At 43.5% G+C, this 72,089-nt stretch overlaps 1 protein-coding gene across 3 annotated transcripts; it reads right to left on the minus strand.

Moving 5' to 3' along the window:
- Nucleotides 1-731: 731 nt before the first annotated feature.
- On the minus strand, nt 732-54,096 carry chmp1a (charged multivesicular body protein 1A). Of its 3 annotated transcripts, XM_077595436.1 has the most exons (7): nt 53,959-54,096; nt 47,374-47,393; nt 47,222-47,299; nt 32,433-32,579; nt 20,134-20,262; nt 19,797-19,990; nt 732-1,012 (listed from the first exon to the last, which is right to left on the minus strand). In XM_077595436.1, the coding sequence occupies exons 1-7, from the start codon at nt 53,963-53,965 to the stop codon at nt 991-993; spliced, it is 597 nt and encodes a 198-aa protein (XP_077451562.1). In that variant the 5' UTR covers nt 53,966-54,096; the 3' UTR covers nt 732-990. The 3 variants fall into 3 exon arrangements, 2 of the variants coding, with proteins under 2 accessions (XP_077451562.1, XP_077451564.1); XM_077595438.1 differs by lacking the exon at nt 732-1,012 and having other exon boundaries at nt 19,793-19,990; XR_013299495.1 differs by lacking the exons at nt 19,797-19,990; nt 20,134-20,262; nt 32,433-32,579; ... (1 more) ...; nt 47,374-47,393; nt 53,959-54,096 and adding an exon at nt 4,992-18,680.
- Between the last annotated feature and the right edge of the window lie 17,993 nt (nt 54,097-72,089).

Below are 72,089 nucleotides of genomic sequence, written 5' to 3' on the forward strand. Positions count from 1 at the left end.
CGTAATCCAAGTTCATTGAAATGTATTTGTTATGTTACGAGCGCGTTGCCATGCAAAAAGTCTCTCTCTCTCCCCTCTACGAAATCCGTCTAATTTTAGTACTATTAAACATCATAACCACTAGTTATTTATTACTCTGTTAATAGATTGCTAGTTAGAACAAATAAAAAAAATCCATTCCAATATCATGTTTTTTTTGTGTTTTTTTCAGAGGGTTAGAACGAATTAATTTGTTTTTAGTTCATTTCATTGGCAAACGTTGATTTGAGATACGAGTAAATCGACATACGAGCTCAGTCCCAGAACGCATTAAGCTCGTATCTCAAGGTAACACTGTATTGTTAATATTGCAATAGTTTTTAAATTTATTTTAAGCAAGATTTGCAATTGTACATTGATAAATTGTGTATATTCAGGTTAAGATTGTACTTGTAATAATTTGCACCCCAAAGATAGGGAAACTATTATTTTAACTGGTCTTACCCATTTGTCTCAAATTGCTGTGAATGTGGCTGATATACCAAAATGAGTTTGACACCCCCTTGTGTAGATTATGGGATGCGTGTATTGACAACAAATAAAAATAAAACACTCCCAGTGTAATGATTGTGCACTGGTACATTCAATGTTGTACCTGGGACTTGATGAATGTGACGAGGACACTTCTGACTCCTTGTCGTAGAAAGTTAACGTCAAGTGGATAACCAAGTGCAAAAAAAACAGGGTGCACATTCTTTTAATCACTTTAATTGTTTGTAATCACTTCAGTTTTTGTGAATCAAATATTTACATGTCCATTATTGTTGTTATCCTAAAGATAAGACCAGATTAATATTGTACAAAGCATACATAGGGAAGGGACCAACAGTCGTTTGGCAAAAACAAGAAAAAGGTGATACTCCCTCATTGCAGGAACAATTCAGCAGAAATATAGACCCAATACCACCCTCTTGTATTTTTACCCCCAGCAAACGTAAGAGAAGTCACTGCTCAGTTCCGCAAAGCTGCCAACCTGCAACATGAAAAATATGATTAAGTCCTAATTGCATCGGCTTGTATTAGACAATTAAGAGAAAACATTTGATGGCCTCACTCAGCATTAAACAATCAGAATCATCTTCATTTTTGTGGATTTTTTTCTGATCTGTAGAGTGGTTCCAGTATAACATTTATAATCAAGCTAGGTTTTTTTTGTTTGCCAAGCGTGTTTTACTGAAGAATGGAATGGTACAGAATATGATAAGATATTACAATTTAAATGAGAAAAACAGATCATTGCAAAAAAAAAGGAAAAAGAAAAACAAAATAAATTAAAGTACAGTCGCTCCCCTACTTACGAACATTCGAGTTACGAACAACGGTACATACGAACATGTCTGCGCGTAAGCGATTTTGTATTGCGCACCTTTTTCCGAATAGTGCTTCTTTCCGCCACTAATACCGAGGCTTGGCGCTGTGAGAGCTCACCCAAAATCCACCTTCATCTGCCCAGTTTGTTGCAGTGCGTAAGTGCGTGAACGTATCTCCAGTGCGCAAAGAACTACAGTCGTACCTCGTCATACGACCGCTCGTCATACAAAATGCTCGTCTTACGGGGGAAATTTTGATCGAATAATTCGCCCGTTATGCGATCAAAATTTCGTGATGCGACCAAGCCAGGTGGCCATGGCACAGTCTTTTTTGCATATCTTTCGTGTATAACAATATTTACGAGCACGGAACTAATTAATTCAGACGAGTTTCTCATACAACCAGGAAACGCACAACGCGCATGCAAAAAGAGGGCTTTCTGGGTAATGAAGTATACTCCTGCACACATTACCCATAGGCAATGGCAACCTTTCTCAGAATAAAACTTTCATTACCCACAATCACTACGTGGGAAGCTCAGCTATGTCATTTCCCGTTATTCTTTCTTAGGAAAGGTCCCGCGATTGTTCCTTAAAGACTTTCTCGTTGGCAAGTGGTCGTGCGTTATCCTATTGTGAGGACATTTGTGTGCATCATTTTGGGAATATTTTGAAGGCAATACAACAGCAAACAGTCCATCGATAGCGAACGTGAGGGCGGAGGCGTGGCAAACCGCCAACCCGAAAAACGAAGGTCACAAAAGATTACAACAAAATTAGAATTCAGTTTTGTGTAAAGTTACATTAAACGTATGTTTGAGTGTCTGTATATATTAATCCAAGTTAATTTAAATTTGTTTGTTCCGTTTACGAGTCCGTTGTCGTGGAAAAAAAAGGAACCCCCCGCCCACGCCCCCAAACGTCTCTGTCTCCCGTCGGCGAAATCTGCCCAATTTTAGTTAGATTAAACACATTTTATTACTATTAAACCACTAGTTATGTGTTACTTTGTTAATAGATGGCAAATTAGAAGAAATTTAAAAAAAAATCCAATCCAATATCCTGTTTTTGGTGTTTTTTAGAGGGCTGGAACGAATTAATTTGTTTTCCATTCATTTCAATGGAAAACGTCCGCTCGAGTTACGAGAATCTCGTCATACGAGCTCAGTTCCGGAACGGATTAAGCTCGTATCTCGAGGTACCACTGTATTTTCATTTTTATCATTAATTATCTCGTGCATCCATTATTCAATATGGTTGGTGAAAACTCATTGAAGTTACGGAGGAGGAAGTAACTTTTGAAGCCCATTCCACCGACGACGAAGACCCTCTCATGATATAAAATCCTGCTCCTCCTCCTCCTCCCCTTAAGCATCGAGTACATCTTCCAAAAGTAAGTTAAACTTCATTTTATTTATCTTATTACGTTCTCTCTCTCTCTCTCTCTCTCCTCTCTCTCTCTCTCTCTCTCGCTCTCTCCATCTCTCTCTCTCTCCATCTCTCTCTCTCTCTCCATCTCTCTCTCTTGTTCTCTCCATCTCTCTCTCTCTCTCTCTCTCTCTCATACGTAGTACAGTACTGTACGCATTCTCTCCATTTTATTAAATGTTTTTTTCAGTACAGACCAATACAGGTTACTTATACAAGCCTTAAACATACTTATATAAACCTTCAAAATACTATAGGCCTTAAACATTAATTATAATACAAAATATAGCACTGAAGCAGTGCATAGCTGTGACAAGTCGTTTATGTTAAGTGTGGTGCTGACAGCCTAGCCAAGATCAGGGGTGTTCACAGTTTTTTACTTCAAGATCTACTTTTCAAGTAGCCAACCTCCTGCGATCTACCTTGTTCAAGCCGCCAACCTCCCCGGGTCTATCGGCACAGAGGATGGAGGGAGGGCAGTTCAGATGCGTCTGATTATCAACAAAGGGCACCGAAGTAAAGCTGTTCAACATCAAAGGAAAGCGTTTGCAAGCAGCTATGAAAGGTTGTATATATGAGGCGAGGCTGTCACCACCACACTTGGATCCTGATGAGACCTTAACAATAATTCACTCCTATTATTACTACCATACTACATGTTTTCGCGTCTATAGGAAAAACAGTACAACACAAGTACAATTATCCAGAAGTGTATTTGTTAAAAATTACGGTTTTAAGAATATGACAAGACTGTAATGCAGTGGTCTCCAAACTATTCCACAAAGGGCCGCAGTGGGTGCGGGTTTTTCATTCCAACCCAGAAAGAGGACACCTTTTCACCAATTTGGTGTCCTACAAGTGCAATCAGTGGATTGCAGTCAGGTGTGTCTTGTTTTCTGCAGAAATCTCATTGGTCAAAGTGTCTGTGGTGGATCGGTTGGAACAACAACCTGCACCCACAGCGACCCTTGAGGACCGGTTTGCCCACCCCTGAACTAAACCCTTTAAAATTGGTCAACATGTCCCAATTTTGTAAGAAAGATGTGAGAAACACAAAAATGAGAGAAAATGATCATAAAATTATATATTAATGTCATAAAATGAATACCAAGTATATAAAGTAATACCTTCACATACGAGTGCCCCGATGTACCGGCAATTTGAGATAAGAGTAAAATTTGGAGCAAATATTTACCTTGAGATACGAGACAAATTTTGATATACGAGCATACAGCCTACGTGACAGGCTGCTTATGAGAACATCTCGCGGCAACTCCCTCGTGTAAATGTCTCTAAAAGCACTGGGCGGAGCGTTGCATTTTTTCAGTGGTTTTTCCCCGTTAGTCAGTGTAGAATGGTGTACGCGTGGCATAGTTTGCTCGCCAATACGAGAGGAGTATACCACTTCCCGTTTTGGTGCACATTGACCAACTAACTCATAAACGTTCTTATTACTGACCACACGGCCCATCGCCTGCCCCCGCGATAAAATTTCGTCCACCGAACGCTGCGGTTCAGGTCGAGGCACTCGGCCACAGCTTCCTCAAGCATAAATAAGCTTAAGCAGACAGTGGGTTAAAGAAAATGGACGGTTGTTGTGAGACAGCCAATGAGAGCCTAGTATATGGTGGAGTGAGCTTATAAAGCGAGAATCAATGCATCCGCGACAATATTTTCAAAATAAAATAATGGATAAGGAATGCATGTACTTTTTGGGGTTTTTCGTAACTTGGATATTTTTCTTATCTCGAGGCACTCATTTGCATATAAAAAGCTTTCGTAACCTGAACATTTCGCACATAGAGGTATGACTATGTATAGTTTATATATAAAAAATCTAGATACTTTAAATACTGTACTTACAGTGAAAATAGTTCCTCTCCGCTTTATATAAATCCAAAGAAACACGTTTATGAGAGTTTTAGTCCAAGTCTTTGAAGGGGAGCCCCCTTTAGGCGAGGTACAGCTTCGCGTTCGGGATGAAACAGTTTGTGAAGGCTTTCGTAATCCAGGCCATGTCTGGTCTACATTATCCGTGATATTCGAGGGATTTCTGTACTCGCCTGACTAAGCGTTGGATCGAAACGTGAGGTAACAAAACGATCTAAAAAACACCATCGTCTGTTATAAACGAACCAGTCAAAACATAGCATATTTGTTTTTGTTTTGCAAAGCATGAGGACGGACAAACTTGTTGATTAAGGCTGGCTATACCATGAAGCCAGCCATCAGTATTCCCGCACATGATGATGATCGCTGGCCGAATATCCTTCCTTCTTCTGCGGTGAAATTCTTCTTCTTCTGCAGTGAAATTCTTCTATGCCGCTGAGGGACACCCAATTCAGCGCTGAAGAAGAAGCAGGGCCCTGAATTCAGCCATTTTTCATCTCCTCTCTTTCAGTTGCGATTTCAGTGTGAATTTGAACATTTATATGAACTTGTTTTTATACTTAATATAAAATCCGCGATGGACAGGCCTTACTATCAGGCAATCTACCAGTAGTGCTTTGGAGATCGACGTAATGAGCACCTTTGGCCTAGATTGTTAAAAGAGTCTGATTCAGATTGTTAGATTTATCATTATTATAGATGTGTATCAATATTATATGTACTTGCAACGAAGAGATATTGACATCAATACAAAGGGCATTTTAATGCATCTCTTGCAAAAGTAAGGACTGTGGTTCGCATCAAGAGGACTGAGAATGGCTTGGGCATGAAGAGGGTTCACAACAAGCGTTCTTGGGAACTGTGGAACTGTTTCGGCGTCGGAAGATGGTTTCACAACAAGCGCTCTTGGGAAGATTCGACAGACCTACAATTGTTTTGATGACTGTGATAAATTGTTATGAGACTGTAAAGTTGTTTAGACTTCTGTGGGGCATGGCGTTAAAATCTTATGAATAAATTAGCGAGAGAGACCTCGAGTTGTTAGAATTATCCTGACCGGAGTCGCGGATGGATGTATTCTCTTCTTGCAAGAATTAACCAAAGATGTGACTTCAGATGCCTCTTTTATTGTGAATTTGGAAATACCTAAGGATAACCTTAACATTTTGGTTCTTCGAGCCTGTGGTCAAGATACCAAAGCAGAATCCAGGACGCTTCCGTTCGATATCTGGAAAGACCGTGGCCACGGCAGCTAAATCCCCTTTACGGGCTAGATTACTCGAAGGAGCGCCTCTGGATTCTCGACGGTTGACGACTAATCCTACTGAAAGAGACATCTGAGGACATCTCTGGTAAGTCCACATGAATGTCTGCATTTGTTGACGGTTGCCAAATGCGCGAAGGGGCATTGCATGTGTAGGTCCATTTTGAGAAATGAGACAATAAAACCCTGGGCATACTAGTCTCTACCAGGTAAAGAGACAGAGCATGAGTCTATAAAACTTAGGGCAGTTCGGGGTGTCCTGTACTGTGGTCCGGAAAAGTACAAATATAACTCTGATGGTATATCAGGCTAGGGTATACATTTGTGTTACGTGTGTTAGGGCAGTTCGGGGTGTCCTGTACTGTGAAAAGTACAAATATAACTCCGACGGTATATCAGGCTAGGGTATACATTTGTGTTACGTGTGTAGTTCCGATAATTAAAGGCGGAAAAGAAAGTTAACTAACTGATAACTGAGTGCACGCGAACTCACTTCAAAATGGGCAGCTCGAATAACAAAGCGGCTAGGGATGACGATCCGAAACAGCGTCTGCCGTGTAAAGATTGGAAGTTTGTTGAAAATCAAAGCGCTACAAGGGTTAAACACCTAAATTTATGGACAAACAGATATGGGTTTGCTGGCCAGCTTAAATATGCATGAAATATTAAAACCTGCAGGATAAAATATGCACTAAGCATAGAGATAATCTATATCTATATATAATATGTCAATGGAGATACAAGTGAGACGGCTTGTCCCACAGAAACAAGAGTGATAAAACGGGTCCGTTGTCTGTTGGGTTGCCAACTCAAAATCTGATTGGTTAAAAGCAACAGTCTAGTTTAATGCAGCAGAGCCCGCAGAACTGATTGTGAAGGCTTTGAGGCAGATCCGATCTGGCAACAAATAATGGCTGAAATGTGATTGGTTAAATGCTTAAAGATGAAAACACACATCTGGAAGCAGTGCAACCAGGGGGAAAAGCAATGAAAGGAAGCTAACAGACCATTTGGAATAATAAGTATTGATGGACAAAATATAATATGATTCAGATATTTCTAAGGCCAGCAGCCTTTCATGGTATGGAACGAGTGATGAAATAATGTCTATGTTCAAAAATAGCATCTCCAAATGATAAAGTATCAACCTTGAGTAATGCTTTAAGTAGATGGGTTGTCTAGGAATAAAATGAAATGGGCAAAATTCGAACGGAATGCGAGATACATTGACAACTACTAAAACAAACCTTAGAGGTGAAACTATTGCCGCCTCAATTCTGCGTACAAACAGCTAAACTGATAGCATTGACAGAGGGTATAACTTAATGCGAAATATGGAGGTACATTTTTACAAACAGTTAATATACTTGGGTGGGTGTGTGTGTGTGTTTCAATGTGTCACAACTATTCCATTATTGCATTATTGGCAAACAAAGAGTTAATCAGAGCCACTCCAGTAGCTCATCCTGGCTGACTAGGGCGACGAACGGCGGCAATTGAACTTCCAAAACAAATTTCTATTTGTAGATGTGTGACACGCAAATCTAGTACATTAATTACCTAGCTCCTTCTGGAATGATTATTGCTGACGGGGCAGGAAAAAATGGGTGAACTACCAACAAGCCCCACTGGGGATGGTGGTTTACACCTGAGATGAAAATTTACGGGCCACTGAGGTATGGGTAAACGACCCAAGTTGAAAGACTAATAATTAACGCATCAACCTTGCGGTTCGAGGATCTACTAATGGAAGCGGGGTGGATCCAGACCTTCCAGAGTGTGGAGTATTCCTGGTGTCCTCGAGAATTCGTGGGTTTTCTCCAGGTACTCCAGTTTACTCCAACAAACCAAAATTATGGATGCTAGACTGGTTGAACACTAAATTCCCCTGATTATGAGTGTGAGTGAGGATGATGGTCTGTCTTTTTGTGTTTTTGATTGGCTAGCCACCAAAATATAATCTACAATCAATTATCAAGGTGGAATAGGATTTGGAAATTTTATATTGATTTCTGAAATCGCCAATAAGCCTTTCGAGGATGGCGGCGGCAGTTTAGTACAAAAAAAAAAGAAAGAAAAAAAATTCACCAAATGAAATTTTTGACAGGAATGCAGCAGCAATACTCCACATTTGAAACTTAACGTGGAGAAACAAATAATCTGCTCTGCGAAATGTGAGATTTGGGATCACTGAGGTAAAAACAAAAACAAAAAAACAAATTGGTACCTCAGCTTACTTGGGTGAGCTGCTTTTAACAAAGCTAGCTTGAGTCATGGGAAGTCCTGTGTCTCGACAAGGGGGAGGGTGGCCTCTGTACGGTGCCACTACACAACTTATAGGGTTAAGTTGGTGGCAGAGCATGCTTAACCTGTGCTCGGCATATCAGTGCACAATTTGAAATTCCAAAGATTTATAGTGATAATGGCACCCAAATTGTGTTAACAAAATTGTTGGCTGGATGGACAGAAGGTTCCATATCTCGTTATGAAATCACTGCCTACATAACGAGTTCAACAGGACAACAACATAGGGAAATCTTATTTAGTAGACCATACAAATCGCCATTATTCACTGCACGATTGGAACTGAAAAAATCTTTAAGAAAACGCATTCAAATTGGGTTAGCAGAAGGAAACTGTGCTTCTCAACAGGAAACGGACTGGACCAATGGAGGTGCTCAACCTGCAGTATAAAGAAGAAGCACTAGCACGCCGAAAAGGGGATGTAGAGCCACCTTTTGCATTGTAAGAAGGTACCCTCAGTTGAAACAGTTGAGGAGACGGGTAAGATAAACTTTCTGACCCAATAAAATGCAAACACTCCAATATTAATTGGAAAGAACTTTGTATATTGGTTTTATTGTCTCCATATGGTTTCAATGGTTCAAACGTTTCAATTGAGACTAAACCTTCTTACAAAGGGTTAAAACAAACGACCAGACGAGGGAAAATGCGATCGGATATAACATCTCCCTCAATCACCATTCTTTGGGGAAAGTGTTTTTACAAAAGAAAAAAAGTGTCCTGCTTGTAAAGAAAAGGAAAAATAATGAAACGGTGTCTGTCCTGTTACAGAAGCAGTGAATGACAAGTCAATTTTTCCACTGTGCTAACTTTACCTGTTTGAACCTTACAGGCATGGTCTGAATCTGGGTGTGGTAGATGAGACATGGTGTGCCCATTGTCCAAGATTTACGGTCTCACTGATTCCATGTTTTGGCTTATGGTGGTGAAGTGGGGCAAATAAATTATATAACTCCTGTAAAAAAAGAAACAGGACTATGTGCTTTGGTTTCACTGTTTTTACCAGTATCTGTTTTAGAGTGGAGGAGATACAATTGGCGGCTCGGAATTTCGGTGCGGCGACTGGCCTCTCTCGACGACGTTGAGCCTCATCGAGGGATGGCGATCCGACTTATGGGTTGTAAAGGAATATAACAGTTTGAGCTTGGAGTAGTTCATTAGATGTTGCTACATTCTTTGTGAGAGTGTGAGATTGTAAAGTGTTGAGCGTATGAACAAGGCAGGATGTGGGGGGGTGCAAGAGTGGACTGTTTGCAGGTGCCGAGACAAGACACAGGCAGTTGGTGGAGAGGAAAAAACAACTGGGGGGTACCGGTGAGGAGATTCTGCGGGGAATAAAGACCAATGAGCAAGCTAAATTTAACTGCAGTATACACATAGCCAATAGAATAATGCCAGGATGCCTTTGTTGTTGTGTCATTTGCATATTGTGAAGTATAATTCAATTCCTGGGCAACTCAGGAGTAGAACTACGTTGACTGGTGGCAACAGAGACGTACAGAGCTGTATTGAGAGGGACCTGAGATCTAGGCGTATGTATTAGATTTGTGTGTTAGGAATAAAGCCACTCGTGTGTGAAACTGCTAGCTTCCTGATACCTTTCTATTGCAGAACGAGCGCGCAAATTGTTGGATGAGTGGCAGTTGGGTAAGGTCACAAATTGGAGTCAGATTACTAACTTAACTTTAATATAATTATAGAGAAAATTCCCAACAGTTGGTTTGCCAAAATGCAGCAGGAGTCTATTTTTCTTTGGGTTACGCCAAATAAAAATATGAATAGGATGAACAACATCCATTACAATGTAAAAAAAAAAGGAAATTGGATTTGCAATGAAGGAACAGCTGGCAGCCACCAGTTTCATGACTTTCCAGGACCGCAAAGCGGTTGATATGCTTCTGACGGTTGATGTGCTCTTGAGGGAGCAGGGGGCGTATGCTATGTTTGAAAATGTTGCACTCAACAACACATCCCCCAATGGGTCCTTAACCTGGGCCGTTGAAGGCCTGCAGACCCTGAACCGGAAACGAAGAGGCACTCTGAAGTGGAACGATCCACCTTCTGGCACTGGTGGGATAAAGCCTTCGCCAAATGTAAAAAATTGGCCTTCACCGAGGTGATATCAATAGCTGTTTTGGCTAATACTTTGACAATGTGTGGGTATTGTCTTATTCCCTGCTTATGCTTTTTGCTAGACCGACTTAGGGCTGATACAGTAGCTCTAACAAATTCTGAATTACAAAGATTCTATCTGCTTATTAGACAGCCTACTGGTGATGGCATTGATGTCCAGGATGATGCAAATTATGAAAATGAGTTGAACGAGAATGATTTTGTTCTTCCTTTTTCAGGCCAGATATGCAAGTAAGGTGAATTCTGGTAAAGATCGAGACAAGGGACTTCCCCCAAGTGTATTTGTGTTTGTCATAAATAAAAAAATGATTATGGGATTGCGTACACATATAATAATAGGGGGGAATGTTAGGTTTATCATTATTATAGATGTGTATCAATATTATTATATTATATGTACTTGCAACGAAGAGTTATTGACATCAATACAAAGGGAATTTTAATGCATCTCTTGCAAAAGTAAGGACTGTGGTTCACATCAAGAGGACTGGGAATGGCCTTGGGCATGAAGAGGGTTCACAACAAGCGTTCTTGGGAACTGTGGAACTGTTTCGGCGTCGGAAGATGGTTTCACAACAAGCGCTCTTGGGAAGATTCGGGAGACCTACAATTATTTTGATGACTGTGATAAATTGTTATGAGACTCTAAAGTTGTTTAGACTTCTGTGGGGCATGGCGTTAAAATCTTATGAATAAATAAGCGAGAGAGACCTCGAGTTGTTAGAATTATCCTGACCGGAGTCGCGGATGGATGTATTCTCTTCTTGCAAGAATTAAACAAAGATGTGACTTCAGATGCCTCTTTTATTGTGAATTTGGAAATACCTAAGGATAACCTTAACACAGATGTTCAAAAAAGGTTTGAGTATTGCCCTGGGCACTGGCGGAGTTACCATTAGCCAAAACTAGGCGGGTGCCTAGGGCCGCATAAAACTCCTCATACACTTTCAGTTATTACATTTATTACTTATTTGCTCACATTAATTACCGTATTTACTCGCATATAAGCTGCTTTTGTTGGACAAAAAATGTTGACTGAATATAGGGTACGGCTTATATGTGCATAAAAACACGACATGCACGAAACTACAAGTTGACGACGACGACACGATGACGTCACGACAAAATGACGCAAGACAATGCGGCCGATTATTTCAAAATAAAGAAAAGATAAACAAAATGTATTTTGACGTCTACGAATATAAGTCAAGGAAAAAATAAACCGTGTCTTGCATAAAACTTGAAAAAACTGACGTTCCCGTCACTGCTCGCTCGGAGAAAAGCTATCTTACTGTAGTTAAACGTGCTCAGAATGGCCAGACCTGAGTACACTTGTGTCTGCAATTGCTCGCTCGGGGCGCCTCCATCTTACCGTAGGTACGTGCTCTGACCATAGCGTTTACCATGTCAGCACATCACAATAGTTAAAGCTGTTCGAAGGTCTCGCGGTCGATCGTCAAAATATAAACCTTGATACCTGTGTAATGCGTATGCACCCAGAGACTTGGTGAACACTACGTATAGGGCTATGGGTATATTTCCTGGTTGTGCTTACGTTACTTCCTTTTTGAATTTGTCTACGTGCAAACAGCACCCTCCCTTTCGGAAAACAGAAATGAAGCGATTCTACATTTGTGATTATGAAAAAAAACGTATCTTGCATAAAACGCAAAACGTTCCCGTCACTGCTCGCTCGGGCCTCGCCCATCTTAGTGAGGTTGGGGCACAGCCATCTTAGCGAGGTCGGGGCACAGCCATCTTAGAGAGGTCGGGGCGTAGCCATCTTAGTGAGGTCTGGGCGCTGCGTCTACTTTTTTTTCACCAGACGCAAGTAGCCTTGATTTTGAAATAAAACAAAATTCTACCTTGATTTTTTTCGTTTTATTTCTTGTTTGAAAGGGACAACTATTGGAGTAATATGAACCATCGAAAAAAATCGAGATATTTCGACATTAGAAGCAATTTGGCCGCCACATCTTAAACTTCTGGTAGAAAATGTTAATTTCTGTCATTAAAAAGCATCGGGTTCTCATTAAGATACTTATTTCTTTTTTCAAATTGAATAATTTGATATTTTGCATTTAGAAAGACAGGCATATTAACTTCCTTATGAAATTGACCCTAATAATGTGCTTTTGATTCATACAGTATCTCAGAAATACCACGTGCGATGATTTTTCTTAAGATTTTCCCTTCAAAGTAACACATTTATACTCCCTATTAAAACCATAAATATGGAGGTGAAAATTGAGAATCAGGGGGCGGCTTATTCGTGAAAAAAAATAAAATTCAACAATTTTAAGGCAATTTTAGGGGTGCGGCTTATATACGAGTAAGTACGGTAAATTTTATCTCAAAATCGTTTCGCTAAAATGCCAGCAGAATGCTTATTGTATTACATGTGCATGGGGCCTCCACTTCAGTCTCCACTAAATTGGATCAGTCCATCTTACTGCATACGTGCAGGTGCAGAGGATGCACGATAACAGCGTAAAAAAAAAAAATGCGTGAATTTTCGAGACGAGAGGAAAAGCGGAGAGAAGAGAAAAGAAGGTTACCAAAAAGAGAAGGAAAAATGAAAAGAAATTACCCCAGGGGTTCTGAGAAGAGGAGAAAGGAGGAGAGCAGAAATCTGCTGTCCACTTCACCTAAGGTGACAGCCTTCTTTGCTGCGACTAGCAGCGGCCATACCAAAAATAATCCACAACCGGCTAGTGAAACCACTACGACGTCGACACCTGTGAGTCCGTCGTGTGGAAATGATAACCAAGAACAACCAGTGAGTATCAGAACTGTCCAAGCAGGGGATTATCATTATTATTATGATTATTATTTTTAAGAACCCCCTAATGTCATGCATTCAAAAAATTAGAAATTATGTAACTTGAACAAAATGACCCGCCAGTGTTATAGTTTTATATTACTATTATTTTAATGCAGTGGTGGACCATCAGGGCCTGCAAGGCCTTCTCTGCTGGCTTAAAAAATATCTGAATCACAGACTGATGTTAATTATGTTTTGTCCATGAATATTTATTAAATCATTCCAAATTGGCTGTCAGCTTCCTTTCATTGCTTTTCCCCTGGTTGCGCTGCTTCCAGTGTGTTTTCGTTTTCATATTTAAGCATCTAACCAATCACATTTCAGCCATTATTTGTTGCCAGGGTCAGAAATCTGCCTTGAGGCCATCAGTTCTGCAGGCTCTAGTGCATAAAACAAGCGTCGATAAACTGTTGCTTTAACCAATCAGATTTCGAGTTGGCGACACCAAGGCCTTCTCACAGGCGTAGGGATACGTCATCGCTTTCACCAACTATGATTGGCTAGTGATAGAGTGCACTAGCCAAAGGTACCAAACTGTATCTGGATCGAGCTGCACAAGCAAATATATTGCTGTGTTGATTTAATAGCGGTTTTGTCAACCCGCAATGGCTGAAGGAGAAGAAATTGATTTGTTTCCAGATTTACTGTCAAAGCCATTTTCAAGACGAACTTTACAAGAAAAGCTGGACATCATTAAAAAAGGTCAGACAACTCCGAAGCTAGCAAGCCTGCCACAACCGGGAACGGACATTTTCAGCACTAAATCGAATACAAAAACTTATGCCAGAGATACGACAGGACAGGCTCGACTTTCAGCATTAGCTTCGATGGCGATAGAAAAGAAGGATGGATTTTGTGTAGAGATAAAAAAGGTGAGTAAAATATGGCTATATTCCTAAATAATATTTCAATTGTATGAGGTTATTATTGATGCTTTTATATATGTGTCGCAGCTGTAGCTGGAGTAAAGGTTTTATAGCCATTAAATAGTTTTTGAGGGTTGGATTGATTCAGATATAGAATTGAAGGCGTCACTTTGAAATTCGCTGCCCGCCACTGTTTTAATGTGTGTAGAGATTGAATGTACCGTTACTGTTTGGCAGTTTAAGCAATTGAATCCATGCTACGAAGACCCTTATGTCCGACATAGCTGTCCCTGAGAGGGTGTGCCGTTTTAGGTTTTCCATTGATATTTTTGTGTATTGTGTTCATCCAATGTTTTGAGTTGTGTATTTTGTTTCTATTCTTTTTATATATTTCATAATGTAAACCGTGTAGTGCAATTTTGAGCTTAGAAATGACGTCAGGACATAAAAGAGTGGTCATGTGACCAATAGAGAGGGCTGTTGGGACGGATGTGCTTTGTTCAGACTTGTAACAATTGAAAGAGGACGCATGCAACAATTTGGTTAAGGCTTAGCAGCTCCTAATTCAAGTCAGAGAGCGCACATGGTAAGAAAATTTTAGTTTTTGTCTATTTGTTTATAAGAGATTCCTTTGTTGTAATTATTTTGTTGTAAATAACAATATTGTGTTGTAATATGTATGTCATTTCAGTTTTTCACGGTGTTGTTGTTGTTTGATGCTTGGAAAAATAAAAACATTACTCCCGTCATACATCAGTCAATGCGTGGCTTAATTCTGACCAGGAGAAGAATGTTAGGGGCAGCTAAAGTGAAAAACGTTTGATTCACAAGGGAAGTGAGTGAAACACGTCATCCACCCGACGAGAGCGTGCTCCTTTGAAAACTTCAAAGTGCAGCATTCAACAGATGGAGGGGAAACCCGTGGCCGATGGAAGAAGATTTCAAATGGTGACTGCGAAGCCATCGGGAAAAGGGAAGAAGATTGGTCGACTTTACCCTGAAGATCCGAGGGCCTGCATTTTCCGGAACGTTGGCTTGGCGTTGTAGGCCCGTACGAATACCGGCCAACTCGCTCAGGCATTGGTCCAACAAGGCAACGCGCTGCAGACCAGCGCGATAAAAAAGACTCCTCTAAAGAAGGCAACAGTGAACAGAGACAATCCAGGTGACGAATATGCCCACCATGCAACAGATAACAGGTCAGACTGTATATGTCCATCTTGATTTTTGTTCTTTGAACTAAATAGATTGAACGGAATATTCTCCACTCCTTTGGGAAAAAAATGGGAACAGGGAAGAGAATGTTGCACAAAGATCATAATATTTTCAGTGTTGCATGCAAACAGAATAGTTAAGCAAATGGTATAAGGCAAATCAGACACAAATATCCTACATGGGGTAATTAAAGCTCTGGAAAAAGAGGAGACAATGACAAATTTAGATGTTGTACTTGAGGAAACAGAAAGATTGGAAATTGAAGAGCTTAGCTGCAATTAATGCAGTTCTTCAAATTCATAAAATCGGGCTGAAGCCAACACTTCAGTCTGAACAACCGTTAAGGCAATCAGAGAGGGAGAAACATCCTACAGAAATGGGAATTGAAGACCAAATTAAAGCAAGATTGCACTAATGGGGAACTAGCTGACATGATTCAATCCTTAGGTGTATATGAGCCAAGATTAAGGGAAGAATATGAGAGCTTGCGCACCATGACCACACCATCTCTAGACATTAGGAGAAGAATGGATAGCTGCTCTTCAGTGACAAGAGAAGTACTAACACTTTTAAAAATACGCTACACAGAAAAAGATAAAGAGTTTTACCCCAAGACAGTGAAAGAATCACTCTTGAAATTGCTGGAAAGAAAGGATGCCAGGTCGATATATGGTTCGACGGTGTCAAGGGGGAGTCTGCAAGGTAGCCATGTGTCACAAAAGAAGGCAGAGGTGGAGGCACGACTTGCAGTTTTTACACATGAAGAAGGACAAGTTAAGGCACAATAAAGAAGAACATCTGGAGATGACGCTACCGTCCGTCTAGGGCACGTTCTCAGTTGACAAACAATAGGCAGCCTGTTGAAAAGGCCAATCAGCTTGACAGTGAAGTATGACAGGTCTGTAGCAAGGAACAGCTACGTCTACACAAATTTGTCTCAAACAACAGAGATGTTTTGGGTGCAATACCAGAGAATGAATGGAGACTTGCCAGAGTTGTAGAAGCAAGACAAGAGGATGGTGGTCTGGTGCACCATGTGCGGTCGATTGGTCGCCGGTCTTTTGGTCGCCGTCTTTTGGTCGCCGTCTTTTGGTCGCGGTCTTTTGGTCGCTGTCTTTTGGTCGCCCCGACCGCGACAACGGGCGACCAAAAGGCCGGCGACAAAACAAGGTAAAACAACACGGTCTACGGATCAATAAAAGCCAACAATGGCCATGAGCAGTTTCACTGAGCCGACGTGTGAGTGTATAAGAGTTGAAATGTGTAACCAGCAACGTAAATAATGTTGAGAAGTGGAATAGAAATTGAAGTTGATTGAAATCCCCAAATTTCTATGTTAGCACTTCAGTAAAGATACTTACATTTTACCATGGGTAAGAGCCTTATACAGTAATACCCCAACATACGAGGAATTTGAGATGCGAGTAAAATTCCGAGCAAATATTTACCTTGAGATACGAGACAATTTTTGAGATATGATCAGTTGGCCTCGCCGCGAGAGGCTGCTTTATGATTTCACCACACTGTCTCTCTCGCCACATCTCCCCCATGAAAAGATCTCTACGAGCACTGGGCGGAGCGTTGCAATTTTTCATTTTTTTTTTTCATTAGTCAGTGCAGAATTAAGGGAAACACAATGGATCCAAAGCAAGCCGGTGCAATGAAGGGTATTGCGAAGAAAAGTTGTATGATGACAATCGATATTAAGCACGAAATAATCGAAAAGATTGAGAGAGAGAGAGAGAGAGAGAGAGAGAGAGAAAGGAAGGGAGAAAGGAAGAGAGAGAGGAAGAGAAAGGGTTAGAGAAAGAACAAATGAGGGATAGAGAGAGTGAACAAATAAGGGACAGAGAGAAAGAGAGAAATGAGAGGCAGAAGAGATAGAGAGAGAAACAGATAGAGAGAGAAAGTGAGAGAAAGAGTTAGAGAGAGAAACAGATAGAGAGAGAAAGTGAGAGAAAGAGTTAGAGAGAAACAGAGAAAGAGAGAGAAACAGAGATAGAGAGGAGAAAGACAGATAGAGAGAAAGAGAGGAAGGAAGAGAGATAGAGAGACATACAGAGAATAGCGACAGAGGAAGAGAGAAAAAAAGAGAGACAGAGAGAGAAGGGAGAGAGAACGAGATATAAAGAAATGAGAGATAGGGAAAGAAGGAGAGAGCGAAGAGCGGAGGAAAGAAAGAGTAGAGATAGGGAGACAGGGGAGAGGAGAGAGAGAAAAGAGGGAGAAGAGATAGAAAGAGAGAAAGGAAGAGATAGGGAGAGTAAGAGAGAAAGAGAGAGAAAGAAAGAGAAAAAGAAAGAGAGAGGAAGAGAGAGAAATACAGTGATAAAGAGAGAAGAGGAGAGCGAGAAAGAGAGAAAGAGCAAGAGAGAAATACAGTGAGCGAGAGAGAGAAGGGGAGAGAGAGAAAGAGAGAGATCCAATCCCTTCTGTACAATAACTTTGGGGTGTGCAATAACAATGTGCAATATCTTAGATTGAGAGAGAGAGAGAGAGATAAAGAGAAAGAAAGACAGATAGAGAGATAAAGAGAAAGACAGATAGAGAGATAAAGAGAAAGACAGATAGAGAGATAAAGAGAAAGAAAGACAGATAGAGAGAGAGATACAGAGAAAGAAAGACAGATAGAGAGAGAGATAAAGAGAAAGAAAGACAGACAGAGAGATAAAGAGAAAGAAAGACAGATAGAGAGAGACATAAAGAGAAAGAAAGACAGATAGAGAGATTACGAGAAAGAAAGACAGATAGAGAGAGAGAGATAAAGAGAAAGAAAGACAGATAGAGAGAGAGGGATAAAGAGAAAGAAAGACAGATAGAGAGAGATAAAGAGAAAGAAAGACAGATAGAGAGAGATAAAGAGAAAGAAAGACAGAGAGAGATAGGGAGAAAGATAGAGATAAAGATTAAGAAAGAGAGAAGACAGACAGAAAAAGATAGAAAGAGAGAGACAGAGAAAGACAGAGACAGAGAAAAAGAGGAAGGCAGAGAGAAACAGAGGAACAGAGACAGAGACACAGAGAGAAAAAAACGGCAAGAAAGAGAGAGAAAGAGGGGAACATGGAGACAGTGAGAAAGAGAGAAAAAAAGAGAGAGAGCAAGAAAGAAAGACAATGAAAAGAGAGAGAGAGAATGAGAAGAGAAAGAAAGAGAGAAAGACAATGAGAAGAGAGAGAGAGAATGAGAAGAGAAAGAAAGAGAGAGACAATGAGAAGAGAAAGAGAGAAAGAGAAGAGAGAGAAAAAGAGAGACAAATAAAGGGAGAGAGTGACAGAGAAAGAGAAAGAGAGGAAAAGAGCAAGAGAGAGAGAAAGCGAGAGAGAAGAGAGTAAAAGAGCAAGAGAGAGAGAAAGAGAGAGAGGAGAGAGAACAAGAGATAGAGGGAGAAAGAAAGCGAGAGAGAGAGAGAGAGAGAGAGAGAGAGAGAGAGAGAGAGAGAGAGAGAGAGAATCGAGAGAACTAGAGAGAACAAGAGATGGAGAGAGAAAGAAAGCGAGAGAGAGAGAGCAAGAGAAGAGAGAGAACGAGAGATAGAGTCCGACCCCCCATTAATCGCGATAATAGAGGTATTACTGTATGTAAAGGACTTAATTCAAGATTTAATTTAATATAAATCTAATTTATTTTTAAACCGTGTTTTGATGTCATTAAGATGAATTCTGTAAATGTATATATGTATGTCCATATTCCGTGCGTGACTTTTATTGTGAAGGTCACAAGGTGGTTGGATGTTTTTTGGAAACGAATGGAATATAATTAAACGAACTAAAAACCATTATTCAAGACTTGACCATCTTTCGGCTGGTACACTGTAGACATAGATTATTGAGATTTTTTTGTATTTGAACAATCCGAAGCATACTTATTCATATAAAAGTCTTAAAAACTTTTTTCTAACAAAGAGCTTTCTTTCTAAATTTAATTTCGTGAAAAAATATTCTCACTATTCTAGCTGAACTATAAATTATAAAAGAAAATGACAATAGTAGTAGTATAATAAATAATCAACTATTAAGTGAGAGAACTGTTATTATAGTTAATAAACAACAGTAAAGTTTCTTGGACACAACTTGGCAGAGATGGCCATAGACTCCACTGCTGTGATTGGTTGGTTAGCATTTGTGGGACCATTTAACATGCTTCTATTCTAAGGCTGCATTGATGTATATGGATGTGTCTGTCTGTGGTCAGATCAGTGGTTAAGAGTTGCCAATTTTTTTCCAGGTATTGCAAGTATCGCAGTTCCCCTTATTGATATCTCATTGCATACGCCGATATCACAGACCCAGTACCGAACACTGATGTCGCAGGTATTGCACTGAGCTTTGTGCGAGCGCAAGGTCATTGGCCAGCTAGTCTACAATAATTCTCTAGTTAGTGGAAACAATCATAAGTGCACAAAAAATACACTGGGGGTCAGCAAAGAAATGAATATGCAACAATGCTTCTAACTCTTTAGTAACCAAATGATGACAATTTGTATAGTGTCCCCAAAAATAATCATTACCAGCAGTGAACCCTACCTTCTAGAAAGCTGGTCTTCCTTCTCCTGACTGCGTGAACTCTCTGCACCAATTGATGTGGCTCCTGCGGGCAATTTGTTGAGCTGGTCCATCACCTCCAGACCACTTTCCTCTTTTATTTGATGGATCAAGTCATCCACCTGTTCTTGTGGTGTTGTCAGTGTCATTGCAGAGCTCAGGGAACCTTCCATTACCTGATGTTAAGAAAATAGCAAACATCTTAAATGGAACTAAATAGAGATGCCCTCAAAAGCCTTTAGTAGGATGTCTACTAAGATAGTTAAACACAACAAATGCAAAATGCTACCAAAAAAGCTGTTGAGCTGAAATCACTCACTGAAGTGTGGACATCAAGGTTCTGGACTTGGATTTCAAACTTGTCCATTACAGCAGATACCTTTTGAAGGTCCATAGAATTCAGAGCTTTGTCCAGAGCCTTAGTCACCTGGCCCATATTTTTAGTCACCTGATAGAGAAGGCATATGTTCAGAAATGTTAAGAAAATATCATCAAAAAAATAGTCATTGCAAAACCTTTTGGTGAAATGTTAGATTTTATTTTTTGCTCACTGTTTTCCTGGTAGTAGATTAATCAGATCTAGTCTAGACCTAATATTACCTTAAAAGAGTAAGTATATTCTCATGATAAAATGAAGCTACCAGTATTCTAGTCCTTGCTAGGTTGTCATTCTTGTTATAAAATTGTCAGAGCTGCCAACCTCCATCGACCCCATTTCAGGAGTACCCTTGTCCCTTTTTTTCCAAAATGGCGCCGTCAGGAGGCAGCCGGTGGCAGTAGCTCTGTCCACTCTTATTTGATTTTTTTGTGTTTTACAGCCTTTCCATCTTTTTTATCACATTTTAATATTTCTTAATACATTTCTTTTTTACTTTACTTTGTACTTTATACTTTTTACTTTAATGTTTTTACAACTTTCTTTGTTCTGTTAGCCTGGCTTCTTTCTGCTACTTCTTTTTTTGGAACCATTCAGCCATGCCTACGCTGTCATACACATTAGCTGTGAACAATACGCAGCAGAAGGAGCAACACCTCAATGCCGCTGGACATCCGGAGCTGGACAAAAGCGCCGGGACAAAGAGCGATGCTTCAGACCAATCATTCCATCTATTATTATGGGGAAAGTGAGATCCATCCCTGATAAGATGGAAGAGCTGTCGGCGCTTACCAGGCCGAAAACGGAATTGAGGGGTTGTACTCTACTGTTGATTCTTCAGCTCCAGACTACTGAGGGACTGTGCGGATAAGCTTGGAAGAGTAACTCTGCATATTTTCAACCTCGGTCTCAGTCTACAGAAGTTCCCCATCTTCTGGAAGACCTCCTGTGTGTGGTTCCAGTTTTATCCAACTCTACAATTTCTTTTTCTTGTGTCTGTATCCGTTTTTGCTACTGCAACCAAGATGGCGCCGCTCAAGTGGCAGCAGCAGTAGCTCCGTCCGCTCTTGCTCGTTTTGTGTTTTTTCTGCTTTTCTATCTTTTTTAATTGCATTATAATATTTCTTAATGCTTTCCCATATACTTTGCTTTGCTTTGTGCTTTGTACTTTGTGCTTTTTGCTTTGTGGTTCTGCGACCTTTGCGACTTGACCCCACCCGTCGCGTGGCTTGGTTTCTTTGTGCTAGTCCTAGACGTCTTTGGAGCCGTTCAGCCGTGCCTCCGCTGTCATGCACGCAGGATCAGCTGTGAGCAGTGGATGATAGTGCCGGGTGACGAGGCAACGCTCCAGACCGAGCATTCCATTATTGTTATGGGAGCGTGAGATCTCTCCCCAGTCAGATGGAGGAGCTGCCGGTACTTGCTGGGCTGCTTGTGTGCTTTGAAGCCCCCCGCCGGCCTCTCCGCTGCTGCTGATTAGGTGATAGGACAGCTTAGGAGGATCTAGGCAAGGAAGATGATCTTTAAAACCTCCAGACTGCTGAGGGACTGTGCGGTAATCTCAGTCTCAGTCTGCAGGTCCCCACTTTGTGGACTTCCTGTGTGTGGCTCCAGTTTTTTACCTAGGTCTACAATGTCTTGCTACTGCAACCAAGAAATTTCCTGAATACGGGATAAAATAGAAATAGAATCTCGTCTCGTCTCATCTCCGGAGTATTTCCGGAGTGAATGCGATTCACGCAATATTGATACATGGCTGCGATAAACGAAAAACCACGAAGTAGGGTCACCCTTATTTAAAATAAATATATATATATATATATATATATATTTATATATATATATTTATATATATATATATATATTTATATATATTTAACTTCAGGGCTGAGTCCTAGTAGCAAGCGGAGGACATGGCAGTGGCTTCCGCTTGCGAGTTTCAGCGTGGATTTTCACATTTTTATGAAAAAAAAATACATAAAAAAATAATTCCCCCAGAAAAAAATCTGCGATGTAGTGGAGCCGTGATATTCGAGGGATTACTGTATCATGTTGTGCGACTTCGCTTTAATATTTACATTTTGGTTCATGGGATGTAAGTACTATTAAGGCTAGACCACCTGTCTTTTGTTTTGAAGCAAATCCTATCATTTCCGGGGTTGTTCTAAAGCATTCTTAACCTTGTTGGAGCTTCCAAACCCCACCTGTTTCATATGCACATTCACCGAACCCCACCAATTTCATACGCACATTCACCGAACTCTACTTTAGTGTAAAATAAAATACGATTTTTTTTTTCAATTCAAGATATATAACTTCCTTGCAACTGATTGGCCAAGTAATGTCACGTGATCATCTGCACCCAGTGATGGTCAAGCAGTGCATGTTATCGTGAATAGACATGATGAGTCCATGTGCCTTGACCTCCGTGGCACGACAACGCACTCGTAAACGGAACAAACAAATTTAAATTAACTTGGATTAATATATACAGACACTCAAACATACGTTTAATGTAACTTTACACAAAACTGAATTCTAATTTTGTTGTAATCTTTTGTTACCTTCGTTTTCCGGGTTGGCGGTTTGCCACGCCTCCACCCTCACGTTCGCTATCGATGGGCTGTTTGCTGTTGTACTACGTATTCCTTTCAAAATATTCCGAAAATGATTCACACAAATGTCCTCACAATAGGATAACCCACGACCACTTGCCAACGAGAAATAGTCTTGTAGAACATTTTAGCAATCGCTCCGCTGCTCATACAGACCGGCTCACAACTCCCTCGTTGAAATGGTTCTGGTTGCAACCGCTTTGAACGGCGCCTATTAGAGAGAGTTGCGACCAGAAATATTACAAGAGGGAATTGCGAGCCAGTGCCGCTGATGTTCTTAGGAGCAGCGAACGAGAAGTAATATAATACTCCTCGTATTAGATAATAAAAATAACAGGAAATGCAACAGCTCAGCTTACCCACGTATTGATTGTGGGTAATGAAGTTTCATTCTGAGAAAGAGTGCCATTGCCTATCGGCATTGTGTGCACGAGTATACTTCATTACCCAGAAAGCCCTCTTTTTGCCCGCGCATGCGCGTTGTGCGTTTCCTGGTCGATGCGTAGGAGGAAAAACTCGTCTGAATTAATCGTTCAGTGCTCGTAGATATTGTTATACACGAAAGATATGCAAAAAAGCTTGGTCGCATCACGAAATTTTGATCGCATGACGGGCGAATTATTCGATAGAAATTTCCGTCGTAAGACGAGAATTTTGTATGACGAGCGGTCGTGTGACGAGGTACCACTGTATTTCAATTAATGTAAAAACATGATAACAACAGGTTGATTTAAATTGTCCTGTTATTTATTTTTTATTTTTTTACATTTATTTTATTTTCAATTTTGCGCGAATCGCATTAACCCCTGATGAAAACATAAAACTGCGGAAATGGGATAAGGGTACTCCTGAAATGGGGGCAACGGAGGTTGGCAGCTCTGCGTTGTTATTTAATACATACCGTATTTTCACACCTATAGGGCGCACTTAAAAGTCTCAAATTTTCTCTAAAATGGTCGATTCGTCCAATCGGTGGGGGCGTCTTGTCTGTGCACTAAATTCAATTTTTGTATGAGTGACTGGTTTTATTTCTTGCCACGCTACTTATTGCGATCAAACCGGCGGACGTTCACCCTAAAAATAGCCTCCCCGCGCATTCTAAGCATTACGGTATATCCATTTAAAACATCCTAGGGGAGTGGCAAGGCATTTGAATTTCTTGTGCTCGCAGCGCTTTTAACCCTAAGGTGGTTCCTTAATTCGGCGGTCAATAATGCCAAAGAACACCTTGAGTAATTCCTCTTTCAAGGATTCGCTTGCAAGCATGAAGCCAATTGCACTGGATAAAAACAGTCCTTGTTGCATGTGGACTGCTTTGAAAAGGAGACCATTTCAGCCGAAGAGATGCACTTGCATTGGTAGGGAGTTGTAGTATTCAAAGTATTTGGGCTCAAATGGCAGCAGTTTAAACAGGCTAAGAAATGGCAGTAAGGAAAACCGTCAAGTTGAAAGAGATCTCTGAATGTTGACCTGGATGCAGCTATTGGTTACAGGCTGGTCAAGCAGCTCTGGTTGTCATTGAGGCAAAGACCTGGACAAAGGATGAGTTTGGCAATGCCATACTGCCCAACTTCCGGATGGCCTTGAAGAATTGTTAGTCCACAATCTAGTGTCTCAGGAGGGGAAAGCAGTGCACCATCAACTTTGTGTCTAATTGGATAGCGCATTGCTGACTTTGATTTGGGACGTTGTGATCCGCTAGGCTTGGACTTGGAAAATCTTCTCAACTCCACAATTCCTGTCAACTCCAATGAGGGAGCAGCGCCTTAGAGACTCTGATGTGGGCTCTTGTATCTCTTGGGTTGAAGTCACTGAGATGGTTAAAAAGCTCCTCAGTGGCAAAGCCTGGAGGGTGGATGATATCCGCCTGGAGTTTCTCAATGTTCTAAATATTATAGGGTTGTCCTGGTTTACATGTCTTTGCAATATTGCATGGACATAGGGACAGTGCCTCTGGATTGAAAAAAACAGGTTGATGATCAATCACACTTGGGTGATTATTGGGGAAAACACACTTCAGTATCGCTGAAAAGGTATATTCAAGGATCCTGGAATGGAGGATCCATTAAGAAGCTAAACCAAAGATTTGGGGAATGAGTGTGGTCGTCATTACGGATGTCATGAGGTCATGGGAGTTTGCCCAACCAATTTATATGTGTTTTGGAGACTTGAAGAAGGCGTTCATTTGGGGAGTTGAAAGGGGGTGTTCCAGGAGTACGGGGTACCGGAAAAACTGATAAGGGTGGTTTGGTCACTGTATGACCGTTTAAAGTCCCTCTATACCACTTGAAAGAGGTGTAACTTGGGGGCTGCTAGGGGTGGACCCTACCCTACCTTGTAGGCAGCAGCCTACAACCCCCCTCCTCCCACACACCCAACGACAGGTCTGTAGGGGCTTATGAGGGGAGCCTGTTAGTAAAAACTCACTCGAAGTGGCTGGGGAGAGGGAAGCCTGGGCATTCTTAATGGAGCTGCTCCCGCAGCGACCAGGCCTAGCATAAGTGGAGAGGATGGATGGATGAATGCTGCAAATTTTTATTCATCAGAACAATGAGCAAGTGTGCTACTATCAGCTGAAGGCTGCCATTTATGGGCTAACCCATTTCCTACAGACAATTACAGGAAATAATCATTTCACACTGCTTTCTACTGGCAAATTCCTAGCCTACAGAAGACTGCCCTCTACAATCTCCTAACCATCTTTCTTAAGATGGCGGCGCGCACTGACGCTGCGGCTTCAAGCTCTCCAGTTCGGTGTCGTTCGTTATCTTACAGTCGCCAGGATTTACTCACTATCCGAAGGATATGCGATACATCCGATTTCTTAACACACTCTCCGGGATCTCCGTGGCTAGCCAGCCCACCAAAAGCACGTCGAAGGCGGCGAAGGGACAGGAAACAGAAGCGTGGATGCCGTGCGGGCCTTGCTGCTAAGCTGAAACAACAACCACACCGAGCTTCGCTTCCTAGTATCCTTTTGACCAACGCCCGATCCATCACCCACAAAATGGATGAGTTGGAACTTCGTATTGCTACCAACAGCCTTGTTAGAAACTGTAATATTATTATCATCTCAGAAACGTGGCTACACCCGCATATCCCCGACGCGGCGGTATCGCTAGCTAGCCGAACGCTTTTTCGCTTCGACCGTTCAAAAGTATTAACAGGCAAAGGCAAGGGCGGAGGACTGTGCATGTATATACATAATGAATGGTGTTGTGACAGTAAAATTATTGACACTCACTGTTCCCCGGATTTAGAGTTATTAGCAATACGATGTAGGCCCTATTATCTACCAAGAGAGCTTAACGTCGTCATAGCAACGGCTATCTATATACCTCCGAATGCTAACGTAAACACGGCACTTAACCTCCTGCTAGCGGCTGTTAAAAAAACAACAGCTTGCTCACCCCGATGGAGTTTTTATTGTCGCTGGTGATTTCAACAAGGCGTGTTTAAAGACTGTTTTACCTAAGTTTATTCAATACGTAAATTGTAATACTAGAGGAGACAAAACTCTTGACCATGTCTATTCTAACATCAAACATGCTTATAAAGCCACTTCCCTACCTCACCTAGCTGGATCAGATCACCTCTGCCTATCTCTCACCCCCGCTTACACTCCACTCCGGAGGCAAACAACGCCACAAATAAAGACAATAAAAACTTGGCCCGACAACGCACTCTCTCAGCTGCAGGACTGCTTTTCCCGCACCAACTGGGAACTTTTTGTACACGACAACCTCCAGGACTACACGGACTCTGTTCTTTCTTACATAAAAAACTGCATCGACAACGTCACTATAGATAAACGAATACGGGTTTTTCCTAACCAAAAACCCTGGATGACCAATGAGACACAGGCACTCATCAAATGCCGTAATTCCGCCTTTAGATCAGGGGACAAGATAAAATATAGCGCTGCCAGAGCTGAGCTGAAAAGAGGCATTAAGAAGGCCAAGGCAGCATATACCAAAAAAATTGAGGAGCACTTCACAGAAAATAACCCAAAGAAGATGTGGCAAGGAATACGACATATTACCAACTACAACAACAATACTATGTCTGTTAATGCAGATGCCTCACTAGCGGAGAATTTGAACCGTTTCTTTGCCCGCTTTGAGACTGACAAATCAGGCCCAGTCTCAACACCCCCACCACCACCCTGCAGCAATACACTGACGTTCCGGGAACAGGAAGTGAGACTGCTAATGCGGTCTGTGAACACCAGGAAGGCTGCGGGCCCTGACGGAGTACCTGGGAAGGTGCTCAAAGCCTGTGCTGACCAGCTGGCTGGAGTCTTCACAAATATTTTCAATTGTTCCCTGCAACTATCCATCATTCCATCTTGTCTGAAATCTGCCACCATCATCCCTGTCCCCAAAAAGCCAACCATTGGCAGCATGAATGATTATAGGCCTGTTGCCCTCACGCCTGTGATCATGAAGTGCTTTGAAAAGTTGGTAGCCCGCCATATCAGGAATACAATCTCTCCCTCAATTGATCCTCACCAGTTTGCTTATAGGGCAAACAGGTCCACTGATGATGCTATTGCCATTGCTCTTCATACAGCACTGAGCCATCTGGAACACCCTGGGAACTACGTGAGGATGCTCTTCATTGACTACAGCTCAGCCTTCAATACCATAAAACCGGACATTCTGACTGACAAACTCTCCCACCTTGGACTATCCTCTTCAATCTGCTGCTGGATAAAGGACTTCTTGACCAACCGACCACAGACTGTTAGACTTGGTCCCCACCTCTCTTCCTCCATTACACTAAGCACTGGCTCCCCTCAAGACTGTGTACTGAGTCCTCTTCTGTACTCCCTGTACACCTACGACTGTGCACCCACCCACCAGTCTAACGCCATCATCAAATTCGCTGACGACACCACTGTGGTCGGACTCATCTCAGGAGGGGATGAGTCGGCTTACAGAGATGAGGTCAACAATTTGTCTTCGTGGTGCTCGGTGAACAATCTCACACTGAACCCCACGAAAACTAAAGAAATAATCTTGGACTTTCGCAAACACGGCACAGATCTGGCCCCACTCCTCATAAATGGAGTATGTGTAGACAGGGTCCAGTCCTTTAAATTCCTGGGGGTCCACGTCACGGACAAGCTCTCATGGTCTACAAACACCACGGCAGTGGTGAAGAAGGCTCAGACACGACTCCATTTCCTCAGGGTACTTAGGAAGAACAACTTGGGCTCCAATCTTCTGAGAACCTTCTACAGAACCACTGTAGAGAGCATCCTGGCGTACGGCATCACAGTGTGGTACGCTGGAAGCACGGCGGCAGACAAAAAGGCCATGCAGAAAGTGATTAACACTGCCCAGAGGATTGTCGGCTGCTCTCTGCCCTCACTTGAAGACATTGCCAGCCCGCGTTACCTCAGCAGAGCCAAGCACATCATAGGGGACCCTTACCACCCTGGTCACAATCTGTTCCAGCTGCTGCCCTCTGGCAGACGCTATAGGTCCCACAAAGCTCGGACAAATAGGCTTAAGGACAGTTTTTTCCCCACATCCATCAGACATCTAAACTCGCGCTAACATACACACATTCCCTTCTGCGGCATATGAATAGATGTTTGGTTGGTGATCTGCCTCATAGATGTTTGGTTGGTGATCTGCCTCCTACTAGCTGACTTGAAGGAAGGTAAGTGGCAGACAGTGTGCGGTAATCGAGAGGTAAGCGACCTGTATGTAATCGAGAGGTAAGCGACCTGTATCCACAACAGCGGAATGACAAATTACAAGTCCGTAACTTACACTTATTTAGGTCTTTTGCCGATTAAACGTAGCTTATGGAGAAGCACCATCAATTTCGTCACACGCAGTTCTGCGTGTGATGACAAGTAGGCTTTTTGTGTTGTGGTAATGACGACATGGCCTATGTCCGATTATTATTATTATTATTATTATAATTGTCATCTCATTTTCTGAACCACTTTATTCTCAGAGTTGCGGGGGGTGCCGAGCCTATCCCAGCTGACTTCGAGCCAGAGGCGAGGGACACCCTGAATCGGTGGCCAGCCAATCGCAGGGCACAAGGAGAAACCTTCCATTCACAATGAATTTATCAGCTCTGGCACAAAAAAAAACTATACTCATGCTACATAGCTTCAATGTTTCACAATTATGACAGAGAAGTAGGTAATGTCAAAGATAGTGTCCATAAGAAGAAAGGAACCTGACAGGGTACTAGACCGGCCTTCAGCCTGTAGAAAATATAAACCTGAGATCTACTATTAAAGGGCTTCTAAGGAATCTTGAATATTGTCATTGTAGCATTTTGCAGGGGGGAAAAAATAAAATCAGGAAATTTCTTAGCCCAACTGTGATTGCCTACTGTGTGAAGAAGCACTTCTTGGAGCTATTAGACAAATCTAGTTTTAAAAATAAACTCATAAACAAAAAACGATGCCTCAGAGGACGAACAGTGTGTACTTTTTCTCCCCAGTGTCAGAGGAAACAAATTCTAATTATGAGACGACCTTTTTCAATTAGTTTCAAGGATCAGTGGCTACCTATCAGTCATAAATCTAATTAAGATAAATACGAAATATTTACTTTTGAAATGGTGTTTCGAGGTATATACCGTATTTATTCGCATATACGTACAGTTGTGGTCAAAAGTTTACATACACTTGTGAAGAACATAATGTCATGGCTCTCTTGAGTTTCCAGTTAATTCTACAACTCTGATTTTTCTCAGTGATTGGAACAGATACTTCTTTGTCACAAAAAAACATTCATGAAGTTTGGTTCTTTTATGACTTTATTATGAGTGAACAGAAAAAAGTGATCAAATCTGCTGGGTCAAAAATATACATACAGCAGCGCTAATATTTGGTAACATGTCCCTTGGCCATTTTCACTTCAATTAGGCGCTTTTGGTAGCCATCCACAAGCTTCTGGTTGAATCTTTGACCACTCCTCTTGACAGAATTGGTGCAATTCAGTTAAATTTGATGGCTTTCTCAAAAGGACTTGTTTCTTCAGCATTGTCCACAAGTTCTCGATGGGGTTTAAGTCAGGACTTTGGGAAGGCCATTCGAAAACCTTAATTCTAGCCTGATTTAGCCATTCCGTTACCACTTTTGATGTGTGTTTGGGGTCATTGTTCTGTTGGAACACCCAACTGCGCCCAAGACCCCATCTTCGGCTGATGACTTTAGGTTATCTTGAAGAATTTGAAGGTAATCCTCTTTCTTCATTATCCCATTTACTCTCTGTAAAGCACCAGTTCCATTGCCAGGAAACAGCCCCACAGCATAATACTCCCACCACCGTGCTTGACGGTAGGCATGGTGTACTTGGGGTTAAAGGCCTCACCTTTTCTCCTCCAAACATATTGCTGGGCATTGTGGCCAAACAGCTCGATTTTTGTTTCGTCTGACCACAGAACTTTCCTCCAGAAGGTCTTATTTTTGTCCATGTGATCAGCAGCAAACTTCAGTCGAGCCTTAAGGTGCCGCTTTTGGACCAAGGGCTTCCTTCTTGCACGGCAGCCTCTCAGTCCATGGAGATGCAAAACACACTTGACTGTGGACACTGACACCTGTGTTCCAGCAGCTTCTAATTCTTGGCAGATCTGCTTTTTGGTGATTCTCGGTTGAATCTTCACCCTCCTGACCAATTTTCTCTCAGCAGCAGGTTATAGCTTGTGTTTTCTTCCTGATCGTGGCAGTGACAAAACAGTGCCATGCACTTTATACTTACAAACAATTGTTTGCACTGTTGCTCTTGGGAACTGCAGCTGCTTTGAAATGGCTCCAAGTGACTTTCCTGACTTGTTCAAGTCAAGGATTCGCTTTTTCAGACCCATGCTGAGCTCCTTTGACTTTCCCATTGTAGCATTTGTGGGCCTTTGCATCCAATGAGCCCTATTTAAATGGCCTCAGAGAAGTAACCAGCTGTAGTCACTCATAATCACTCACGAGAAGTTAAAAGGCCATGATGAAGCTCATTTCACTGACACAACTTTCTAAGTCACCAAAATTGCTAATTTGTGTTGCTGTATGTATATTTTTGACCCAGCAGATTTGATCACTTTTTCTGTTAACCCATAATAAAGTCATAAAAGAACCAAACTTCATGAATGTTTTTGTGACAAAGAAGTATCTGTTCCAATCACTCTATCAGAGAAAAATCAGAGTTGTAGAAATAACTGGAAACTCAAGAGAGCCATGACATTATGTTCTTCACGTGTATGTAAACTTTTGACCACAACTGTAAGCCGCCCGCACATATGAGCCGCACCCTTAAAATTGCCTTAAAATTGTTGAATTTTACAATTTCTCGTGCATAAACCACCCCCGATTCAAAATTTTCACCTCCATATTCATGGTTTTAATAGGGAGTACACGTGTTTGTTTGAAAGAAAAATCTTAAGAAAAATCACACGTGGTATTTCTGCGAAATACAAATACTGTATGAATTAAAAGCAAATTATTAGGGTCAAAACCATAAGGAAGTTAATATGCCTGTTTTTGTGAATGTAAAATATCAAATTATTCAATTTGAAAAAAGAAATAAGTCTATCGTGATGATAACCTGATGCCTTCTAAATACCGAAATTACAATTTCTTACCAGAAGTTCAAGATGTTGTGGCAGCCATATTTCTTCTAATGTCAAAATATCTCAATTCTTTCGATGGTTCATATTACTGCAATAGTTGTCACTTTCGAACAAGAAATAAAATGGAAAAAAAAAATAGGGTGGAATTTGGTTTTATTTCAAAATCAAGGCTACTCGCATCTGGCCAGTCAGAGAACGTTTAACTATTACACTTTGCTTATTAGGATTATTAGTTTTACACTATTATATATTTGCTTGCAATGAAGAATATGCTTTGCTTTACTATTAAACGTATTTTCATATTATTATATGGTTGCTTGCAACGAAGTAAATGCTTTGCTCCTGAGAACCTTAGTTAGACTAAACACCAAAACGCCTTGGACTGCTTGGAGTGGACTAAAAACAAAGAAGATTCAAAACACCTTGAGCTGCACATGGATCTTCTTTTATTTTGACTATATTGACGTCGCACTTTTGTTTCCCACCTCTCCCTTGAGAGTTGAGACGTCCATTGTAACTAGGTTCCTTGAAGGTAATAAACAAGAAAAGAAGCGTGTGAGGCCAGAACTTGGCATGACCGGTTCAGGTCTCCTTGCAAGAAAAATCCAGAAGATGGTCTTTTTTTTCATTATTTGTGCGTGCACTTGGGAATGCCTATCAGGAAGACGGCAGTGCCTTAGGTAAGATGCCGGCGCCCCACCCTAGGTAAGATGGCCGCGCCCCGAGCGAGCAGTGACAGGCACAAGTGAGTTTTTTTCTTGAATTTCATTCATAGACGTCAAAATAAATTTTGTTTAGCGTTTTACTTGTTTCTCTTTTCTCTATTTTTAAATAAATGACCGGCGTTTGGCGTCATGGCGCCATGACGTTATGGCGTTGTCAACTTGCAGTTTGGTACATGTCGACTTGTTAAGCGCATATAAGCCGTAGCCTCAATTCAGTCATCATTTTTTTGTCCGACAAAAGCGGCTTATATGCGAGTAAATACGGTAGTATATTCTCGAAAACTCCAATGTAATGAGTTTAACTTACTAATTTCATTGTGACAGCGGTCTGGACTTTCGAGGCCACAGCATCAACTCGAGATCCCATCCGCAACCAATTCAGACCTTCGTTTTTTTTCCGGATGGCATTCTCAGCATATACTCTGGCGAATTCCACATTTTTCTGTTGCAGAGCCTGTGATATGAGTATGACATAGAAAATGCAATGTAACACCTGAGTTTGAAACATGCATATACAGTGGTACGGCTGCTTCTACATAGAAAATATTCAGGTTACGGAAAGCCACAATAAGAAAAAATTTGTCCCAAGATACGAAAAAATTCCAAGTTACGAAAGATCAAATGAAATCAAACATCCCATACATTTTTTTAATTATTGGGGAAGAGTTGCTTTCTGATTGATTGATAAGGGATTAATGAACATATTTATATTCATGGGAATGAACATACCATATTTTCACGACTATTCAGCGCATCATATTTTTAGCCGCAGTGTCAATAACGAGTGCTATTTCTGTATTTTACACACACAAAGGACGCAGCGTTCTTTTAGACGCAGCCAGGCATGGCATATATATATATATATATATATAGAGAGAGATAGAGATAGAGATAGATATATATATATAGAGATAGATATATATATAGATATATATATATAGAGATAGAGATAGAGATAGATAGATATATATATATAGAGATAGAGATAGAGATATATATATATATATAGAGATAGAGATAGAGATATATATATATATATAGAGATAGAGATAGAGATAGAGATATATATATAGAGATATATATATAGAGATAGAGATATATATATAGAGATAGAGATATATATATAGAGATAGAGATATATATATAGAGATAGAGATATATATATAGAGATAGAGATATATATATAGAGATAGAGATAGAGATATATATATAGAGATAGAGATAGAGATAGAGATAGAGATATATATATAGAGATAGAGATAGAGATATATATATAGAGATAGAGATAGAGATAGAGATAGAGATAGAGATAGAGATAGAGATAGAGATAGAGATAGAGATAGAGATAGAGATAGAGATAGAGATAGAGATAGAGATAGAGATAGAGATAGAGATAGAGATAGAGATAGAGATAGAGATAGAGATAGAGATAGAGATAGAGATAGAGATAGAGATAGAGAGATAGATAGAGAGATAGATAGAGAGATAGATAGAGAGATAGATAGAGAGATAGATAGAGAGATAGATAGAGAGAGAGATAGAGAGAGAGATAGAGAGAGAGATAGAGAGAGAGATAGAGAGAGAGATAGAGAGAGAGATAGAGAGAGAGATAGAGAGAGAGATAGAGAGAGAGATAGAGAGAGAGATAGAGAGAGAGATAGAGATAGAGATAGAGATAGAGAGAGATAGAGATAGATAGATATAGATAGATATAGATAGATATAGATAGATATAGATAGATATAGATAGATAGATAGATAGATATAGATATATATATATATATATATATATATATATATATATATATATATATATATATATATATATATATATAAATAATTTATGGATGATTATCGAACCGTAATAGCGCTGTCTACGGAAGCAGCCCCAGACGCTATTTCCGGTGCGCTGTGACTGCTGGGATATATAGTCCGTTTGTCAATACACCCAGGTTGACGGCTGTGATAACTTTGCACTAATATTATCAATATACTACAACGGCGAACACACTAATTTGGTGCTACATGCACCATATGCACGCTACACTCGCACGCTAAAAACACGTTTTTAAAAAGGCAACGGAAGCAAGACTGAGTTCGGTTGTACTTTATTTAGCCATTTTACAATGTACTCACGTCATCATCACCCACAAAACCAATATGTCCGTCCAGGCGGCCACAATCCATTCGCTAATCGTAGCTAGCTAGTAGCTAGCGTAACTCTTCCAAGGCTGTCTTCCATGGTTCGCAACTGTGTTGATGCCGATCGCCAGGCCATTATCCATTCGCTAATAGTAGCTAGCTAGTAGCTAGCGTAACTCTTCCAAGGCTGTCTTCCATGGTTCGCAACTGTGTTGATGCCGATCGCCAGGCCATTATCCATTTGCTAATAGTAGCTAGCTAGTAGCTAGCGTAACTCTTGCAAGGCTGTCTTCCATGGTTCGAAACTGTGTTGATGCCAATCGCCAGGCCATTATCCATTCGCAATTAGTAGCTAGCGTAACTATTCCAAGGCTGTCTTCCATGCTTCGCAACTGTGTTGATGCCAATAGCCAGGCCACAATCCATTGGGTGTATTGACAAAAAAAAACTATATATCCCAGCAGTCACTGCGCAGTACTTTATCTACGAGAAAATAGTAGAGTCGGGGGCTGCTTGCCGTAGTTGTCCTATCGACTGATTTATTTTATTTTATCGTGATAACAATTTTAGTATTGCTCCATATATAAAGCGCACTGGATTATAAGGCGGCCTGTCTATTTTGGAGAAATTTTAAGACTTAGGTGCGCCTTATAGTCGTGAAAATACGGTATATATGTAAATATGTAAGATTGTAGCCGGCGGCTAATTTCCATCTTTAGTCCCTTGTGTAGGTACAAGAGAAACAATAACACGCACTAGACACACGCGTAGTACAATTTCAGACAGTGTTCATCTAACAGCCAGGCTTTAAGATGATTGGTGAAGAGGTTCAGAGACGGGAGTACATGTATGTTAATTGGTATTAAGTTCCAGGTATGTGTGGCGCAGACAGAGAAGGTGCTTTGGCTGAAAGCACTCTTTTTGAAGGGAACTACACAGTCACCTCTAGAGCCAGCCCTTGTTGATACATTAGATTTTTTTGTACAAAATGTTGCAGTGGAGGGGAGGGGCTTTGGGTTGGAAGATTTTGTAGACTAAGGTGGAATCTGCATTATTAACAGTATTGTTCCAGTTCAGGTGTTTGTGTTTCTTTAATATCTGACAGTGGTGGTGTATTTTTGGCTTTCTATCCAATACTTTCAAAGCCTAGTTATAAATGGTTTCAATTGGTTTTAGTGGTTTTGCAGGCTGATGACCAACTTGCTAGGCAATAAGTCATGTGTGAGATGACCATTATTTCAAAATACAATTTTTCTGACTCAAGCGTTAGATTGTTTCTAATGAACCTAAAATTAGACAAATTGAATTTAATTTTATTCAGCGTGTTTATTTTATCTGTCGTTTGAAGGCTAGTTGAGAGTCAAGAGCGATTCCGAGGTACCATATTTACTCACATCTAAGCCGCCCGCGCGTATAAGTCGCACCCTTAAAATTGTTGAATTTTACAATTTTACGATTCCCAATTTTCACCTCCACATACATGGTTTTAATAGGGAGTACAAATGTGTTACTTTGAAGGGAAAATCTTAAGAAAAATCACCACACATGGTATTTCTGAGATACTGTATGAATCAAAAGCACATTATTAGGGTCAATACCATAAGGAAGCTAATATGCCTGTCTTTGTAAATGCAAAATATCAAATTATTCAATTTGAAAAAAGAAACAAGTCTATCTTGATGAGAACTTGATGCTTTCTAATTACAGAAATTACAAATTTCTTACCAGAAGTTTAAGATGTTGTGGCAGCCATATTGATTCTAATCTCAAAATATCTCAATTCTGTCGGTGGTTTATATTACTCCAAGAGTTGTCACTTTCGAAAAAGAAATAAAACAAAATAAAAATCAAGGTGGAATTTTGTTTTATTTCCAAATCAAGGCTACTCGCGTCTGGCGGAAAAAATATATAGACGGCAGCGCCCCGACCTCACTAAGATGGCCGCGCCCGACCTTGCTAAGATGGCCGCGCCCCGATCTCGCTAAGATGGCCGCGCCCCGACCTCGCTAAGATGGCCGCGCCCCGACCTTGCTAAGATGGCCGCGCCCCAACCTCGCTAAGATGGCCGCGCCCCGACCTCACTAAGATGGCCGTGCCCCGAGCGAGCAGTGTGGGAACGTTTCGCGTTTTATATTAGATACGTTTTTTTCATGAATATCATTCATAGACGTCAAAATAAATTTTGTTTAGTGTTTTATCCGTTTATCTTTTCTCTATTTTGAAATCAATGACCGTATCGGCCGCATTGTCTTGCGTCTTTACGTACACAACGACTGGTGCTGCAACAGTAGGATCATTAACACTCACTGTTCACCTGATTAAGAGCTCTTGGCAGTTCTGTGCAGGCCCTTCTATCTACCTAGGGAGCTAATGGTAGTTATTGTAATGGCTGTTTACATCCCACCGGATGCTAAAGTTAGCACGGCACTTAGCCTCCTGCTAGCGACGGCAAACAAAGAGCAGCTTGACCACCCCGATGGAGTCCTTATTGTTGCCGGTGACTTCAACAAAGCATGTTTAAAGACTGTTCTGCCTAAGTTCATCCAGTAAGTGAAGTGTCACACCACAGGAGATAAAACTCTACACGATGTTTATGCTAACATCAAACATGCTTATAGAGCAAACACCTGTCCCTCAACTTGCTGGATCCGACCATCTCTGCCTGTCCCTCACCCCCTCATACACCCCACTGCGGAGGCTAACAAGGCCACAAATACAGATAATAAAAACATGGCCTGAGGAAGCCCTTTCTCAACTGCAGGACTGTTTTTCCCGCACCATTTGGGAATTTTTTGAACACCACAACCTCCAGGACTACACGGACATTGCACTTTCCTACATCAAAAACTGTACGGACACTGTCACTGTTAATAAACGTATCCGGGTTTTTCCTAACCAAAAAACCCTGGATGACCAGTCAGACACGCACTCATCAAATGCCGTAACACCGCCTTCAGGTCAGGGGACAAGTTACAATACAGTGCTGCCAGAGCAGACCTGAAGAGAGGCATTAAAAAGGCCAAGGCAGCATATACAAGGAAAATTGAGGAGCACTTCACAAAAAATAACCCAAAGAAGATGTGGCAGGGAATATGACATATTACCAATTACAATGACAATAATGTGTCTGTTAACGCAGATGCCTCACTAGCAGAGGAACTGAACCGTTTCTTTGCCCGCTTTGAGACTGACAAATCAGGCCCAGTCTCAACACCCCCACCACCACCCTGCAGCAGTACACTGAAGCTTCAGGAACATGAAGTGAGACAGGTACTGCGGACTGTGAACACCAGGAAGGCTGCTGGCCCTGACGGAGTACCTGGGAAGGTGCTCAAAGCCTGTGCTGACCAGCTGACTGGGGTTTTCACAAAGATTTTCCATTGTTCCTTGGATCAATCCATCATCCCATCCTGCCTGAAATCTGCCACCATTATCCCTGTCCCTAAAAAGCCAACCATTGACAGCCTGAATGATTATAGTAGGCCTGTTGCACTTACGCCTGTGATCATGAAGTGCTTTGAAAAGTTAGTCGCCCGCCACATCAGGGATACAATCCCTCCCTCAGTTGACCTTCACCAGTTTGCTTATAGAGCAAATAGGTCCACTGAGGACGGCATCACCGTAGATCTACACACAGCACTGGGTCACCTGGAGCACCATGGGAACTATGTGAGGATGCTTTTCATTGACTATAGCTCAGCCTTCAACACTATAATACCGGACATTCTGGCTGACAAACTCTCCCACCTTGGACTATCCTCTTCCATCTGCTGCTGGATTAAGAACTTCTTAACCAACTGTCCACAAACTGAAAGCTGACTGAACTAAACTTAGACTTGGTCCCCACCTCTCTTCCCCCATTACACTGTGAACTGGCTCCCCTCAAGGCTGCGTACTGAGTCCTCTTCTATACTCCCTGTACACATACGACTGTACACCGACCCACCACTCTAACTATATCATCAAATTTGCCGATGACACCACTGTGGTCGGACTCATCTCAGGGGGGATGAGTCTGCCTACAGAGATTAGGTCAACAAACTGTCTTCGTGGTGTTTGGTGAACAATCTCCCACTAAACACCACGAAAACTAAAGAAATAATCCTGCACTTTCGCAAATGCAGCACAGATCTGTCCCCACTCCTTATAAATGGAGTATGCGTAAACAGGGTCCAGTCCTTCAAATTCTGGGGGTCCACGTCACGGACAAGCTCTCCTGGTCTACTAACACCACGGCAGTGGTGAAGAAGGCCCAGAAACGAGGGTACTCAGGAGGAACAACTTGGAAACTAAACTTCTGGTAACCTTCTATAGAGCCACTGTGGAGAGCATCCTGGTATACTGCATTACAGTGTGGTTCACTGGAAGCATGGCAGAAGACAGAAAACACCGCTCAGAAGATCATCGGATGTTCTCTGTCCTCACTGGATGACATTGTCAGCCCTCGCTACCTCAGCAGTCGTGAAAATAGAGAGAGACAGAGCGAGAGAGAGAGAGAGCGAGAGAGAGAGAGCAAGAGAGAGAGCGAGAGAGACAGAGCGAGAGAGAGAGAGAGAGCGAGAGAGAGAGTGCGAGAGAGAGCGCGAGAGAGAGGAAGAGAGAGAGCAAGAGAGCGAGAGAGACAGAGAGAGCGAGAGACAGAGAGAGCAAGAGAGAGAGAGAGAGAGACAGAGAGAGCAAGAGAGAGAGCGAGAGACAGAGAGAGCGAGAGAGCGAGGGAGCGAGAGAGCGAGAGAGAGAGACCCCCGCCTGCCTCCCTGAGAGGACGGTGGGAGGACTGGAGACGGGACTTCGTCAATTTGTAAGGGATGAAGATACCTCTCGCTGCTACGTGCCCATCAAATTTGGAGAAGTAGTTGAATCAAAGCTACACCACTTCTCTGCTGCAAGCACCAGTGGATATGTGCAATCATCTTATCTGAGACTCAAAAATCAGATAGGTGAGATTCACTGCTCTCTGGTGATCGGAAAAGCTTGTGTCTCCCCAACAAAGCCGACAAAAATACCAAGGCTTGAACTGACCGCAACACTAGTGTCAGATGCCGTCAGTAACGTGATCTGAAAAGAACTCAATAGTGTCAATGCAGAGGAATACTTCTGGACTGACTCAAAGGTAGTTTTGAGTTATATCAACAACGACTCAAGGCGCTCTCACACATTCATCGCAAACAGGGTCCAGAAGATTCGAAACAGCACTGACCATCAGCAATGGCATTATGTGCCTACGGACAAAAACCCGGTATATGGAGCATCCCGTGGGAGAACTGTGAATGAGCTACTTGACTCGGATTGTTCCTCCGTTTCTGTGAGAGGACAAAATACCCACATCAGAAGATATGGCCCTGGACCTGGAGATTTCCAGACATCTACATTGCAGATTGCAGAGCCATTCAGCATCGCAGATAGTCTGGTCAGATTCTCATCGTGGCCCTGCGCTCTCCAAGCAGTCGCTCGCCTGATGAGACGAGCTAAGCAAATCAACTAAAGTGTGGCTACCTCAGTAAATGAACAGAAACAGGCACAATCTCTCAGAATCAGAGACTTACAGAAACAACCATATGGAAAGGAAATTGAACAGTTAAAGAAAGGAAAATCAACTAACAAGGGGAAAAAAACTATCATCTGGAATTTTATATTGATGCAGAGGACATTGTGAAGGTGACACTCGACTCTCGGCGACCCCTTTAAACATCCCATGGTCATACCCAAAGAGCATCATGTCACTAAGCTGATAATAGTGTACAGCCATTAAAGACCAAACACCAAGGCAAGGGACTACCAGAAGGACAGCGACTTGCCAGAAGAACGGTCTCCGGCTTCTCCATTCTCATATTGTGGGATAGACTGCTTTGGTCCTTTCATCACGACAGAAGGAAGAAAACAGAAAAAAACGCAGCTGGAGTTGTTGGAAGCTAGAATATCTGCACAGCCTCATTGCAAGACGGAAGTGGCATGCTACAAAGACGAACCTACAAAAAGGTGACCTTGTAATGGACATTGATGATCTGTCACCTAGAGGTGAATGGAAAGGGCAAGGATGGGAGAGACTATCAAAGGAAAGGATGGACTAGTGAAAAGAGTTAAGATCTCAATAGGAGATAAGAGACTAAAGAAGAACCTTCTGCTTTGGAGCGACCGATAAAGAAGTCGGTGTTGTTGCTGGAGGCTTCATAAGCACAAGAGACATTTCTAATTCAATTGACCCATTTCTATTTTGAAAATTAATTCTAAATTACAGATTATTCTTAATAATGGTTGGAGTGTAAAGGACCAAATACAAGATTTAATTTTAATTTGATTCAAATTTATTTTGTTACACTCTTAAACAATGTTCCCTCTATTTTTGTTGTTGTCTGGGCAGAAAGAACACCTCCCTGAGCGCACTGAGTACCAGTGTGAGCGACATCATCGGTACTCGGATGATTCGCCTAAAGACGTTTCGCCGACGGACGTTTGACAGACGGACAGGTCGCCGAATGGACGTTCTGCCTAACGTTTATTTGGCCAAACGGAGGTTTCGCCGAAACGGGATTCGCACGCTCGCCCCACCCCCGGATCGTGTGTACAAGTTTTTCAACCTCGGCCCGCGGGCCATATACGGCTCGTTAGGGTTTTTAATCCGGCCCGCTGCCGGCGTTGTCCAAATTATAGTAAAAATCAATGTTAGTCTACCATCAATGGCAGCCCGGGAATAAGCACTCTTGGGCGGGCATGGCAGCCAGGGAATAAGCACTCTTGGGTGGGCAGATGTAGCAGAACCGAGCCGTAAAATGACAGCAATGGGGTCAAATCCATCCTAAAACAGCATTTAATGATTAAATACAAATACTGGAGCTCTTTGGACATTAGAACCGAGCCCAGGGAAGTGAATTCCTCGGTAAAATGTCGCAATGATGTCGTGAAGGAGGCAAAAAAACGTCCATATACGTCCATTCGCCAAATGGCTCAAAATGCTCTCAAATTCGGTCAAATCCAGCTGAAAACAGCGTTTAATGATTAAATACAAATACTAGTATTTGCATTTAATCATTAAACGCTGTTTGAACAAACGTTCATTCGGCGACCTGTCCGTCTGTCAAACGTCCGTCGGCAAAACGTCTTTAGGCGAATCATCCGGTCACGACATCATTATTGCTCGCTATGGGCACACCAGTATCACACCTGCCACAAGCAGGTGCATGTCAATGTTCCTTCTATTTTTTCATGTAAAACATGCTGTAAAACACAAAAAACATAAGGGTGGACTGAGCTACTGCCACTGGCTGCCGCTTAAACGGCGCCATCATGGGGAAAGGGGTAAAAAAAAGGGCGATTTTATTTACTGCGCGCCATATGATTGCTGCTGCGCAGAGAAGACGAGAGTAGTGCGCAATTGCGCACGCGCGCAGCTTAGAGGGAACATTGCTCTTAAACCGCTTTTGACGTCATTAAGATTTCTGTAAATGTATATACAGTGGGACAAATAAGTGTTTAGTCAACTACCAATTGTGCAAGTTCTCCTACTTGAAAAGATTAGAGAGGCCTTTAATTGTCAACAAGGGTAAACCTCAAGCATGAGAGACAGAATGTGGAAAAAAATCGCATTAGTGGATTATTTGGTCACCTACAAACAAGCAAGATTTCTGGCTGTCAAAGAGGTCTAATGAGGTCTACACTTGTTACCTGTATTAATACCATCTGTTTTAACTCATTATCGGTATAAAAGACACCTGTCCACAACCTCAGTCTCTCAAACTCCAAACTCCACTATGGCCAGGACCAAAGAGCTGTCGAAGGACACCAGAGACTAAATTGTAGACCGGCACCAGGCTGGGAAGACTGAATCTGAAATAGGTAAAATGCCTGGTGTAAAGAAATCAACTGGGGAGCAATTATTAGAAAATGGAAGACATACAAGACCACTGATAATCTCCCTCAATCTGGGGCTCCATGCAAGATCTCACCCCATGGTGCCAAAATGATAACAAGAACGGTAAGCAAAAATCCCAGAACCACACGGGGGGACCTAGTGAATGACCTACAGAGAGCTGGGACCACAGTAACAGTACTCGGACGTTTCGTCGAAAGACGTTTGGTCCCCGGACGTTAGGTAGAACAGACGTTTGGTCGCCGGGTTGTTACTGTTGAAACCAGCTCTCAAAATTATAATCATGAGAGAGCGTGAGTTTAATATCTAAATATCTAATATCAAAATATCAACAGTAAACTCTGTCATAATTTGACAGCGAGCGAACCCGGCGACCAAACATCCGTTCTACCAAACGTCCGGGGACCAAACGTCTTTCGACGCAACGTCCGGTCACGACAGTAACAAAGGCTACTATCAGTAACACAATGCGCCACCAGTACACATCCAGGCCCGTCTGCGGGCGTTTGGATGATCCAGAAGAGGACTGGGAGAATATGTTATGGTCAGATGAAACCAAAATAGAACTTTTTGGTAAAAACACAGGTTCTCGTATTTGGAGGAGAAAGAATATTGAATTGCATCCGAAGAGCACCATATCCACTGTGAAGCATGGAGGTGGAAACATCATGCTTTGGGGCTGTTTTTCTGCAAAGGGACCATGACGACTGATATGTGTAAAGCAGGGGTGGCCAACTCCAGTCCTCGAGAGCCACAATCCGGTCTGTTTTCCATATCTCCCTCCACCAACACACCTGAATCAAATAATCAACTCATCAGCAAGCTGTCCAGAAGCTTGATACCAATCCCGATGATTTGATTCAGGTGTGTTGGTGGAGGGAGATATGGAAAACAGACCGGATAACGGCTCTCGAGGACCGGACTTGGCCACCCCTGGTGTAAAGGAAAGAATGAATGGGGCCATGTATCGAGAGATTTTGAGTGAAAATCTCCTTCCATCAGCAAGGACTTGAAGATGAGATGTGGCTGGGTCTTTCAGCATGACAATGATCCCAAGCACACAGCCAGAGCAACAAAGGAGTGGCTTCGTAAGAAACATTTCAAGGTCCTGGAGTGGCCTCGCCAGTCTCCAGATCTCAACCCCATTGAAAATATGTGGAGGGAGTTCAAAGTCAAAGTGTTGCCCAACGACAGCCCCAAAGCATCACTGCTCTAGAGATCTGCATGGAGAAATGGGCCAAAATACCAGCAACAGTGTGTCAAAAGCTTGTGAACAGTTACAGCAAACGTTTGGCCTCCGTTATTGCCAACAAAGGGTACATAAAGTTTTGAGATGAAGTTTTGTTATTGACCAAATACTTATTTTCCACCATGATTTGCAAATAAATTCTTTAAAAATCAAAACATGTGATTTTCAGTTTTTTACCACATTCTGTCTCTCATGGTTGAGGTTTACCCATGTTGACAATTACAGGCCTCTCTAATCTTTTCAAGTAGGATAACTTGCACAATTGGTGGTTGACTAAATACTTATTTGCCCCACTGTATGTATATATTCTGTGAGTAACTTTTATTGTGAAGGGCACAAACTTTAAAGCAACAGCTGACACATGAACCACGGAGGAGTTTGTTAGTCTTGCAGTGTACATGTTACCACCGGCAAAAGCGACACAATTTATCAAGGTGGTTGGATGTTTATGGAAACCGAAAACCATCAGTTAAGAGTTGACCATCTTTCGGCTGTTACGCTACACAGGAGTATGCCTATTAGGAAAAAGTAAGGAAAGCTGACGGTCAATTTCAAAAGAAAGGCTGACAAATTTTACCTATTTAAGCAATATTTGGGTGTTACCGTCAGTTTTCCTTTTTCCTAAAAGGCATACTCCTGCTTCTGTATATAGTATGCATTCCTTTTTTGCATACTTTACATACGTACTTTTCACCAATTATGCCAAAAAATAGGAGTTCTCATTTCGTATCGAGTTGGGAAACGTGTAAACAATTGAAGCGCACCAACATGGAAGTACAATCTTCTGCATTCCAAAGTGGTGGCGAGGCTTCGACCTCGGCGCTCATCTATAATCCTTATGAAGCGTGATTTATGAATGGGTGCCATCCATATATCACGCTTTATACGGATTATAGAATAGATAAAGCGTGATTTATGGATGGGTGGATGTTTTATAACTCCCGTCACGACAGAAAAAAAAAGTGTTCCGGGGAGCACCGAGAAACTCCCTGGTGGAAATTCTTCGGAAAATGAAGTGGAAAGGCGTCCTACCTTAGAAACTATATTGCAGCCAGCAGCATCGTGTCTCGCCGAGTCTTCCCGTAACGACAGGGGAAAAAAGTGTTTCGGGGAGCACCGGGAAACTCGCTGGAGGAAATTCTTCCGAAAATGACGTTTGTAAATGACGTGAAAGGCGTCCTGCGTTACGACCAACCAGCCACACGTGAAAACAACGCTGCTTTCAGCTTTAACAAACAAAAGTTGAGTTTACACACTTAGAGAAGGTGAAGAAGTTCAATCACTTGTCTATTAGGACCTGACAGCTACGTTGCACAGTTTGGACAGACGTAGCGAGGGAATCTTAACATACATACACCCATAAATCACACTTTATAAGGATTATAAAATACAGAAAAGATAAACAGATAAAACTATTGAGGTCGGCCAGGTGGGGCGAGTGGTTAGCACGTCGGCCTCACAGCTCTGGGGTCCTGGGTTCAAATCATGTCTATTTGTGTTGAGTATGCATGTTCTCCCTGGGCCTGCGTGTGTTTCCTCCGGGTACTCCGGTTTCCTCCCACATTCCAAAGATATGCATGGTAGGCTGATTGAACACTCAGAATTGTCCCTAGGTATGGGTATGAGTGCGCATGGTTGTCCGTGTCCTTGTGCCCTGCAATCGGCTGGCCACCGATTCAAGGTGTCCCGTGGCCCAAAGTCACCTGGGATAGGCTCCAGCACCCCCGCGACTCTAATGAGGATAAAGCGGTTCAGAAAATGAGATGAGATAAAACTTATCTTATTAGCTTTGCACTACAGTGTACCTAGATAGCGCTGGGACACCTCATCTATACAGATACTCTGTCTGGTGAGAAAGTGAGACAAAGACACAGGTGATTCATCAGCCCCTGTTAGATGAATTCCAAGAAAGAAAAAATATTGGTATTTCTGAGATACTGTATGAATTAAAGCAGTGACGGGAACGTGAGTTTTTTTCACGTTTTAAGCAAGACACACTTTTTTCTTGAATTTAGTTTAGCGTTTTCTCGGTTTATCTTCTCTATTTTGAACATTCGGGGGCATTTGCTTGCGTCGTGACGTCACGGCGCCATTTTGTCGTGACGTCCTCATGCCATGGCGACGTCAACTTGCAGTTTTGTGCATGTCGTGTTTTTATGTGCATATAAGTTGTACCCTTGATTCAGTCATCATTTTTTGTCCGGCAAAAGCGGCTTATTTGCGAGTAAATACGGTAACACATTTGTACTCCCTATCAAAACCATTAATATGGAGGTGGAAATTGTGAATTAAAGGGCAGCTTATACACAAGAAATTGCAAAATTCAACAATTTTAAGGCAATTTTCAGGGTGCGGCGTAGAAAATGTGATAGTTATCATGAAAATTATCGATAGACTGATTTTTTTTTTTATTGTGATAAAAAAAAAATTGTCATATCGCCCATTTGCTAAATCTAGCAAATGCATATAGGTCTTTTCCCCATCAACTTATCGACTGTTCCCTACAGTCCGTGATCCAGACCGATTGGGCATTCTCCATCTTAATGACGGTTTTATTTTTGGTGGTTACCTCGCTTGGTGTGCTTGGAACAAGATATCAATGCCGTTTTCCGAATGTTCGCTTCGTCTTTCTTGATGTAATGCACGGTGAATTCATTACACCATAATGGCGTGCTTCATGGGCATAATTTTTGCATGCCTCCGGCATATCTAGCAACTTTCCTTTTTCGATCACTGACATCATGTTTCGTTTTTTTTTTTTTGATGCCTTAGATCAGGGGTGTCAAACCGGTCCTCAAAGGGCCGCAGTGGATGCAGGTTTTCATTCCAACTCAACAAGAGGATACATTTTGCAAGTGTAATCAGTTAATTTAAGTCAGGTGCTACTTATTTTAGAAGACACCTGATTGGTTAAAATGTCGGCACTGGATCGGTTGGAACAAAGACCAGGACCCACTGCGGCCCTCGGCGGAATCGGTTTGACACGTGCCTTAGATGATCCGGGACGCATCTTCAAAGGTGATTCAAAATCCAAACAAAGCTGGAATAGGCTCAGAGTGGTCTTTCTTCACGAGGTAATGTGCGCGATACAAAATGTAATCAGAAGAAAACAGGAAAAGGCAAGACGACATCCTTCTCTATTATTCGACACGTCATTCTTCTATGGTGAAATTTTTACTTCTTCGGAGCTGAGTGCCATCCAACTCAGTGCAGAAGAAGCGGTGCCCTGACTTCTGCCAATTTTCACCTCCTGTCTTCTGCTTGTGAGTTTTCATGAACATATTTTATTTGGATATTTAATATAAAAAATGCGATGTACTGAAGCTGAAAAAGGGGTGAAGGATGACAGTACTTACAGCTTTCGGTTTGTTTTTATTGTACTCTGACTATAATAAACCTATTTGATGAATCCAATTTAATTTTGATTTTATATTTCTATTTTCATATTTGAAAACCCATCGGTTTTTAACGTAATAAATAGCATATTTTTAAAATTTAGAATTTGTTTTTTTCTTATTGGTGGGCCTAATTTGGTCATGAAGTAGGTTACAGGGATTTTTTTTCATATAGATGAAGTTTTGATGAAAAAAAGATAAGCAAGAGCCTTGTTAAACTTTTCTCCAGGTAGAGGAGTTTAAGTATCTTGGGGTCTTGTTCACGAAAAAAAAGAGGTGAGATGAGACGGACAACATCGACAATAAAGTTTACTTACCTCCAAATGATCACAGGGGAGGGTACAATAAACTCACACCATCTTTGACATTTACCAGTTGCTTGCAATCAATGTGTTGGGCCCATCTGCCCTGAAACGCTTAATTGTAACATGGTTATTTACTCACCTTTTTGACCTTCACCTGTTCCTTTTCAGACTCTTTCTCTGCCTTCTTGGCTAGTCTTTCGAGTTGTTTGGATGTGAACTAGAAAAAAAAGTGGGGGGCAGAAACACGTTACATATGTCATATATTTATTTATTTTAAATATGATCACATACCTTTAATTGGAATAATGTATCTGTGGAAAAACAAATACCCAAAATTATATTATATTATACAAGACAAATACAAAGAAACAAGAAAAATACATCAAATTTAAAGATACATAATAAATTACAGTGGTCTATTAAAGTTTGATCACCCTTGCCAATTTCCATTATTGCAATTCATAAATCATTGGATGTTTAGCGGCAGAGTGGTGAACAGGTCACAATTTTAAGACCCAAGGTTGAACCCCAGCCTACAGCCTTCCTCTGTGGAGTTTGCATGTTCTACTCATGCCTGCGTGAATTTTCAATTAGTACTCCGATTTCCTGCCATATTCTAAAAACATGCATGGTAGGCTTATTGAACAAATGGTCCGAGTTGAGAATATATGCTTGACAAGATAGCAGCACATGAGCATGCAGTGGGTTCAAGCTCGCTTGTACACACTTCATGTTTTTTGTGTGTCTTTTCGCAAGTTGTTCATCAATACCAGACTTTAACATCAATTATAACCATATGGACTTATTAAACATCAGTTTCCAGCAGGAAACTGCAGTTTCTAGGGTCTTCCATCGCGTGCACAACATTCCGGAAGAGGGACCTCCGTGGATTGTTATACAGTCTCGCCGGCGAGGAAGGCGGCGTCGGGAGAGAAAGCAGAAGCAAGGCTGTAGAACGGGCCTTTTCACTAAGCTCAGAGAACAGCCACTCAAACCTCATCTACATCTAGGCCTCCACCTCTGCAAGCCGGGCCTCCAACGCTGCTAGCTGAACCTTCAGCAGTTGGTGAGTCCCGGAGTCGTTTATGCACAAGAAACATTGTATTTAAGAAACAAAGAACTGCACAAATGACTGAACTGGAACAATACTGTTAAATATGCAGGTGCCACCTTAGTCTACAAAATCTTCCAACATAAAGCTCCTCCTCCACTGCAAGATTTTGTACAAAAAAATTCCAACACATCAACAAGGGCTGGCTCTGAAGGTGACTGTGTAGTTCCCTTCAAAAAGGGTACCCGGACGCTTCGTCCCCGGACGCTTCGTCGACGAACAATTTGTCGCCGGACAATTCGTCGCCGGACACTTCGTCGCCAGACAGTTCACCTAATCTTAATCACTAACCTTAACCACTATTAAAGAAGACAAAGGAAATTCACATATTCTTTATTAAAGAAAATAAAACAGCAATAACTCGCTCGACAACACATTAACATTTTCGGCGTGTGCGTACTAAATGGGCTCGTCTCTAAACACACTATGCACGAAACGGTTCCTACATTAAACAGTTCCTACGTTGAGCGCTCCATTTTTAAAATAAAAGGCAATAAATAAAATTATTTTATTAAATTTTTTATTAAAAAGAAGACAAAGTAAATTCGGTTCCTCGAGGGGTAATGAGTGACTCCACTAAATTACTATTATTACAATTTGTTTGTAAGTTGATTCAGTGCTATATTTTGTATTATAATTTATGTTTAAGGCCTATATAAGTATATTGAAGGTTTATATAAGTGCATTTGTATGTTTAAGGCTTGTATAAGTAACACGCATTGGTTTGTACTAAAAAAACATTTAATAAAATGGAGAGAATATGTACAGTACTGTAGAGAGAGATTTATGTATTAGAAACTGGCCGAAAGAAGCGATCTAACGACGATTGCAGTTTTCTTCTTTTTTTCATCATAAATGATGGGGTAGCACTGTATGGCATCATTCAATTGATTTGCAAACTTTGTGCAACGTTCAATATTTGGGTCCTGCTGCTCGATCTTTCTGTTTATAAATGGTACTGACAGTCGAACGATTCAAGTTGTATGCCCGTGCAACCCTCACCACTCTCACGCGCATCAAGCTTCGTTATTATTGCCACTCATTTCAAATGAAATGGCTTGCCTCTTCCTTGCACCTCCCTCAATAGAAGCCTTTCGCTTTTTACCAACCATATTCAATAATGGATGCACGAGATATTTAATGATACAAATGAAAAAGGTTCTTTGCGCACTGGAGATACGTTCACGCACTTACGCATTGCAACGAATTGGACAGAAGAAGGTAGATGCTGGGTGAGCTGAGCTCTCACAGCGCCAGGCGTCGGTATTAGCGGCGGAAAGAAGCACTACTCGGAAAAAAATACAAAATCGAACTTACGAACATTTTTTGACATAAACGCAATTTGCAGACATCTTTGTATGTACCGTTGTTCGTAAGTCGTATGTTCGTAAGTAGGGGAGCGTCAGTACACTGACATTAGTGGTTAAATTTTTTTTTTTTTTTAATGTACAATTTCGGATGTAATTAAAAAGAGATGAGACAATAAATCGTCAGCTAAAATTTGTAACTGCGACAGGCCTACTCGGAACTCGGAGTAGAGCCGCTGCTCCTCTGCATCCATCGAGAGGACCCAGATGAGGTGGCATGGACATCTGATTAGGATGTCTCCTGGACACCTCCGTGGTGAGATGTTCCGGGTATCCCACAGGGAAAAGTCCACGGGGCCGACCTAGGACATGCTGGGGAGACTGTGTCTACCAGCTGGCACAAGGAAGCCTTGGGATCCTACCTGAAGATCTGGGTGCAGGGAGGTATGGGCTTCCCTGCTGAAGCTGCTGCCCCCGCGACCCAACTTCGAATAAACGGAAGATGAGTATGACTCATATGAGGGTGAAGGGAAACCGTACGCACCTTTGGCTGCGATTATATATTTAACTTTTGACTTTAATCCATAACCGCTGAATTCTCAAATGTACTACTATTACCATTCTCTGATTCCATTCTGTCTCATTCTCAACTTTTCTTCGGGGGAAATGCCTTGTCGTAGGGGCCTTAAAGAAGACATCGGGGCAATACAATGCCCACCCAGGCATTGACTCACTCAAGCGCACTCTCACTTGACTTCTGGGTGCAAGAACGCTGCGCTCCGACATACATGGAACAATACTACTTGAAGTTTATCTTTTCAGCCTGGACAAAAAAGTGCAGCTGTGAATGTGCCTTTAGAGAGAACGAATGTAGAAGCCATACCACAAGATGCAAACCACCAATTAGCACAAAGAATCAGAAGGCCAGAATATATTTTGCAAAGACGAACAGAGACAAATTGCCCAATTGCACAGCCTTAAGTGTGTGTAGATCATGAAATCTGGGTCTTGTTGGTCTGACAATGTACTGCAGGGGTGGGTGCGGGTGCGGGTGCGTGTGCGTGTGCGTGTGCGTGTGCGTGTGCGTGTCTCATCGTTTCTATGCCTTGTTGATTTTATCTTCAACCTGCACAAGAGACCAAAGATGGATGTTAGCCTTTGGCTATAATCTTACATATGTTTATTTACATATGTATATGTTCATTAATATGTACTGTCCCTTTATTAAATAAATCAAACTCAGACAGCTATTATTTTGAACACTACTGTATCATCATTGATGGCGATAAATGAGATAAATATCTTTTTTTTTTTCAACCTAAGACTTGTTTGTATACTATTGACCTAAATTGCTGTTTTTCACACATTTTCTGTAATTTGACCGTTTTTGCTTGAAAACTGTCATTTGAACTTTTTTTCTAAAACCAGTATGTTTTTTATGAGGATACCAAAAATTTAACCTGGAAATAATGGGGGAAAACGTTTTCATTAGCCATGTTCAATCAGTTTTCCGTTATAAAACTGTAACTAGCCATCCTTAAGACCAGTGGTCACCAAACTACGGCCCGCGGGCCGGATCCGGCCCGCCGGCACATTTGGACCGGCCCTCTGAACAATACCAGAGACGCTATCGTTTTTTTTTTTTTTAATTTTTTTTTTTTTTTTTTTTTGCAGCCCGCCGGCACATTTGGACCGGCCCACTGAACAATACCAGAGACGCTATCGGATTTATTTTCCTATTTGGCCTTGAAGACTGGGACGTTTTAATCTTGTGTTTGGTTCATTGCACCCCTGCTGAGCCCACAAATCATCCCAGTGAAGCGGGCCTTCGCATTGCTCCTTTGGTGACACGCGCGGGGAGAGTGTTTGCCTTTGATGCATGCGGGCATTCCACCGAGACATCTGGACGATCGCAGGTGAGGGCGGAGCCCTGGGGCCATCACTATTGTGATGCTATTCAAGCATATAAAAACTGTGCAACCGGAACCTGTTTGAGAACGGAATAATGGCGAAAAGGTTAGTTAAGAGAAAATTTGATTCAGAATGCAGGGTATTTAACCTGCAGTGAACAAACGATTATTTTTTTGTTAAATGCAAAGAAAAGGCTGTTTTTCTCATCTGTCAAGAGACGGTGGCAGTATTCAAAGAATACAATCTTCGCCGGCACTATGAATCCCGTCACAAAGACAAGTACGATAGCGTGCAAGGCCAAATACGAGCAGACAAACTCTCAAAGCTAAAAGTTGGAATATTATCTCAGCAGACTACATTTCTACGCCAAGCTCAGCTGAACCAGGCATCCGTTCGGGCCAGCTTTCGGGTTGCTAAACTGATAGCAAGCAATGGTAAGCCTTTCACTGACGGAGAGTTTTTTTAAGAAATGTATGGATGTTGTCGTGGAGGAAGTGTGTCCCGAGAAGAAAGATGCATTTAATGCCGTAAGTCGGTCGGCGAGTACAATCGCCAGACGCGTGAAGAAATCGGGAGTAATGTATATGCCCAGCTGCAGCAGAAGACGAAAGAATTTGACTTTTTTTCATTAGCACTGGATGAAAGCACGGACGTGCAAGACACAGCGCAACTGCTCATTTTTATTCGTGGAGTTAGCGCAAACTTTGAGATTTGCGAGGATCTGGCAGCCCTCCAAAGTCTCAAATGGACTACAACAGGAGAGGATATTTTTGACAAAGTGTGCCAAACCATGGAGAAGTTGGACCTGGACTGGTTAAAGCTAGTTAGCATCACGACTGACGGGGCTCCTAGCATGGTGGCTGAAACTCGCGGTCTAATAATGGGACGCATGAACCGGGAGTTGGAAAAAAGGGCTCTCATCGCCCCGCTACGAGTCCACTGCCAAATTCACCAGCAAGCACTGTGCTGCAAAATGTTGACGTGGGATTCTGTAATGACGGTTGTGGTGTCGTGCATAAAATTCAGAGCAAAGGGAGAAGATTGTGCATGGCACAACAGAAAGTTAATGTTCCATGGCTTTTTTTTTCTATGAAGAACCCAGAGAGAGTTATTTAGTTATTATTTATTTCATAAATAGTGTTATTTATTTCCTGTTTTTTTCTGTGAAGAACTCAGAGAGGGTTATTTAGTTATTATTTATTTCATTAATAGTGTTATTATTTGTTTCCTGACTTTTTTTCTGTAAAGAACCTGGAAAGGGTTATTTGGTTGTGTGGCTTTCTGGAAAACAATAAATTTTTTGAGCTCCCCTACGATCGTCACACTTTTTCTGTTACAAACTGACACCGGCCCCCCATCAGAGAAGGGAAAGGTTATGTGGCCCTCACAGGAAAAAGTTTGGGGACCCCTGCTTAAGACTATTACGATGAAGACCCGAATAATCGTATGCCTACGATTATTTTTTCAACTCAAATTTTCGCATGCCTACGATTCTTATTCGGGTGCCTACGATTATTAATTTTTGCCTCAATTAAGTCCGTGCAGCAGCAACATTGTTCTATGTCATTAACTTTCTACGTGTAAAGCACACGTGCTGTTTTTACTAACGTATAGGCAGCTACCGCTGTCAGTCTTGCAAAGTTACCGTGCTAACGGGCTTCTGCATCCGGTTAGGTCTTTTCAAAATGTGACTGCAGGGTCAGAATAGTGAAGAACAATTGGTAAATTTGAAGTACACTAAGTATGTATCATCATGACTTTAATTTGTAGCTAATTGTGGAATTTAAACATATTATTTTGTTTCATGCTACTAGTAAACTGTTGATTAAAATAATAATGATTGTCCTTGTTATGATTTTATAATAAATATTCCATCATAGCTTTAATTCTATGCATCGAATCTGTTTAGACACTAATTATCTCGTGCCTACTAATATTCATTATTTTTGGAATTTTCCACTGCCTACTATTATTCCGGTGCCTACTATTATTAATTCATTTGGAATTTTCCACTCCCTACTATTATTCCAGTGCCTGCTATTATTCGGGTCTTCATAGTATTAATACACAGACAAGATAATTTTTAAGACTGCATTGATTTTTATCATGTAACAATATATCCCCAACTTCCTAAAACAAATTGTAAATATTGAGAGGTAGTAGTAGTCATTTTAGGAATTTGCGAGTTTTTACTAAAAACACAATAGAAAACAAGGAACTAGTACTTTAAAAAAATCGAGAAAAAATGTTTTTTTCCCGTTTTGCTAATTACAATGTATGTAATGTATATACCCCGGCCATTATTAAGTAGCTAAAGGCACTGTGATAAGAGACAGGGAGTTTGTTTTTCCAAAATATAACTAGAAAAAAAATTAAGGATTTGGACAAAATATCCCAATCGTAAATAGTACACACGCGGAAACCATGATGCTCGGAAATTCTTGCAAATACATATTTTCTGACATTCTTCCAACGCTAACACGAAACAAAAACATTTATATTGCTGTTGAGGTTACTACGACGAACGATTGCAATACGTTAGCATACCGTCCATTTCGAATAGTATTGGTGCCTTGCCTTGCCCCAGAAAGACGAATTGTTTTACTTGAAGAAGTATGGCAGAACACTTCCCGGTTTCGGGTTGACGTCATCGTGAGCATAGACATCAGAAAGAGTAGACGCCCCATTATTCATTCATATTCCGTACCGCGTATGATCGCAAGGATTGCGGGCGTTGCTGGAGCCTATCCCAGCGGATGTACACCCTGCAGTGGTCGCCAATCGGCCTTAGGGTTTGCTTAGACTGTTTTCTAGTGGTTTTCCCCATTAAAGCTTACGTTTTGTGAACCAGCACTTTTGTTGCCTGCTTCCTGCTCCTGGGTCCCACTCCGCTTCGTAGCCAAGGCGTTCATAATACTATTGATATTGAGGTTTGAATTGAAAGTATTGGTGTTTTTTTCGACCTTGTACTTACAACGCCACGTGCTCTGTTTCTGTCCTGGCGAATTTATTTGATAAAGACACGGAAAACAAAAATGTGATCCCAGTCAGTTCTCAATACATCGTTTACTTTGAAGAGAAAAGACGACTTTCCCGTAGCTTTGACTCCATTTAAAACTCCCCCTCGCGCAGCCCAAAGTGGGCGTCAGTTTTGAATATTAGTGGGTGTGTTTCGTTTACCTATTTGGACCACTAGAGTGTAGTAGTGAGTAGACTGTTTCAAGACAAGTGTGGGGTGTGTAACAAATACAAGACTTGAATGATAAAGGAAAAGAATACCATATTTACTCGCATGCAGTGGCGGGCCGTCAGGGCCTTCAAGGCCTTCTCTGCTGGCCTAAAAATATCTGAATTATATTATATTTTGTCCATCAATACTTATTATTCCAAATGGTCTGCATACCTGTCAACTTATACGTTTTTCCCGTATTTTATACGGTTTTTGATCATTTCAAATTGTGTACGCCGTATAACAACTTTTGTACGGGATTTTTTTAAGTACGTTTTTTGTAAAACGGATCTCGTTTTACGCATTTCGGCTCTAATCCGGATCGTCTCGGTCACTGGTAACAGACGAAAACGTCATCGTCAACTGCTAATATTGTCATGCTTTAAGCATGATATGCCCACACGCATTCCCCTTTCACACGAAACAGGAAATGATTAAATCATTTCCTGTTTCGTTATTTAAGCAGCTATGAGTCATAGCGCTTGGGTCCGAATACATTCACGGTCGCGTCACGACAACGCGGCGCGACCATAACACTTTTACGTGCACCCTATGTGAGTAAATATGTGCCGCGTTGCATTTGTACGGTTTTCTATTGCTTAATACGGGGAATTCCAATCATTAATATGGGGAGGAATTGGCCCAGGTTGACAGGTATGGTTCTGTTAGCTTCCTTTCATTGCTTTCCCCCCTGGTTGCACTGCTTCCAGATGTGTCATATTGAAGCATTTAACCAATCACATTTCAGCCATTATTTGTTGCCAGGATCAGAAATCTGCCTCAAAGCCTTCACAATCAGTTCTGTGGGCCCTGCTGCATTAAACAAGACTGTTGTTTTTAACCAATCAGATTTTGAGTTGGCAACACCACAATGCTTTTTCGCAGGCATTGCCATTTTGCTGGCTGGGATACGTCATTGCTTTCACCAACTATGATTGGCTAGCTATAGAGAGTGAGGCAGCCAGAGATCGCAAACTCCACCCCCAATGGCCGACCGAGGAAAACAAATGTATTTTGTTGCAGATTTGCTCACAAAGCTATTTTCCAGACTGACTTTTCCAGAAAAAAAATGGACATCATTAAGAAATGGTGGTCAACTCCGAAGCTAGCAAGCCTGTTACAGCCGGGAAAAGGGTGTGTGCGCCAGTTTCAGTGCGCTAACTACAAAGAGCTACCAAACTGTATTTGGAGCAAGCTGCACAAGCAAATATATTGTTGTGTCGATGTAAAGCCATTTTCAAGACGGACTATGTCAGAAACACGACAGGACAGGCTCGACTTTCAGCATTAGCTTCGATGCCGATAGGAAAGAAGGAGCAAAGAAAGGAGGATGGCTATTGTGTACTGTTAAAAAGGATTTTTGGTGAGTAAAATATGGCTATATTCCTAAATAATATTTCAATTGTATGAGGTCATTATTGATGATTTTTTTACGTGTCGCTGTAGCTGCTGTAGAGGTTTTATAGCCATAAAATAGTTTTTGAGGGTTGGATTGATTCCGATAGCAGAAGGCGCTACCCCAAAATGCACGGACCGCCACTGCTCGCATGTAAGCCGCTCGCGCGTATAAGCCACACCATTTTCACCTCCATAGTCATGGTTTTAATAGGGAGTACAAACGTGTTACTTTGAAGGGAAAATCTTAAGAGAAATCATCACAAGTGGTATTTCTGAGATACTGTATGAATCAAAAGCACAATATTAGGGTCAATATCATAAGGAAGTTAATATGCCGTTAATATTTTCTATTGTCTTTGTAAATGCAAAATATCAAATTATTAAATTTGAAAAAAGAAAAGTCTATCTTGATGAGAACCGGATGCTTTCTAAGTACAGAAATGACAATTTTATTACCAGAAGTTGAAGATGTTGTGGCAGCCATATTGCTTCTAATGTCAAAATATCTAAATTCTTTCGATGGTTCATATTACTCAGCGGCGGGCCGTGAATTTGAAAGTGATGCCTTCAATTCTATATCTGAATCAATCCAATCCTCAAAAGCTATTTTATGGCTATAAAACCTTTACTGCAGCTACAGCTGAAACACATTAAAAAATCATCATTAATAAACTCTAGTAGCTCTGGCTAGTCCACTCTATCACTAGCCAATCCTAGTTGGTGAAAGCGATGACGTATCCTTCCGCCTGCAAGAAGGCGATGACGTATCCCTACGCCTGCTAGAAGGCATTGGTGTCGTCAACTTGAAATCTGATGGGTTAAAGCAGGGGTCCCCAAACTTTTTCCTGTGAGGGCCACATAACCTTTCCCTTCTCTGATGGGGGGCCGGTGTCAGTTTGTAACAGAAAAAGTGTGACGATCGTAGGGGAGCTCAAAAAATTTATTGTTTTCCAGAAAGCCACACAACCAAATAACCCTTTCCAGGTTCTTTACAGAAAAAAAGTCAGGAAACAAATAATAACACTATTAATGAAATAAATAATAACTAAATAACCCTCTCTGAGTTCTTCACAGAAAAAAACAGGAAATAAATAACACTATTTATGAAATAAATAATAACTAAATAACTCTCTCTGGGTTCTTCATAGAAAAAAAAAGCCATGGAACATTAACTTTCTGTTGTGCCATGCACAATCTTCTCCCTTTGCTCTGAATTTTATGCACGACACCACAACCGTCATTACAGAATCCCACGTCAACATTTTGCAGCACAGTGCTTGCTGGTGAATTTGGCAGTGGACTCGTAGCGGGGCGATGAGAGCCCTTTTTTCCAACTCCCGGTTCATGCGTCCCATTATTAGACCGCGAGTTTCAGCCACCATGCTAGGAGCCCCGTCAGTCGTGATGCTAGCTAGCTTTAACCAGTCCAGGTCCAACTCCTCCATGGTTTGGCACACTTTGTCAAAAATATCCTCTCCTGTTGTAGTCCATTTGAGACTTTGGAGGGCTGCCAGATCCTCGCAAATCTCAAAGTTTGCGCTAACTCCACGAATAAAAATGAGCAGTTGCGCTGTGTCTTGCACGTCCGTGCTTTCATCCAGTGCTAATGAAAAAAAGTCAAATTCTTTCGTCTTCTGCTGCAGCTGGGCATATACATTACTCCCGATTTCTTCACGCGTCTGGCGATTGTACTCGCCGACAGACTTACGGCATTAAATGCATCTTTCTTCTCGGGACACACTTCCTCCACGACAACATCCATACATTTCTTAAAAAACTCTCCGTCAGTGAAAGGCTTACCATTGCTTGCTATCAGTTTAGCAACCCGAAAGCTGGCCCGAACGGATGCCTGGTTCAGCTGAGCTTGGCGTAGAAATGTAGTCTGCTGAGATAATATTCCAACTTTTAGCTTTGAGAGTTTGTCTGCTCGTATTTGGCCTTGCACGCTATCGTACTTGTCTTTGTGACGGGATTCATAGTGCCGGCGAAGATTGTATTCTTTGAATACTGCCACCGTCTCTTGACAGATGAGAAAAACAGCCTTTTCTTTGCATTTAACAAAAAAATAATCGTTTGTCCACTGCAGGTTAAATACCCTGCATTCTGAATCAAATTTTCTCTTAACTAACCTTTTCGCCATTATTCCGTTCTCAAACAGGTTCCGGTTGCACAGTTTTTATATGCTTGAATAGCATCGCAATAGTGATGGCCCCATGGCTCCGCCCTCACCTGCGATCGTCCTAATGTCTCGCTAACACTCTGCTCACGCATGCAACGGTGGAATGCCCGCATGCATCAAAGGCAAACACTCTCCCCGCGCGTGTCACCAAAGGAGCAATGCGAAGGCCCGCTTCACTGGGATGATTTGTGGGCTCAGCAGGGGTGCAATGAACCAAACACAAGATTAAAACGTCCCAGTCTTCAAGGCCAAATAGGAAAATAAATCCGATAGCGTCTCTGGTATTGTTCAGTGGGCCGGTCCAAATGTGCCGGTGGGCTGCAAAAAAAAAAAAAAAATAAATAAAAAAATTTAAAAAAAAAAAAAACGATAGCGTCTCTGGTATTGTTCAGAGGGCCGGTCCAAATGTGCCGGCGGGCCGGATCCGGCCCGCGGGCCGTAGTTTGGTGACCCCTGGGTTAGATGCTTAAATATGAAAACACATCTGGAAGCAGCACAACCAGGGGAAAAGATCAAAAATCAAAGTGCCACTGTAAGTCTAAAATCTAATTTGGGTCATTTAAGACCTAGTGCAAAAGTGCAAAATATCGATGTAGAATACATTTTAAAAATATTTTTCTTGCGTATCACGCCGTTCGTTTTTTTTTTGGTGACTTATTGTCCTCGTAGTTCTGTTAGCGGAAATCACTGTTAGCGGAAAGCACAATAAAACTACAGACGTGAAGCGGAAGTGTGTAGGTCGTCACAGGATATTGGCGCGAGGCGCAAATAGTTGTCGAGTAATGCAAGACGAATGGCAGTTGGACAAATTATAAGCAATGAGTAAATGCAGATTTAATGATTGCCGGCTCGAACAACAGGATTTTGCAGACTGGCTCAAATGTGTTCCTGACAATGCCACTGACGTGTACTGCACGTTGTGCAAAAGACCATTGAAGCTCGGGAACCTGGGAGTAAAGGCACTCGAATTCCACGTTAAATCCAATAAACACCAGGCCTCTCTGAAATCAGCACGTGAGTCTCGTAGAATTGCCCAGTTCTATTCGTTGGCAGACACATCCACAAATGATACTTCAAATGACATACGCCACCTAATGGGCTCGACACAAACGATGAAGGCAAAAGTTTTGTGGGCTCTCAACACCGTGGCGAAACACCAGTCATACAGAGCAAACGACAACATCGGGGAACTGTTGCAACGAATGTTTCCCGACTCGACGATCGCAAAAACATTCCAGTGCGGAAGAGACAAGACCGCCTATATCATCCGATTTCGAGTGGCCGAGTTCGTCAAGAATGATCTAATCACAGAGGACCACTTACGAGACCGCAAAGTCAAAAGGGATAGTCTGCATAAAGTCATTGAGAGCCTTGGCAAAGACGCAGACGCGTTGGCAGAGGAAGCGGAGGGCAAGACAGGGAGCAAAATGGCCCAGCTCCTCTCTAAATCAAATGCTCTGAGGAGGGCTGCTAAACTCTCCCAGTTTAAGAATCTGGAGATCGAAATTGCTGCCAAAAGTGCAGAGCTACAAAGCATGTAATGCTGCACACTACACGCGTGCACACACACTATCACTCCTGGGCTCTATCTTTTTCTGCCCATCTCAATATCTAAAATATGTATAAATGTGGTTCTTTTCAACATTCAGCATTTTAAGTAGAGGCATTATTTTGAAGAAAAAAAAACCCTGAAAATATTGCGTGTTGTAGTCTCTGTGTTTGTTTCAATGACAATAAATGTCAGTTGAATGCAATCTGGGTCTGTTTTTTCTTATATTTAATACTTCGTGAAGGTCTTAAATTTAACCCACAGTGGTCTAAAAAAGGTCTAAAATAGTCTAAAATTGCACTTGTTCCAACCTGCAGACACCCTGTACGTATGATTTTTTTCTTGAATTTCATTCATAGACGTCAAAATAAATTTTGTTTGGCGTTTTATCTGTGTATCTTTTCTCTATTTTGAAGTAAATCACCGTATCGGCCGCATCCGCTTGCAGTTTCGTGCATGTCGTGTTATCATGCGCATATAAGCCGTACCCTCGATTCAGTCATCATTTTTTGTCCAACAAAATTTGCGAGTAAATAGGGTATATGATTAATGTGAATAATGTCAATAGGTTTATAGGTTGGTGAGAATATACTTTGAATATACAACAGGTTTGTTTGAAAATAAAAATGTCAAGAATGGGACAGAACCAAAAGCGAACACAAACAAAGTTAGCTTGAGTGCTGGGCTGTAGTGCAGGCTTGAATGGGGATCAACATAGGCTGAGTGGAGCAAGCAGCAGTAGACACGGACAAGGAAAGCCAACGAACGGGTCAATTCGCAGACAATGTTACGATCGCGCCGAGACGTCGTGGCGTGATTGGAGGGATTTGGACCCAGTAGCGGGGAAGCAGAAGGGAACGAGACGAACTGTGCTCATGATAGTAACTTTAATGACTCAAAACGCCTTACAAAATAACAAGGACTTGTACATCCCAAAATGAAACAAAACCGGAGCATGGAGTACAGTACCTTTGCAGCGATGTATGCAGTATCACGCTGGAACGATCAGACAATGAATACCACTTCCTAGGTGCTTAGATACACACATCCGGAAGTAATCAAGAATCACTCACAGCTGCTCCAACCTAACGGCAAGCCAGGAGGGACAAACGAGCTGCCCTTGACAGTACCTCCCCTCTAAGGGACGGATTCTAGATGCCCTAATACCGAATGTCCATGAGAAGCGAAAAGCAGGCAGGGAGGGCGGGTGTCAACTGCTTACATCGTCTGGGGGGGTGTCCGCGCCAGCCCGTGACGAGACGAGGGAGTGGCCGGCACTGTTCCCTCTAAGCTGCGCGCGTGCGCAATTGCGCACTACTCTCGTCTTCTCTGCGCAGCAGCAATCCTATGGCGCGCAGTAAAAAAAAAAAACAGATTTTTATTTTTTTTATTTTTACCCCTTTCTTCATGATGGCGCCGTTTAAGCGGCAGCCAGTGGCAGTAGCTCTGTCCACTTATGTTTTTCGTGTTTTACAGCATGTTTTACATGAAAAATTAGAGGGAACATTGACATGCACCTGCTTGTGGCAGGTGTGATACTGGTGTGCCCATAGCGAGCAATGATGATGTCGTGACCGGATGATCCGCCTAAAGACGTTTCGCCGACGGACGTTTGACAGACGGACAGGTCTCCGAATGAACGTTCGTTCAAACAGCGTTTAATGATTAAATACAAATACTAGTACCGTAATTACTCGAATATAACACGCAGATTTTTGCTATATAATTAATTCCAATAGTTGGGGGTGCGTGTTATAATCAATAACTAAAATAAATTACAAATTTTCGATCGAAAAAAGCATTGTCAAACTCACTTTGACGCACGGATTTTACGTCATCTCGTAAAGCCGACGCACGGATTTTACGTCATCTCGTAAAGCCGACGCACGGATTTTACGTCATCTCCTAAAGCCGACGCACGGATTTTACGTCATCTCCTAAAGCCAATCGAAAATCGGAAAGCCGAGACCACCACTGCCCCCCTCTAGCCCTCGTACTCGTCTCAGTTCACCCTCTCTCAGTTCAGTGTTATAATCAATAACTAAAATAAATTACAAATTTTCGATCGAAAAAAGCATTGTCAAACTCACTTTGACGCACGGATTTTACGTCATCTCCTAAAGCCGACGCACAGATTTTACGTCATCTCCTAAAGCCGATCGAAAATCGGAAAGCCGAGACCACCACTGCCCCCCTCTAGCCTTGTACTCGTCTCAGTTCACCCTCTCTCAGTTCAGTGTTATAATCAATAACTAAAATAAATTACAAATTTTCGATCGAAAAAAGCATTGTCAAACTCACTTTGACGCACGGATTTTACGTCATCTCGTAAAGCCAATCGGATGATGTGTTGTGGGAGGAAGAGGAAGTGGATGAAGGAAGCGTGGACGTTGATAGGATTCTCAACGAACAGATGTATGAGGAGACGGATGAGAGGACAGACAAAGAGAGAGAGGAATATCTGCAGAGACTATTTAAAGATTCTGATTTGGACTCTTCATTTGAAGGATTCTAATGAATAAATTTGTTTGAACAAAACAATCGTGAAACGAAGAAAAAAAGGTAAGATTTCTGATTTTCGTCAGCGGGAAATTTTAGGTGCGCACTATATTCGATTACTGCGTTTTTCCAGATGTTTTTGGCCCAAAATTACCTGCGTGTTATTTTCGAGTGCGCGTTATATTCGAGTAATTACGGTATTTGTATTTAATCATTAAACGCTGTTTTCAGCTGGATTTGACCGAATTTGAGAGCATTTTGAGGCGTTTGGCGAATGGACGTATATGGACATTTTTTTTGCCTCCATCGCGACATCATCGCGACATTTTACCGAGGAATTCACTTCCCTGGGCTCGGTTCTAATGTCCAAAGAGCTCCAGTATTTGTATTTAATCATTAAACGCTGTTTTCGGCTGGATTTGACCGAATTTGAGGGCATTTTGAGCCGTTTGGCGAATGGACGTATATAGACGTTTTTTTGCCTCCATCGCGATATCATCACGACATTTTACCGAGGAATTCACTTCCCTGGGCTCGGTTCTAATGTCCAAAGAGCTCCAGTATTTGTATTTAATCATTAAATGCTGTTTTAGGATGGATTTGACCCGATTGCTGTCATTTTACGGCTCGGTTCTGCTACATCTACCCGCCCAAGAGTGCTTATTCCCGGGCTGCCATTGATGGTAGACTAACATTGATTTTTACTATAATTTGGACAACACCGGCGGCGGGCCGGATTAAAAATCCTAACGGGCCGTATATGGCCCGCGGGCCTAGGTTGAAAAACTTGTACACCCACGATCCGGGGGCAGGGCGAGCGCGCGAATCCCGTTTCGGCGAAACCTCCGTTCGGCCGAATGAACGTTCGGCGGAACGTCCATTCGGCGACCTGCCCGTCTGTCAAACGTCTGTCGGCGAAACGTCTTTAGGCGAATCATCTGAGTACCGATGATTGGGTTGACTTTCTGCTCAGACCAACGAAAAATTAGAGGGAACATTGGTGGCCGGTCCAGCGGGCGTCCTCGCCAGCCTGAGGAAAGACGTGGGAGTGGCCGGTCCGGCGGGCATCCGCGCCAGCCCGAGACGAGGCATGGGAGTGGCCGGTTTGGCGGGCGTCCGCGCCGGCCTGAGACGGGGCGTCGCAGTGGCCGGTCCAGCGGGCGTCCGTGCCGGCCGGTGACGAGGCGTCGGGGTGGCCGATCTGGCGGCCATCCGCGCCGGCCTGAGACGAGGCGTAGGAGAGGCCTATCCGGCGGGCGTCCGCGCCGGCATTTGGAGAGGAATGGGAGTAGCTGGGGCTTTAAGTGCTGGTCAAGCCCCCTGCCCTTAACAGACACCAGAATCTTAGAAAGGTTGTCGGGCACCTTAGAGTTGCCGCCGCTTCCGACCCCCTTGTCCAGGGGGCCCGGAGAGTAGCCGCCGACCCCCTCGTCCAGGGGGCCTGGAAGGCGCCGCCAACCCCCTCGTCCAGGGGGGGCGAAGAGTCGCTCTCGCCACCCCGACCCCCTTGTCCAGGGGCCCCGGCGAGTCGCCACTGCCGCCGACCCCCTCGTCCGGGGGGCCGGAGAGTCGCTCTCACTGCCACCGACACCCTCGTCCAGGGCTCCCTGTGAGTCGCCGCCGCCGCCCCCCTCGTCCAGGGGGCCCGGCGCGTCGCCGACCCCCTCATCCAGGGGCCCCGGTGCGTCACCACCGCTGACCCCCTCGTCCAGGGGGCCCGGCGCGTCGCCGCCGCTTCTGGGGGAGCTTGGCGGGCAGGAGCTTGGCGGGCAGGAGCTTGGCGGGCAGGAGCTGGGCGGGCAGGAGCTGGGCGGGCAGGAGCTGGGCGGGCAGGAGCTGGGCGGGCAGGAGCTGGGCGGGCAGGAGCTGGGTGGGCAGGAGCTGGGCGGGCAGGAGCTGGGCGGGCAGAAGCTTGGCAGGCAGGAACTTGCCAGGCAGAAACTTGGCAGGCAGGAACTAGGCGGATCAGCCGGCACCGAAAACCTGGTTCGTGGCTTTGGCACGGGTGCGACTGGCGGCCCAGCTGGCAAGGGGAGTATTTTGCGTGGCTTCGGCACGGGAATACGGGAAGCTTGGACGGGCGAGGTTGAGCGAGGCGTCTGGATGGGCGAGGTCGAGCGAGGAGCTTGGTTGGGGGCTGGAGCGTCCAGGCTCTCCTTCTGCTTCTCCCTGTGGCGCAGCGCTCGCCGCCTCCTCCGGGAGGACAGCACAGCATGCCGGCCGCCACGTGGTGGCCCATTGTAGATGGCCAGCCGACACTTGGAAAAACCTCACTGCTGTGCCTCCCCACAAAGACAAGAATGGTGGTGTTCAAAACGCCTACCTGAGCCTCCCCGCTGGCCGCCACTTGGTGGTCCATTGTAGATGGCCAGCCGACACGGCGAATCCTGGTTGGGGTAATCCAGGTTGGAGTAATCGGAGAAAGAGTCGGGGTCAACGTCCTTGGGGGGGGGGTATAGAAGTCCGAGTCCAAATCTCCAGCCCACAAAAAAATTAGCTCCCCGTCATCCTCACAATCAGAAAAATCCGAGTCCGAAACGACATAGATGTGGCGTTCCAACGGGGCCGATGGAGGCTGGGGATTCTTCCTCCAATCGCTGGAGTTTGAATTCAGATAACTCAGGCGATGAACAGGGGGCCTCGGAACTTGGGTATTCTCACTTAGCTGTGCTAATAATAATCGGACATACTATGAAGACCCGAATAATCGTATGCCTACGATTATTTTTTCAACTCAAATTTTCGCATGCCTATGATTCTTATTCAGGTGCCTACGATTATTAATTTTTGCCTCAATTAAGTCCGTGCAGCAGCAACATTGTTCTATGTCATTAACTTTCTACGTGTAAAGCACACGTGCTGTTTTTACTAACGTACTAGTACTAGTAAGAATGTGCAATTGCCACTGGTAGAGTTGCAATATACATAATTACAATGTCATACCTGTCAACCTACGCCAATTCCTCCCCGTATTAATGATTGGAATTCCCCGTATTAAGCAACAGAAAACCGTACAAATGCAACGCGGCACATATTTACTCACATAGGGTGCACGTAAAAGTGTTATGGTCGCGCCGCGTTGTCGTGACGCGACCGTGAATGTATTCGGACCCAAGCGCTATGACTCATAGCTGCTTAAATAACGAAACAGGAAATGATTTAAACCTGGTGGGAACCTTGGTGCATGTCAACAGTTCCTAGTTCAGTGCCGTCGTCTGGTATTTGAACAACAATGCCTTACCTACAGCACGGACCGAGCCAAGATTGCTTACCTCATCGGCTGCCTTCGAAATGAGGCCTTGGCATGGGCGAGCGCCGAATGGGAGCGGGGCTCGAACATATGCTCCGGCTATGCTGAATTCACTGCGGAGATGCGAAAGGTCTTCGACCACCCGGTGCGCGGCCGGGAGGCGGCTGGGCGCTTGAGGTCTCTAAGACAAGTCGTCCTGAGCGTCGCCGAATATTCAGTAAAATTCCACATTCTAGCCGCCGAAAGCGACTTCAATGACAGCGCCCTCCAGGACGCATTTCTGGGGGGGCTAAATGAGGCCATGAAGGACGAACTGGCGTGCCGTGACGGGCCCGAGTCCCTCGACGCGCTTGTGGAATTGGCCATCAGGATTGATGGCCGACTCCAGGAACGCCGAAGGCAGCGGCGAGGTGGCTCGCACGTGGGCGACGTGGGTGGACTTCGGCGTCTGGGTTCCGGCTTTCCCCCGGCGGCTGTAGCCCCTCCTTTCTTGATGGCGTCAGAGCGTATGCAACTTGGTCGCGCTGGGCTGTCAGAGGAGGAACGCTCACGTCGCCGCCAGTTTTCTTTGTTATTAATGCGGCGAAGATGGACATCTCTCGAGAACATGCCCTCTCCGCCCGGTAAAAGCAAAGGCTCACCAATAGCAACCCAGTTCTACTCCGCCTATCCGGGAACCACCAGGAGATGGCGTTCTTGGCCTTCCTTGGTTGAGACGGCACAATCCAGTGATCGACTGGGGCGGACCCAAGGTGGTAGCCTGGAGCCCGGCCTGCCACACCAAATGTCTCCAGTCAGCCCACGTACCCACAAGGTCACCTCAGAGGCAAGAACCCCTGACCTAGCAGCAATGAGTGCTATCGGGACCTTTCACAGGTTTTTAGCAAGGACCAGGCTATGGCACTTCCCCCGCATCGCCCGTATGACTGTGCCATTAACCTATTGCCAGGCGCTTCTCTTCCCAGGGGCCGGATCTTCAACATCTCCAGGCCTGAGCGGGAGGCACTGGAGAAATACATCTCCGATGCGCTAGCAGCAGGACAAATTCGCCCATCCTCCTCCCCTGTCGAGGCTGGCTTTTTCTTTGTCGACAAGAAGGACGGTTCGCTGCGCCCCTGCGTCGACTACCGAGGCCTGAACAAGATCACGGTCAAGAACAGGTACCCTTTACCGCTCATCGACTCGGCCTTTACCCCGCTGCACGGTTCCTGCATTTTTTTCAAAGCTAGACCTCCGCAATGCCTACCATCTTTTCCGGATTCGGGAGGGGGACGAATGGAAGACGGCCTTCTCCACCCCCCTGGGCCATTTCGAATACCTGGTGATGCCTTTCGGCCTCTGCAATGCCCCGGCAGTGTTCCAGTCCCTGATTAATGACGTCCTCCGAGATCAGAATCAGTTTGTATGCGTCTATCTGGACGATATCTTGTTTTTTTCACGTAGGCTTGAGGAGCACGAGCACCACGTGCGCCAGGTGTTGCAACGCTTCCTGGAAAACCGCCTATACGTCAAGGCTGAGAAATGTGAATTTCATGTCCCGCAGACCACCTTTCTGGGGTATGTGGTAGCCGACGGGGAGGTGCGGATGGATGCCACAAAGGTGGCAGCCGTAACTCTGGCCCAGGCCCAAAGGGAGAAAGAAGTTACGCTTTTTGGGGTTTGCAAATTTCTATAGGCGTTTTATCATGAACTATAGCCGCGTCGCCGCCCCCCTCACAGCACTCGCATCCACAAAATTCCTGTTCCGTTGGTCAGACGCAGCGGAAGCGGCGTTCATTGATCTGAAGTCTTGTTTTACCTCTGCTCCCGTCCTCGCCCACCCAGACCCTGAATTGCAGTTCCAGGTGGAGGTCGACGCCTCGGAGGTGGGGGTCGGCGCTGTCCTCTCCCAGCGCAAACAGGCGGATGGGAAGTTGCACCCCTGCACCTTCTTTTCCTGTAGGCTGTCTCCAGCGGAATGCAACTACGGCATTGGGGACCGGGAACTGCTCGCGCTGAAGATGGCCCTGGAGGAATGGCGGCACCACCTGGAAGGGGCTAGTCAGCCTTTCACGGTTCTAACGGACCACAAGAACCTTGAATACCTCAATTCGGCCCGGAGGCTGAACCCTCGCAAGGCCAGGTGGACCATGTTTTTAGTAAGTTTAATTTCACGTTAAACTATGTCCCAGTTTCCAGGAACGGGAAGCCTGATGCGTTATCCCGAGTTTTCCATCCCACGAACTCGGAGGAGGAGCCCTCCCTCCTGCATTGTGGCTAGTATGAGGACTGAGCTGGAGGGCGAGGTACTGAGTTCCCAAGATTCGGAGCCGGACCCAAGACGAGGTACGCAGAAGGACCTTTATGTTCCGACCCCAATTCGTTCCAAGGTGCTTGAATGGGCCCACACCTCCCGCCTGACCTGCCACCCGGGTGTTGCCCATGTTGCACCCTGCATTTTCGCTTGAAACTGTTATGATCGCGCCGCTGCGTCGTGGCCCAGTCGCGGGGGAGCATGTGAGGACGAGGCAATTAGCTTCAAAACAACAACTTTAATAACTCAAAAGGGCGTTACAAAACAACAAAGGCTTGGAACAAAACGGGAGTATGGGCAATGGTACCTTGTAGCGATTGTGTGCCGTAACACGGAGGGTGTCACACAGGAATATGCAGGAACGATCTGACACTGATACTAACTCTCATTTGTGTTTAAATACAAACTCAGGAAGTAATACCAGATTGATTGCAGCTGCTCTGCCTTGACGGCAAGCCAGGAGGGACAAATGGGCCGCTCCTGACAGTACCTCCCCTCTAAGGGACGGATTCTAGACGTCCTAATGCCGAATGTCCATGAAAAGCGAAAAGCAAAAAGGAGGCAGGGAGGGCGGGTGTTATCCGTTTACATTGTCCGGGGGGCGTCCGCGCCAGCCCGTGAAGAGACGAGGGAGTGGCCGGTCCGACGGGCGTCCGCGCCGGCCTGAGACGAGCCAAGGAAGTGGTCGGTCCGGCAGGCGTCCGCGCCGGCCGGTGACGAGGCGTGGAGATGGCCGGTCAGGCGAGCATCCATGCCGGCCTGAGACAAGGTGTCAGAGTGGCCGGTCCGCCGGGCATCCGCGCCAGCCCGAGACGAGACGTGGGAGTGGCCGGTCCGGCAGGCGTCCGCGCCGGCTGGTGACGAGGGGTCGGGGTGGCCGATCCGGCGGGCGTCCGCACCGGCCCGAGACGAGGCGTAGGCGAGGCCGATCCGGCGGGCGTCCGCGCCGGCCTGAGAAGTGCGCGTGCAACAAGTCCTCCACCAAGCTTCGGTGTACTCCGTCCACTCCCAATTCCTAGCCGTCCCTGGTCTCACATTGCAATCGTCTTCATCACAGGCCTTCCTAAATCCCAAGGTAACACCGTCATACTAACCATAGTTGACCGGTTTTCCAAAGCTGCACACTTCATCGCCCTCCGCAAACTACCTTCAGCCCGGGTATCCCGGCCGACATAGTCTCTGACCGGGTTCCACAATTCACCTCTCACGTCTGGTCTGCCTTCTGTTCAGCCCTTAATATCACAGAAAGCCTCTCCTCGGGTTATCATCCGCAGACTAACGGTCAGTGTGAGCGCACCAATCAGCAGTTGGAGGCAGCGATTCACTGCGCCACCTATGCTGACCCAACCACCTAGAGCGACCAACTGCCCTGGATTGAGTATGCCCACAACTCCCACCCTAACTCCTCCTCCAACCATTCCACTTTCGAGTGTTCCCTTGGCAATCAACCCCCCCTTGTTTCCTTCCCTGGAGGCAGATATTGCTGTGCCCTCCGTCCATGCACACCTGACCGATGTGGCCGTATCTGGGAAAAGGCCCGCGCTGCGCTTCAGCACGCTTCCACCCATGCCCAAAGGCAGGCCAACCACCGTCATGCCCTCGCACCACCCTACGTCCTCGGTCAAAGGTTATGGCTGTCCTACCGAGAGCTCCCCCTAAGGACTGAGTCCCGGAAGCTGTCCCCCCGCTTCATCGGCCCCTACGAGATCGAACGGCTAATAAACCCATGCGCCGTGTGCCTCAAGCTCCCAAGTCAAGACAGTCGCGACAGGCCTGCTGTCCCCCCCCCGACACTCCCCCGCCCCCTCCGCTGATGATCAATGGGGGTCCGGCATTCCTTGTGGAACGGCTTCTGGACATTCGCCGCCAGGGTCGCGGCCTGAACTATCGTAGACTGGGAGGGGTGCGGTCCTGAGGAGCACAGCTGGGTTCCTGCCCGCCACATCCTGTGTCCGTCCCTCATCCGGGACTTCCACGGGGACCACCCGGAACAGATTGGTGGCTGGATGTGCCTGCCACCCAATCACAGGCCCAGCCCCTAATCACTCAAACGCTTCCAGGTGTGATTCATCAGCCAGTGGGGAATATTTAATGCCAAGAAGAACATGACCACGCTGCTGGATCGTCTTAATCAGTTTACTGTTAAGTAGCCTCTTGTATTGTGTCCTTGCCTGCCTCTACTAATCTACGACCTCTTGTTTTTGCTCCCAGGACCCTGACCACGCTCAGCCTCACGACCACGGACAACGACTTCGCTCTCACTCATTTTACCCTCACTTTCACTCTGGACTCCACGACATACTCCACGGTTACCGACCTCCCTTCCACGACTAGCTACTCGCCTACTTTACTCCCTTTTGTGCCTTTGCCCGTCTCTTCGACGATTCTAATAAAGATTCGATATCCAGACTTGCTGCCCTTGCCTGCTTTGGGGTCCTCCATCCCCGATCGTAACAGACAAATTCTCCCACCTTGGACTATCCTCTTCCATCTGCTGCTGGATTAAGAACTTCTTAACCAACCGTCCACAAACTGTTAGACTTGGTCCCCAGCTCTCATCCTCCATTACATTGAGCAGTGGCTCCCCTCAAGGCTGTGTACTGAGTCCTCTTCTATACTCCCTGTACACATATGACTGTGCACTGAGCCACCAGTCTAACTCCATCATCAAATTTGCCGATGACACCACTGTGGTCGGACTCATCTCAGGGGGATGAGTCTGCCTACAGAGATGAGGTCAACAAACTGTCTTCATGGCGTTTGATGAACAATCTCACACTGAACACCACGAAAACTAAAGAAATAATCCTGGATTTTCGCAAACTCAGCACAGATCTGGCCCCACTCCTCATAAATAGAGTATGCGTAGACAGGGTCCAGTCCTTCAAATTCCTGGGGGTCCACGTCACACACAAGCTCTCCTGGTCTACCAACACCACAGCAGTGGTGAAGAAGGCCCAGAAACTGAGGGTACTCAGGAGGAACAACTTGGACACTAAGCTTCTGGTAACCTTCTACAGAGCCACTGTGGAGAGCATCCTGGCATACTGCATTACAGTGTTGTACGCTGGAAGCACGGCAGCAGACAGAAAAGCCATGGAGAGAGTGATCAACACCGCCCAGAAGATCATCGGCTGCTCTCTGCCCTCACTGGATGACGTTGCTAGCCCTGGCTACCTCAGCAAAACATTTTTAGGGACCCATACCACCCTGGTCACAACCTGTTCCAGCTGCTGCCCCCTGGCAGCTGCTACAGGTCTTACAAAGCACGGACAAATAGACTTAGGGACAGTTTTTTCCCACAGCCATCAGGACTCTGAACTTGCATTAGCACGACACACAATCCCTTCTGAGCAATAACTTCGGGGTGTGCATTAACAATGTGCAATATCGTAGATTGTGCAATATTTTAGAATTTACCTTGCCAGGATGTGACTTTTTATATTTTTATATTACTTATTTATGTTTTTACTGGGAAAACGAACTTTGTGGAGTAGCACCACCAATTTTGTTATACGCAGCTGTGTATGATGACAATAAAGTCTTTTGATTTGATTTGATTTTGATTTAAAAAAACAGTCATGGGAGGGTACAGAACATAAGAAATTCTCCCTGATGGAACCCACATACTTTTCCTGTGTACGATATCCCTCCCAATCAACCAGATACTGTAGACACCTGCCATGCAAACGTGACTTGAGTAGACTGCAAACAGGGCATGCAGGGCACCTATCAACAAGGCCAAGCGGAGGTATTGCAGCTTTTGGGACCAAATGGCTTTCATTGGACTGGTTTGACATTCCAGACATGGAATGTGGGATGTACTTTCATGGACCTGGGCAGTCGAAGCCGAACTTTAGATATGCTGATCACCTTCAGAATGAGAAATGTCCAAAGCCATACTTTCTGTCCTACTCAGTACCTAGGAGCTGGAGTCCTTCATCGGTGAGCCTCGATGGTGTAATTGGCCACTGACTTGAGGAGAGTGACACATGCTCGGGACCAAGTTTGCCGACATCGGTGGACACAGGCCAGGGCAGAAGTGCAGGAATCGTCTTCTTCTTGACTGGCAAACAGAAGCAGCTTGGAAAATGTCAGAATATCAAATAATCAAATACAAATTTATTGCGTTTATCTCGAAGAATGTAATTCCGGCAGGGCTTGAAACACTCTCTGTCAGGAGCGGCCTGTTTGTCCCTCCTGACGTGCCGTCAGAGAGCAGCTGCAGTCAATCTGCTGATTGCTTCCTGTTTTGTTATTTAAAGAGCAATCAGTCATAGT

The sequence above is a fragment of the Stigmatopora argus genome, chromosome 3, assembly GCF_051989625.1.
Source record: "Stigmatopora argus isolate UIUO_Sarg chromosome 3, RoL_Sarg_1.0, whole genome shotgun sequence".
NCBI lineage: Eukaryota > Metazoa > Chordata > Actinopteri > Syngnathiformes > Syngnathidae > Stigmatopora > Stigmatopora argus.

Coding starts and splice junctions, on each gene's coding strand:
- chmp1a (XM_077595436.1), bottom strand. Junction 47,300..47,373: donor ATACATTATTCCAATTAAAG/GTATGTGATCAT, acceptor TTTTTTTTCTAG/TTCACATCCAAACAACTCGA. Junction 1,013..19,796: donor GAAGACCAGCTTTCTAGAAG/GTAGGGTTCACT, acceptor TTCATGTTGCAG/GTTGGCAGCTTTGCGGAACT.